At 36.0% G+C, this 72,089-nt stretch overlaps 2 pseudogenes; both read right to left on the reverse strand.

Moving 5' to 3' along the window:
- Positions 1 to 30,147: 30,147 nt before the first annotated feature.
- On the reverse strand, positions 30,148 to 30,648 carry LOC149220466 (putative cullin-like protein 1 pseudogene; annotated as a pseudogene).
- Positions 30,649 to 30,690: 42 nt separating this feature from the next.
- Positions 30,691 to 32,409, reverse strand: LOC149220467 (cullin-1 pseudogene; annotated as a pseudogene).
- Positions 32,410 to 72,089: the final 39,680 nt, after the last annotated feature.

Genomic DNA, 72,089 nt, shown 5'->3' on the forward strand with positions numbered 1-72,089 from the left:
GGAGGGGGGACAGTCAGTCCGAGGGCTCAAGGTACTTGAGTGTGGTTGGAATTATCTTAAATGTGAATAGAAGAAAGTGCTTGGGGGAGGGTGTGGATGTAATTTTCAGGCTCGCGGCTAGGAGGAGAGACTTTCTAGAAAGGATTGTAGATTACATGTTTATTAATATTGAACATATAACTAACACAAAAAAATTCATTATTGGTTAATGCTGGACTGTGGAAAATTACTTGAGTGATAGAACAAACTAATGAGAGAAATTCCTTGAAAATGCATGAGAATAGAGAATAGAATTTACTAGATTCATAATAAAAATAGAAGACAATATGTTATGGCAATACATGAAAGATTGCAAGTAACACTAGTAAAGTATGGAGAAATAACTGCATATAAAAAATAAACATTCATGCGCTCGTAAAGCGGTAAGAGTCATTTTTTATAATAAGGAGTGGAAACAATCTGTATGAAATACTACAATATTACTGTAGAATTATTCTTTGTATTATGTTACAAAGTTATAGTATAAATCGTCTATGTAAAATGCTACACATTTACAACAGAAATAGTCTATGTAAAATGCTACAAAGTTACAGTAGAAATAGTCTAGGTAAAATGCTACATAGTTATAGTAGAAATAATTTTGGTAAAATGCTATAGGATTACTGTAGAGATAATCATAGTAATATGTGATAAAAACAATACAGAACTAATTTAGGTGATTCGCTGTTAAAAGAAATTCAAACGAACCATTCTGGAAATGACAAATGGACAAGTCGACACAACAAAAACCCTGAAAAAAGGACTTCCAATGTATAACTTAGCAATGAAAGATGCATAACAGGGAATTTTTTACAAAAACACGCAGTCGACAAAGTTTTGATCATTCACAACCTTGCATGTGCCTTGCACAATGTTTCACCATTCCTTTATAGAGTTAATTAATTAAAAACAAAAACTAAACAAGTCTCGGCCTAAAGCTCGGATCAGTGCTCAGTTTCTGTCGCCGAGTAGTTAATCATTTGATAGATAAATGTTCATACACTAGAGGTAAGATATTCCAACTTGGAAATAACCATGGAAGTTGTAAGCTCCTAAACCCTTAAGGGACGATGACCAAGCCTTCATTAACTAGGTAGATATTGGAAAATACCTACACACAACCGCCAACAACCATGGAGTGAGTACGAGATTAACCCTGCAAATTATGTAAGATGCATGATACAGAGGAGAGGGGTATTCCTTGTTAGAAATAATACTTAGAGCGGGGGTGAATCAGTATTATGAAATCAATATAAATTTTTCATTTCCATTCATATACGCTACTTCAGTTAAGGAAAACCGCGTGTATATGCAACTATGTGTAATGCAACAAGCGTATATCCAGTAAACTTATTATTCAGTTAGTTGATCCTTAATGAGTGTATTAGAAAATTATTAACAATATGAATAGTAAACAGGAGCAGTAAAATAGAATAGATCATCACACACAAGAAGCACACATGAACACCATGATGTAAGGTGGAAACCGAATGTGGGTGAAAACCACCTGCTGCGAGTTGTCTCAATCTTCTTTTTAATAAGAAACTTCTTTTTACAATAGTTTTGTACTGGTGCAGTCTTATACCAGTACACATGCTTCTACCTGCAGAAGGCTACAACCTTCTCTCGTTCTCCAGACACTCCTGGAAGGGAGCTACAACCCCCCTTAGCTCTTGTACTAGCCGATCCATTTACTAGTACGTAGGTGCCGGCCTACTCAAATGCTCCAACCTTTACTCGTTTTCCAGCTGCTACTGGAAGGGAGCTACCACCCCCTTGGCTCTTGTACTAGCTGATGTACTAGTACGTAGGTGCCGACCTACAGAAGGCTACAACCTTCTCTTTCTTCCTCCAGCTACCTCGTTTCATAAATTTTCAGACTGGATACTCTTGAAGCACAACACCATAATGTGAAGGCCATGTTTCATACTAGACCCATTAATATCATTGAAGCACACAATCAATCAACACTAGCATCATCAATCTCTGAATCACCCAATACTGAATCACTGAAACCCTGTCAACAAAATGCAGTCACCAGAACACAGAGCAAAACACTAAACTCTACAACAATATTGAGAACCAATAGTATCATCAAAAAATCATGCATCAGAGTGCATACGCTACTTTGAAGTGACGAACCAGCGTGTATACACAACTTCACCAAAGTGAACCAACGTATATGTCATTAATTACTTATTCATAACTTCGCTGCACTTGCTGACTTCAGACATACCTAGATCATTACATATACAAAGATAATACATATGTTAGCAAAGCGATCTAGTTCATCAGATCACATAAAGATAAGTCATTATGATCCTGATCCATTATAGATCTCATCCATCAATACTGAAGCTAAACATGATCAACCAATTTGAATATGCAGAATACTGACACAAGTAAACAGTCATCAGAACTCATCAACAACCAGAAACACCTGTAACTTCAAGCATCATAGCTCATATGGTATACGCTACTTAGATATATCTAACCTGCATATGTACGCGCTTATATCATAGTCAACCAGCGTATACATCTATAAATATTCATCCATTAGTTTCAGCTATTTCAAACATAAGTTATACCCAGATTAGAAAATTACATGCATCAGTATACAGATCTAGAATAAACATGATCAAACCATATAGAGATGATTCATTCCAAGCCATTAGATCCCGATCTATCCTTAGATATTGTTCTCCATCAACTGCTGAGATTCCTCCTTAGCTCAGATCACGCAAAGAATCATGAACCCATAACCTGCATACTAGATCTCATACTTCATCATATATTCAAGACTTTCTCAATACCTTTGCCTAAAGATCTTCTTCTCCTTTTATAGTCTTAGGCCTTACTCAATACCATGGTCCAAAACCATTGAGAACCAATACTAGGGACCCAATACCTGAGTTCAATGCTTCGAACACAATACCAAGGACCGAAACCATAGGTCTAAATACCACAGACCCAGAAATAAGCTTTCCCACATGTACACCCTTTTCTGTGCATACGCATATGCAACTTTTGATCAGCAGTCCCACGTGTATACGTGCCTTTGTATATAGTGAACCTGCATGTATAAGCTGCGTGTATACCCTACTTGGTATATAGTGAACCTGTGTATATGTCGGATTTGGTACATAGTGAACCTGCATATAACCTGCATATGTACGCGACTTGGTATATAGTGAACCTACGTATATATTCTTCTTTCTTCATTCTTTGTAGTCTGATCATCAATTCTTTGCTACTGACCTGCTGCACTATAATCTATCATCTTGCCATCAAGAACAACACTTGTATCATAATTCCAACAATCTCCCCCTTTGGACTTGATGGCAAAGCTAACTTGTCATACTGAAAACTGTCATCTGATTCCTTTGTGCTATCCCGCATCCCATGTATTCTGTCACATCTGATATCTCTTCTATAGATTCATCTAGATATATATAAGTGAGTTGTTCTTCTATGAGTGGGTTGCCATCAAGTATAATACATGCATCATAATTCCAACAATTTCCCCCTTTGGACTTGATGGCAACAACACCCAATCACTCTCCCCCTTTATCATCAAGGGCAAAGGGTGGACCAAGATATTCTCTTTCCTTGATAAACATTTTGTTGTCCATACTCCCCTTGAGTACCTGCTGAAATCTCTGAATGAGCTCCCCCTTTGTATATGCCAAGTTGTACCAATCTGACCATGCTACCTCTGAGTACATGCTGAAGTCTCTGCTCTACTGAAGTGTGCTGTTCATGCTCCCCTTGATTGTAAGCAAGGTATGCAAAAAGATGTTCTACAAGAAGAACATGACTCTATCATAAATGACCTTCCTATCATCAAAGACTCATACATACATCCATCTCCCAACCAAGTGGGGATATACCAATATTGACTCATCCACCCAACCAAGTGAGGATAAACCAGATACTAATTGTTTATACATGACTGAAATATTACATCATCTTTCCCATACATAGTGGGGGTACAAATTACATCATATGATCAAAAGGGATTCATCAAATGACTACAATAGATAGAGACAAACTATTACATCATGAGTCTTGATATGACCTTTACATGACATTTATACCAGAGACCAAACATCTAAATAAGACCATGATAGTCATCAACAACTATCATACACAATGTATGATCTGCTCCATAAGCATCTCTCAACAGCATCTAGACCAGCAACCTGTATATGTCCATTAGTGTATAAGTCATCAATAAATGTATGTCTGCATATAGATATCAACTCATCCTTTTGAAATAAATTATGCATATGACATATAGAATCATTCACATTATACCATATGTGAAAAACACCATAGCCATCTCATCAACATCAAGATCTACATGATCCAAGTATCATCACATGGGAACATTTGCATCAATCAACATATGTAAGTATCGACCTATCATCATATAGGTAAGAACTTATCATCATCATGTCTCCAACAATGCAACTTTGAGTAAACATTCATGTATCCAGCACTATGTATCTTGAGCTCAAGATCATTTGTCAAGACTTCTTGATATCATCAACAGCAACAATCCTCATCACAATGAGCACCAAGAACTACAGGAATCCTGCATCATAATTGTGTTATATGATCTTTAAGCATATGACGACAGTAGCATATGAGTGACTCATCATCAAGTGCATTCAAGCTTTGTACTTCTCCTTATCCTTATGAAGATCACCATGTAAGCACCATAATGCCAACAATGTATTATTAAAATCATATGCTCTCCCTGAACCTGTGCCATCTTGCTTACTGTCAGATCTGATCATTCATATATCAGCAAGAAGTATCATCATCCACAAGTTAAGATCAAATCATCCCTAAACATCTTACAGGTATCAAGACATTTCCACACAACATCAACAGATTGTAACCATTATGAAACAGAGCAAATAATGGACTGAACCATATGAGACCCCTTTTCCTGAGCCTATCCCACTGCTTTTCCTCAAACTAACATATACGCAACTGTGCAGTAACAAACTCACATGTATAAGTGACTTCCCTTTATGAAAGTTGCTTATGAGATTTAGGACACTGTAGTTTTGCACTTTCAGGTCCCTCTGAGTCTATTATGTCTATATATTGTGTTGTGCCACATCTTTCTGGTTGTGCTTCCTTCTTCTTCCATATCTTCAAGTGTGATGATGTTTTCTCCTTTTGGTATGGTGCCCGTACTTTGTTCCTGCATTCCTTTGTTGTATGTACAAGCTTGTTACATGCATAACATCTTACATGTTTCATATTCCTTCTATTGAAATCAACAGCTCTGTGACCAAACATATTGCGAGCAAAGCAATATCCCTTAAAGTACCTGGAACGTGATGATCTTTCTGAGTGATATTTTTGAACCATTCTTCTTCTGCATCTCGCTGCAACATGTCCAAGATTATGACATACATAACATTCAACATTATTCATTTGAGGAATTGACTGACTATTATTTCCATAGTTAGGAACAAAAGGTTTTATTTGAAGAATTCCTTTCCTTGGTTGTTGATAGGATTGACCTCTCATCTCCTTATTAAGAATTTCAGATTTTACATTAGAGTCCCTTGTCTTACTTTGTGAACTAGATTCTCCTTCAATAGATTCATGAAAACCAAGACCCGTTTTGATAGCAGGAGACCTTTGACTACTAAGAATATCATCCAAGATCTTGGTACTCTCTTGAATCGTAAGAGCTTATCCTTTTCTTCTAAGTTATCTTTAAGAATATTTACATCAACCTGATGTTGCTCCTCCTTTTCATGATACTACTTCTTCATGTTTTCTTCAGCTTTTCTTCCTTCTTCCTACTGATGTCTTAGTTCAAGAACTTCATTTTCTTGTTTTTCAAGATCTTGGAGTAGTTCTTTATTCTGCCTTTTTGATTCTTCAAGATCTTCTTTTAGCCAGAGGATCGTAGCTTCAAGACTTTCATAGTAACTGGATCTATCTCTGAGTTTCTTGATTGTTGTGCTCCTCTCATTGACTTCATTTCTTAATGATGTCACTTCATCCTTCAACTTTTGACATTGATATTCCTTGTCATTGAATAACTTCCTTACCTTATTTCCTTCCTCTAGTTGAGCTTTTAGTTTGGTAGCTTCTTCTTTTAAGGCACATTCCCTTTTGTTCAATAGATCTTGTTGATCTCTAATTTTGTCTGTAAGACTTTTAAATTTTCCCTCTATTTGATATCTTTCTTGCTCACCCATAAGAGAAAATTCAGTTGTTTCGCTATCACTTTCATCATCTTCAAATGGATGGATAAATGTATCACCAGAGTATAACAAACTCATACCTGCTAGTTCTTTTGCTTGTTCATCTTCATTCTGAAGTGATTCTGAATCTGAAGTGCTTCTTCCACATATTCCCCAATCGATTCTCCCACTGTCATAGCTCTTCTAAGACGTCTTCCTCTTCCTAGGTGCTTTCTTCTTAAGCTTCTTTCCCATTGATCTACGAATCTCCTTCAAGCGATCAAGCTTCTACCAAAGGACCTGCTCTGATACCAATTGTTGGAAATAATACTGAGAGTGGGGGGGGGGGGTGAATTAGTATTATCAAATCAAACTAACCTTTCCATTTCCATTCATATACGCTACTTCAGTTAAGGCAAACTACGTGTATATTCAACTGTGTGTAATGCAACAAGCGTATATCCAGTAAAATTATGATTCAGTTAGTTGATCCTTAATGAGTGCATCAAAACATTATTAACCATATGAATACTAAACAGGAGCAGTAAAATAGAATAGATCATCACACACAAGAAACACACATGAACACCATGATGTAAGGTGGAAACCCAATGTGGGTGAAAACCACCTACTGCAAGTCGTCTCAATCTTCTTTTTAATAAGAAACTTCTTTTTACAATAGTTTTGTATTGGTGCAATCTTATACCAGTACACATGCTTCTACCTGCAGAAGGCTACAACCTTCTCTCGTTCTCTAGACACTCCTGGAAGGTAGCTACAACCCCCTTAGCTCTTGTACTAGCCGATCAATTTACTGGTACGTAGGTGCCGGAATACGGAAATGCTACAACCTTTACTCGTTTTCTAGCTGCTACTGGAAGGGAGCTACCACCCCCTTAGCTCTTGTACTAGCTGATGTACTAGTACGTAGGTGCCGACCTACAGAAGGCTACAACCTTCTCTTTCTTCCTCCAGCTACCTCGTTTCATAAATTTTCGGACTGGATACTCTTGAAGCACAACACCATAATATGAAGGCCATGTTTCATACTAGACCCATTAATATCATTGAAGCACACAATCAATCAACACTAGCATCATCAATCTCTGAATCACCCAATACTGAATCACTGTAACCCTGTCAACAAAATGCAGTCACCACAACACAGAGCAGAACATTGAACTCTGCAACAATATTTAGAACCAACTGTATCATCAAAAAATCATACATCAGAGTGCATACGCTACTTGGAAGTGTCGAACCAGCATGTATACGCAACTTCACCAAAGTGAACTAGCGTATATGTCATTAATTACTTATTCATAACTTTGCTGCACTTCCTGACTTCAGACATACCCAAATCATTACATATACAAAGATAATACGTATGTTAGAAACCAGATCTAATTCATCAGACCACATAAAGATAAGTCATTCTGATCCTGATCCATTATAGATCTCATCCATCAATACTGAAGCTAAACATGATTAACCAATTTGAATATGCAGAATACTGACACCAGTAAATAGTCATCAGAACTCATCAACAACCATAAAAACCTATAACTTCAAGCATCATAGCTCATATGGTATACGCTACTTAGATATATCTTACCTAACTATGTACACACTTCTATCATAGTCACCCAGTGTATACATCTATAAATATTCATTCATGAGTTGTAGCTATTTCAAACTTAAGTTATACCTAGATCAGAACATTACATGCGTCAATATACAAATCTAGTATAAACATGATCAAACCATATAGAGATGATTCATTCCAAGCCATTAGATCCCGATCTATCCTTAGATCTTGTTCTCCATCAACTGCTGAGATTCCTCCTTAGCTCGGATCAAGCAAAGCATCATGAACCCATAACCTGCATACTAGATCTCATACTTCATCAGATATTGAAGACTTTCTCAATACCTTTTCCTAATGATCTTCTTCTCCTTTTATAGTCTTAGGCCTACTCAATACCATGGTCCAAAACCATTTTGAACCAATACTAGGGACCCAATATATGGGTTCAATGCTTCGAACACAATACCAAGGACCAAAACCATAGGTCTAAATACCACAGATCCAAAAATAAGCTTTTCCACATGTACGCGTTTTTCTGTGCATGAAAGTGCGTGCATACGCATACGCGACTTTTGATCAGCAGTCCTGCGTGTATACGCACCTTTGTATATAGTGAACCTGCGAGTATACGCTACTTGGTATATAGTGAACCTGCGTATATACGTGACTTGGTACATGGTGAACCTGCATATAACCTACATATGTACGCGACTTGGTATATAGTGAACCTGCGTATATACCGTTCTTTGTTCATTCTTTGTAGTCTGATCATCAATTCTTTGCTACTGATCTGCTGCACTATAATCTGTCATCTTGCCATCAAGGACAAGACTTGTATCATAATTCCAACAATCTCCCCCTTTGGACTTGATGGCAAAGCTAACTTGTCATACTGAGAACTGTCATCTAATTCCTTCGAGCTGTCCTACATCCCATGTATTTTGTCACATCTGATATCTCGTCTGTAGATTCATCTAGATATATATAAGTGAGTTGTTCTTCTACGAGTGGGTTGCCATCAAGTACAATACATGCATCATAATGCCAACATTCCTTACTTGAAACTAGAGGGTTTCCACATCGAGCAGCCTACCTGCAACACAATAAATCTCATCATTAAACAAATTCGGAAGAAAGAATCTATAAACAATTAGAAGAAAACTTTGTGGTCTATGGGCTTACCTTCTGAAAATGATTGTTAGAGAAGAGAATTTTCCACAGTAATGGCAGAACATCATGCCACCCTCGAGAGTGGAGGCAATCAATAAAACTCGACACCACGAGAGGTCCAAAGCAAAAGACAAACTCACACAATGAAAATAATCAAAATAACGTAATGTGAGTCTCTTGGGGTTACCTGCCTTCACAGGATTGACCATAGCATCCATGGAAAACCATAGAAGGATCGTGTACTAGCCTGAAACCCTCGCCAGAAAATTTTGTTGCAGAGCAACTAGATACAAAGGTTTGACGACAACAATGACTCTACCATCTACTAGGCACGAAAAATTTGTTAGGGGGTTAAATCGTAAACCCTCCCCACTATTGGATCGCTTATCAGAGATCAAGAGACATGAAATAACTATGGAATCTGTAAGCTCCTAAAACCTTAAGGGACACTGTCCAAGCCTTAATTTACTGGGCAGATATTGGAAAATACATGCACATAACCAACAACAACCATGGAGTGAGTATGAGATTAACCCAGTGAAATATGTAAGATGCATGATGTCGAGAAGAGGGGTATTCCTTACACGAAAATGGAGGGTTTCCACATTGAGTAGCCTGCGTACAACACAATAAATCTCATCATTAAAAAAATTTGGAAGAGAGAATCCATAAACAACTCGAAGAAAACTTTATAGTGTGTTAGCCTACCTTTCGAAAAGGATTGTCATAGTAGAGAATTTTCCGTAGTAACGGAAGACCATCAAGCCACCATGGAGAGTGGAGCCAATCAATCAAAATTGACACCAGGCGGAGGTCCAAAGTAGAAGATGAGCTCACACAATGAAAATAATCAAAATAATGTAATGTGAGGTTGTTGGGGTTTCCTACCTTCGTAGGATTGACCATAACGCCTATGGCAAACCATAGAAGGATCTTGTGTTGGCCTGAAACCCTCACCAAAACACTTCGTTGTAGAGCAGCAAGATACCAAGGGCCAACGACAACAATGACTCTACCATCTGCTGGGTGCGAAACATTTCTTAGTGGGTTAAACCCTAAACTCTCCCCACCATTGGATCACCTAGGAGAGATCAACAGACATGAAACAAGACAGGTGTTGCAAGGGATCATCATGAGCTCGCGAACACATAAAACAATCTTGGCTATGATCATACCACGTATTCCAGCATACAAGGGCCAATTATCGAAGGTCTCGTCATAGATGGCTACCCTGCCGGAGGCCATGTACGCATTAAATATTAACCATCATCTATAAAATGTTAACTGCGTAAAGTAATGACACAAACGAAAGATATATGACTGTTGTCCGGTGCTTACGGATTTAATTCAATTGCACATTATTAATTTTTGTAATCTTATGACATGATCCACTTCTTAATGTTGGTTATATTTATGGATTAATTTTATTTTATTTATTATGTATGTATATTCGTTAGTTTAAGGTTTTTAGTTGCTAAAAATGGCATCATAGCTCAGGTTGGTACACTGAGACTCCTTCGGAAATATATATCTATTCGAAGTGGATGTGATTTCTTTAAATTAACTAAGTAAATATATGTGTGAACACACAGGCCGCATCAATACAAAAAGGGTCAGAATGCAGAGGAGCCCACGACCACTCGACCCACCATAAACAACATTTGTGAATGATAATCCTTATATTTGGATATAGTTGGGTGAGGAGTCTCATAAAGATAATGCGGTTTCACTTGAAACTATTCAGCAGCCCCGTTTTGAGATGACAAATTTAAGAATAGACAATGAACAACTACGTCTACAACAAGAGAAAATTCTCAGAACTTTGTCCAATCAACATAACCAAGGATATCAAGACCCGAGTGCTAAAGACAGGGAGAAGAACCCCAACGGATCAACATGGAGAGGAAAATGCGTAATCAACTAACAAACATGGGGAAGACGAAGAAGGAGGCTCGGACAATTTTTCCGACCAATGAAAAACAAAAATATAGAAATCTAAATTAGAAGGAGAATTTAAAAATATTAAATTATCACTCTTTGAAGGGGAATCTAAAGAGGGAGCAGAAGCTTGGTTAGTTGATATGAGAAGATATTTTTAGATTTATGATTACACCGATAAACTGAAAGCACGATTAGCATTTGATCAGTTAAGGGGTAAGGCTACCCTTTAGTGGGAAGAAATCAAAACAGTGAGGAAAATTGACGAAGCACAGGTTACATGGAGCAAATTCCAAAAGCATTTGAAAGTTCAGTATCTAAGTGAACATTATTATGAAAAAAAAGAAAGATAATTTCATGAGTTATGATTGGGAACCTTAACCGTGGATGAATATGTGACACGATTCACCTCCTTGCTACATTATGTGCCTTATATGCAAGAGGAAAAGGCCAGAATTCAATGATACATAAGTAGGCCACCTAATTTCATGAAGGAAAAACTTGTGTTTGACTACCCCCAAAAAATTGATGATGTAGCGCGGAAAGCCCACATCTGCTACCAGCAAATCAAACAGAAAAATGAAGGAACTAATGGAGGTTCAGACAAGAGGAGAAGAATCCTGATCCCAAGGAGACACCCAAAATTTTCTAATGATAGAAATATACAATAAAAACCTCTCAGTAAATTCCGAGCAAGGAATCAAACTAATTTTAGGCTAGGTATGCAGTACAAGGGTTTGATTTGAGTTTTTGGGGGTTTTGTGTTGGAAACAAGGAAAGGCAAATTGGGCTTGGGGATGAGGCATAGTTTCTATAGATTTATGATTGGGGCAAGGAAGGCAATCATTTTGATGCTTTAAATTGAGTGGATGGATAGATCAGACCAGTGAGGGGTTAAGGAGAGAAAGAGAGTCTCAAGAATTCTCCTTAAATAGATGAAAACATGAAAATTTAAACAAATTCAAAGGCAGAGCATAGCAGTTATGGATTCTACCTTAATCACTCATTTGTTCAAATTCAGAAGAAGAAGCATGAAAATGATACACATAACACTAATGAACTTACAATTACTCAGAGAAGCACACCACCAGAACATAAAGCCACATCGACCCCAAACAATGTTGCAAAACCCTGGTCTTTCCTTTGCCAAAAATGCAGAAATGAATGTACAATAGAGTGCCAAACTTTTCCCAAGAGTCCAAACATGAAAATGACTTAAAAATTACATGATATAGACTGAATCAACCCATTCCCTTGCCTCTAGGGGTCGAGATCATCATTCTAGGAGTTGTTTCAACCAATTCTAAACAAAGCACTAAAATCTAGGCAATCAAAACAACTTGCCTCTATAAGGTGGGAAACTAATCCATTCATTAAATTTTCAATTTTTGGTGAATGGATCCTCTAGAACAAGTAAATAAGTGCAAAAATTACATCATGTTTATCCAATTACATCAAGATAGATCAAAAGTTACATCACAAAGAAAAACTAGTCAAACTGGCTGAATTTCTGAGCTGGAAGGTGAAAAATTGGGCAAAAAACCTCTGTGCACCACGCTAATTTCTATATGCATCGTGCCACTTTGATGTTGATTTTGAGGCACTTTCTGAAGTCCAAATTGAGCCCAAGTGTGCTTGTTGGAAGGCCCTGCCTGTCTACTTTCCAAACCCAAGTGGAATTTCTGAATTTGGTGCCCATTTTCCCCTCCAAAACCTCAATCTCCCAAGACTGCTTCCTGTGTGTGAAATTAGGGGCAGAGAGGTAATTTTTAGGGTGTTTTTGACCTCCTGAGGACTCAAAAATTGCCCAAACTTCTTGGCCATACACCAGCGGTCATGATTTTTCATGAAAAATACAAAAATATAAAGATTTTTGCATTTGGAGCCTCCTATCATAAGCGCATGCCACGTGGCGTGGCGCATAGGGAGAAAAACCATGTTTTTTGTACAAAAATTTGCAAAATATACCAAAAATGCCCCAAATTTATTGAAATTTGGGTTGGAGCTCCTTCATTAAGTGTTATGCTGGGCTAAAGAGGCTTCAGCCAATATTTGAAGACGATCGTGCTCCCTTTGCCTCTTTTGCTTCCTTATTGCCTTCCTCAATTTGGCCTTCAAATTCCTGATTCGGGCCTTGCACACCTTGTTTCGTGCCATGTAGTGGAAATCCATGTGTCTCAGCAATGCAGGGTCTTCGTCGGCCTTGTCCAACAACCTCTCTAAGTGCATGTTAACTCTTTCGAGATTGGCCTCCCGATCCTCATTAATCTCTTGCTCCAATGACGTGAGCTCAATTCTTCTCCTTTGTGCAGCTTGGCGATTCTCGCGGATGTTTTTTAGCTCCATGGTTTCTTGCTGATCTTCAAGCTGTTTGTTCCTCTGCTCCAAGTATTTCTTGGTCCACTTAACCCTCTCCAAGTCAAGGGATAAGGCTTCGATCTTTGTTTTATGCTCCTGGATGATCTCTCTAAGTTTAGCGCTTTGTTGACCCGTATCTGTATCATCATCATGAATGAGAATGAAGTCAGTCTCTCTCTCACTTAAAGGCCCCTCATCCTGCATTGGCCTCTTGCCTTTGTCCTGTACTTGTGATGCTGATGGAGGAAGTTGAAGACCAAATTGACTAACCCTATACCTAATGATTAAAATGACTATTATGACCTAGAAATTGAAACATGACTGCAAATGAATTTTAAGACTTGATTTTGATGAACAGACCTAAGCCAAAAGTGCAAAGAATTAGGGGGATGAATGACAAAAGCCCTTTCGACAGATTTATGGCATGCTCCTAATGGAATGAAACTGATCGAGCGAGATGGGACACCTAAAAATGAAATGCAAAAATAGGTTTGATCTCTGACGGAGGGATGACCAGACCGACTCTAACAATGTACATAAGGCAAGGATGAAAGAATTATAACATATCCAAGAAGCATCCACGGTTGGAGAAGTGGAAAGGAGCATGCCCAGAATTAATGTTGCTCTCGACGATCATCAAGCAGAATATCAGCCCATCATGATCCAATGTGAAGGTATGATTGCTAAGCAACCTATCTCTATTTTATTTGATCCTGGTGCTAGCTTAGGTTATGTTGGTCCTAAGCTGGTAGAAATGTGTCAAGTGCAGAGCAGTAATTTCCCAAAACCATGGCTAGTTCAATTATCCAACGGGACCAAAAGAAGGGTAATTGCAAAAACATAATGGTGCCCCTTAACCATTTTAGGACAAACCCTTTATGCTGACCTTAATATACTTCCTTTGGGTTCATACGATATCTTAATCGAGATGGATTGGTTGGAAAAATGTTGGTCGCTAGTTGATTACAAGAAGAATAGTGTCAGTTTTATCATTGAATCTGGTCAAAGGAAGGAACTTCAAGGAATTAAAACCAATATGAAGTTGCATCCTATCACTACTAGTTAGCTCAAAAATGTATTAGGAAGGGCTCTCAAATATATGCTACTTAGGTGGGATTTACAGACACCAAAAATAAAATGAACTCCTTGGAAAAAATTCTTGTCATTTAGGAATTTGTTGATGTATTTCCTGAATCCATTTCAGGCTTACCACCAAAGTGTGATATTGATTTCACCATCGAACTAATTCTGGGTGAAGCCCCTATATCCAGGGCCCCTTATCGCATGAATATACTTGAGTTAACAAAACTTAAAATTCAGCTTTGGGAGCTACTAGAAAAAAAGTATATTCGCCTCATTGTGCCCCTTGGGAATCCCCTATATTGTTTGTACGAAAGAAAGATGGGACCCTTAAATTATGCATCAATCATCGTAAATTAAATAAACTGACCATCAGGAATAAATATCCTTTACCATGTATCAATGATCTATTTGATCAGGTGCAAGGAGCTAAAGTATTCTCAAAAATCAACTTAACATCCAGATACCACCAAATAAAGATAACTGAGGAGGACATTTACAAGATTGAATTCCACACTCGTTATTGTCATTATGAGTTCATGGTGTTGCCATTTGGCCTCACAAATGCCCCAGCTACCTTTATGAGTTTGATGCACGGTATTTTCCATCCCTATCTTGATAAATTTGTATTGATTTTCATTGGTGACATTTTAGTATACTCTGAGAGTTAGGAGGAGCATAACGAACCTCTGAGAATAGTATTGCAAACTCTGTAGCAAAATGAGTTATATGCTAAATTTAGCAAGTGTGACATTTTCAAAGATAAGATTCAATACTTGGGTCATGTTATATCAGCAGATGGAATAGCGGTGGACCCAAAGAAGATGAAAACCATTATGGAATGGACAACTTCTAAGAATATAACTGGTATCATATCATTCCTATATTTGGTCGGGTACTACCATCGGTTCATCGAGGGAGTTTCAAGAATCTCCTTCCCAATGACCTCTTTACAAAAAAAGGGATGCACTTTCTAATGGATAGCTGAGTGTCAACAAAGCTTTGAAAGATTAAAACACTTGCTTACCCCTACACCTGTATTAAAGGTACCAAATCTAGAAAATACATTCGTGGTTTGCACATATGTGAGTAAAGAAGGTGTTGGTGCAGTGCACACACAAGAAGAAAAGGTTATTGCTTACAAATCAAAGAAATTGAAGGAGTATGAACAACGATATTCTGCTTATGAACTTGAATTAAGAGTGGTAGTGCATGCACTTAAAATTTGGTGACACTACCTGTTGGGGAAGAAATTTATGTTGTTAACGGATCATAGAAACCTTACAAATTTCTTCAACTAGTCTACCTTTAATGCTCGACATGCCAAATGGACAACATTTTTAAGCGAGTTGGATTTTGAGATGAAACATCTTAAAGGAAAGGAAAACCGAGTGGTTGACGCTTTGAGTAGGAAATTACATTGTATTTATGAGGTCCAAATCAATCATGTACACTCAAACGTCCCTGAAATCATAAATCTAGCGTCTCTCTAAGATCCCAAGTACACTTTTCTTTCGCAACGCACAAAAGAAGATCTGTTGAAAAAGGAAAAATTAGGTTTCGAAATAAATTTCGACAACCTTCTTAATTTCAAAGAGAAAATTTATGTTCATAACCAAAACTCTGTTAAGAAATTGATATTGGATGAGTTTCATAGGAAACCATGTGTTGGCCACCCAGGTTACCAAAAACTATTTTTAGCCATTAATAAAGGGTATTTTTTGCCCGGGTTAAGGAAGGATGTTACAGAGTACTTGTCAAAATGTTTGGAGTGTGAGCTGGTGAAGGAAAAACATCGGCATCGAGTGGGTTTGTTGCAACCATTTCCCATCCGGGAATGGAAATGGGAGACCGTATCCCTAGACTTCATCACCTGCTTACCTCACACGAGGAAGGGGCAAGACTCAATTATGGTGGTAGTAGACAAATTAAGCAAAACTTCTCACTTCATACCTGTGGAATCCACTTACAAAGTTGTGGAAATCACAGACATATTTATGACAGAATTTTTTCACGGAATACCGAGGGTGGTAATTTTTGACAGGGATGTAAGATTTACATCCACATTGTTGAAAACTCTCATTTCAGGATTTAGTATCGAGATCCAATTTAGTACTACCTACCATCCTCAAATAGACGAAAAACTGAATGGGTAAATCAAGTGCTAAAGGACATGCTACACATGTTTGTGATGCAACAACGCCATAAGTGGGAAGACTATCTCGACCTAGCGGAATTTGTGTATAATAATGGACATCATGAATCACTCGGCAAGAGCCCCTTTGAGGTGTTGTATGGAAGAAGGTGTAGGGTACCCATAGATTGGAATAATCTTGTTAATAAGCTAGCATTGGGTCCCGACATGCTAGAAGAAATGGAGGAGACTGTTAAGAAGGTTCGAAAAAATCTAAGGGCTACCCAAGATAGACAGAAAATGTATGAAGATGAAAAGAGGATACACGGAGAATTTTTGTGAGGAGATCACATATATTTAAGAGTAAAGCCCCAGAAAAGTTTCTTACAATGGAGGGGTTATGGTAAGTTAGCAGCCCGGTACTATGGGCATTTCCAAGTCTTGGAACGGATTGGGCCGGTAGCCTATAAGCTTGCATTACCAAGCCACATTCGGGTCCATAATGTTTTCCATGTTTCCTTGCTAAATCAGTATGTGTACAACCCTAAGCATATCATTAACTAGGAAAATATTCAGGTAATCACCTAAGTAGAATATATGAGCTTTGGATAGACTATTTTGAAGAGGTTGTGACTGTGAATGGTTTATGTGTAGGTCGAACTCGAAGGAGAGTTTCTAGCAGAACCTCTTCGTATTCTCAATGAGAGAGAAAGCACCTTGTGGAAGCTAGCGATTATTGAGGTTAAAGTGGAGTGGAAGCACTTTGGTTCGGATGAGGCCACCTTGGAAGAGGAGGAATTTATGCAGAAAGATTATCTGATGTTATTTTCTGAAAGCAGAAAGAACACCAGGGATGGTGTTCCTCATATTGTTGGGGGGGGGGGGGAGATGTAACACCCCAATATGCATAAAAAATATTGTGGTTACTAAGTTTGATATTTACCATTCATTGCTTTAATTTTCTTACCCTATGATGTTAAATAATAAATGAATGAGGTGGGAGACAAAGAAACATATATTTGGTTACCTAAATTATTAGTAATTAGGAGTTCACATACTTTAACAAAAAAGAAACATTTACAAAAGACAATTACCCATCTGCCTTGAAGGGAGATTTAGATGGGGAAAAGGAATCAAGGAGATATCCTAGAGGTGGGTGGAATAAACGAGTGGGAAAATACACAAAGACAATGTGTAAAAAGTATAGGACTTGAGGTGGGACAATGAGTCACGATCCCAAGGTACTTGGCTCTAGCTGGAATTATTTGTGGTTGGTAACTGAGAAGAAAGTGCTAGTGGGAGGGTTTGGACTTAACTTCCAGGCTCCCCAGTGGGAGGAGAGATTTTCGAGAAAGGATTGTAGATTACACTTTTGTTAATATTGAATAAATAACTAACACAAAAGAATTTCATAATTGGTTAATGCTCGACTGTGGAAAATTACTTAAGTGATAAAAGAAACTAATGAGAGAAATTCCTTGAAAATGCATCAGGATAGAGAATAGAATTTACTAGATTCATAATAAAAATAGTAGACAATATGTTATGTCAATACATGAAAGATAGCAAGTAATGCTAGTAAAGTATGGAGAAATAACTACATATAAAAGATAAACATTCATGAGCTCTTAAAGAGGTAAGAGTCATTTTTTATAATGACTGGAAACAATTTGTATGAAATACTACAAGATTACTGTAGAATTGATATGTGTATTATGTTACAAAGTTATAGTAGAAATAGTCTATGTAAAATGCTACGAAGTTACAATAGAAATAGTCTATGCAAAATGCTACAAAGTTCCACTAGAAATAGTCTAGGTAAAATGCTACAATGCTACAGTAGAAATAATCTGTGTAAAATGCTACATGATTAACTTAGAGTAATATACCATAAAATCAATACAGAACTAATCTAGGCTATTAAATGTAAAAAAATTTAAAATGAACCATTCTAGAAATGCCAAATGCACAAGTAGAATAGCTAAGATAAACTCGCTAAACTACTACTACCTTGAGCAAGGAAGCAGAGGTAATGTAGGTCCACCATTAAATCAGAGATAAAATAACTACACTTTCATTCCATTAATGAGATGAATTGAGTTTATGTGTTACAGTCATTCAACCATTATTGAAGTGTGATCTTAAATAAAATGTTCAATCACTTGGATGGTTAGCTTCTTGCAACTATAAACTATTTGTAATTGACTACATTCTCATTAGTCTCCTTTTCCATCATTCATAATTATTAGTAACTCTGCATTCAAACGTGTTGGAATTGTAGTGTTCAGGTTGATGTCAACATGATGTAATACTATCTATATTGTCATTGATGTCAACCTGATGCAAGTAGCCATCATGATTTGTGTCGATTTATCATTGGTTTGATGCCCAAATCTTGTTCTAATGTAGAGGTGTTGATCCAAGAAGAGGTTGTTGAGGTGTTTAGGTTTTTGAACATATGATTAAGGATGCGAGTGAAAGAAGAGATTCAAGTTTGAGGATTTCACAGTATGGGATGCTAATGGTAAGGGTGTGGCTATGACTATAGGACTATGTGTGCACCTCAAATGTTTTTATTAGTTTTTTTAGTGATTGAGAGAGTGTGTTTTCTACAAGAGTGAAGAGTTAGAGAGCATTTAAGAGCTTATTCTTGGAGCATATTTCAGAGGATGGTGGAGCTACAAAATATATACATGGCTAATCTATTTTTGTTGCATGTCATGTCTCCTAGTTGGTGCTAATATGGAGAGAAGAGACATCAATGTAGGAAATGTAGTTTTATATCAGAGTTTATAGTAGTGATGCACTTATGTTGCAAGGGTTTTATTTGAGAGTTCATTTTTCTAGCTTCATATTGAGTTCTCAATTGATGCTTAAGTTTTTGTATTGTAAATAGTATTTCCATTATGTGTGCTTTAGAGGTTTGATTTGGTTGAGGATATTTAGGTTTAGATTGTGTAGCACATGCATGCACATTGGTGATTGTTTGATGAGTTTGATTTAAGTGCATAGATTGTACTCAGTTGATGGGATAATGTATTGTTTGAGGTTGTGTTACATTGATTGTGTTCGAGAGCTTGCATTTAGTGTTGGACGTATGAGTAGGTGGATTGATTGTGATTCAGTGTGTTGAACGGCTTTTATATGCAAATTGTGGATGATATTGTAGGTGTTTGATTCAATTTCTGATGAGTTTAATGTATGATGGGCCATAGCGTTTGATTGTATTAGAATGTTGGGGCTTGCACATCGGGAGTGACTAGAGAATGAGATGCAGAAGAAATTTTACATAAAATAAAAGACAACCACAAACACTACAATATCTAAAGTTAAACAATTGAATGATGTATGATTTCAATAACCATTTTCATATGAAAAGAAGGAAAAACTAACATGTGTGACAATAACAACAATAAAATAGAATAGTTTGAGATTGATCACAATGAACACTATTTGTAATTGCCTAGATGATTATTATTCAGATTTGCTATCATCCATTCAAAAAATTTATTCCATCATTCAAGTTATTAAAAGCCTTGATCAAATTTAAAATTAAAAAAAATCAAATGAACCATTCTAGAAATGGCAAATGGACAAGTAGATTAGCCAAGATAAACTCGCTAAACTACTACAACCTTGAGCATGGAAGCATAGGTAATCTCGGTCCACCATTAAATCAGAGATAAAATAACAACACTTTCATTCCATTAATGAGACGAATTGAGTTTATATAAATATGTTTCACTTGAGTAATAAATTAAAGAAAAGTTCTACGTAAGAGAATAGCTTCATAGCCTGAATTTGTCGCCACAACAAAAACCCCCAAAAAAGGCCTTCGAGTGTATAACTTAGCAATAAAATATGCATAAGAGGGAATTGTTCAGGAAAATTTGCAGTCGACCAAGTTTTGATCATTCACAACCTTGCATGTGTTGTGCACGGTGTTTCACCATTCCTTTATAGGGTTAATTAATTAAAACAAAAACTAAACAAGTCTCGATGTAAAGCTTGGCTCGGTACTCAGTTTCTTTCGCCGAGTAGTAAATCATTTGATAGATAAATTTTCATACAACAGAGGTATGATGTTCCAACCTAGAAATAACCATGGAAGTTGTAAGATCCTAAACCCTTAAGGGACAATGTTGAAGCCTTAATTAACTCGGAAGATATTGGAAAATACATGCACAGAACCGCAAACAACCATGGAGTGAGTATGAGATTAACCCTGCGAAATATGTAAGATGCACGATGTCAAGAAGAGGGCTATTCTTTACTTGAAACTGGAGTGTTTCCGCATCAAGAAGCCTACCTGCAACATAATAAATCTCATTATTAAACAAATTTGGAACAAAGAGTATGTAAAGAACCAGAAGAAAACTTTGCAGTCTATGGGCTTACCTTCCAAAAATGATTGTTAGAGAAGAGAATTTTCCACAGTAATGGCAGATCATTGTGCCATCCTCGACAGTGGAGGAAATCAATCAAACTTGACACAAGGGGAGGTCCAAAGCAAAAGACAAGCTCACACAATGAAAATAATCGAAACAATGTAATGTGAGGCTCTTGGGCTTACCTTCCTTCATAGGATTGACCATAACGTCCATGGAAAACCATAGAAGGATTGTGTACCAGCCTAAAACCCTCACCACAACATTTCTTTGTAGAGCAACAAGATACGAAGGGTTGACGACAACAATGACTCTACCATCTTCCACGCACAAAAAATTGGTTAGGGGGTTAAACCGTAAACCCTCCCCACCATTGGATCTCTTATCAAAGATCAAGAGAGATGAAACAAGACAGGTGTAGCAAGGGATCTTCACGAGCTAGTAGACACATGCAACAATCCTAGTTATCAACATGTTGCATATTCCAGGATACAAGGGCCAGTTATCAATCGTCTCGTGAGGGACGGCTACCCCACCAGAGGCCATGTGCGCATTAAATATTAAGCACAATATATACATTGTTAACTACGTAAAGTAATGACACACATGAAAGATATATGAGTGTTGTCTGGTGCTTATGGACTTAATTAAATTTCGCCATAGTAACTTTTGTAATCTTACAACACGATCCACTTCTCAATGTCGGTCATAGTTATGGATTAAATTATTATTATTATTATTATTATTTATGTATATTTGGAAGTTTACGATTTTTAGTTGCTAAAAATGTTATTAGAGCTGAGGTTCGTACACTAAGACTCTTTGGGAAATATATGCATATATATATATATATATATATATATATATATATATATATATATATATATATATATATATATATATGTATGTATATGTGTATATATATATATATATGTATATATATATATATATATATATATGTGTATATATATATGTATATATATATGTACATATATATATATATATACATATATATATACATATATACATATATATATATATATATATATATATATATATATATATATATATATATATATATATATATATATATATATTCGAAATGGATGTGATTTCTTTAAATTAACCAAGTAAATATGTGTGTGAGCACAGAGACTGCATCAATACAAAAATGGTCACAATGCAGAGGAGCTGAGGACCACCCGGTCTGCTAGAAACAATGTATGTGAATGCTAATCTTGATATTTGGATATAGATGGGTGAGGAGTCTCCTCAATCTTATGCGGTTTTACTTGAAACTGTTCACTAGCTGCATGCTGAGATGACAAATTTAAGAACAGACAATGAATGAATACATCTAGAATAGGAGAAAACTCTCATAAGGTTGTCCAATCGATAGAATAAATGACATCTAGACCCTAGTGGTGAAGACACAGAGAAGGCCCCAATAGTCCAGCATGGAGAGGAAAATGCTGAGTGAGCTGAAAAACATGGGGAAGGTGAAGAAGGATTCTCACACAATGTTTCCAATCAACATAAAACAAAAAGGTAGAAATCTGAATTACAAGGAGAATTTAAGGATACCCTTTGCTCGGAAGAAATCAAAACATTGAGGGAAATTGACGAAGAAGAGGTTACATGAAATGAATTCCAAAAGCATTTCAAATATAAGTATCTAACTGAACGTTATTATGATTAAAAGGAAAAATAATTTCACGAGTTAAGATTCCGAACCTTAACCATGGATGAATATGTGACACGATTCACCTCCTTGTTGCGCTATGTGCCTTATATGCAAGAGGAAAAGGCCAAAATTCAGCGCTTCATTAGTAGCCTATCTAATTTTATGAAGGACAAACTTGAGTTTAACTACCCCAAAAAAATGGATAATGCAGTGCAGAAATCCCGCATTTTCTACCAGAAAATGGAGAAGAAAAATGTACGACCTAAAGGAGGGTTGAAGAGGAAGAGAAAAATCTTGATCCCAAGCAAAAACCCAAAATTTTCTAATGACATAAATATAGAGAAAAATCCTCTAAGCAAATTCCCAGCAAGGAATCAACCCAAAGCTGCATATTCTGAAAAAAGATACTGAGAAGGAGTTATTAAGTCTCTTAATGACGAGTAGTCAAAATTGCCACTACAATGATGGGGATGTGGAGAACCACACTATTAAAAAAATTGTCTACACAAGGCATGGACGAAACAACTAACAAATATGCAAGAAGCATCCACGGTTGGAGAAGTGGCAAGGAGCATGCCCAAAATTAATGTTGGTCTCATTGATCATCACTGAGAATATCATCTCACCATGATCGAAAGTGAAGGTATAATTGCTAAAAAAAACGTGTCTCTGTTTTATTTGATCTTGGTGCTAGTTTAAGCTATGTTGGTCCTAAGGTGGTAGAAAACTGTCAACTATAGAGAAGTGAGTTTCCAAAATCATGGCTAGTTCAATTAGCCACTGTGACCAAAAGAAGGGTAATTGCAAAAATAGAACGTTGCCCCATAACCATTTTAGGACAACCGATAGATTGGAATAATCCACTTAATAAGCTATCATTGGGTCCTCACATGCTATAAGAAATGGAGGAGACTGCAAATAAGGTTCGACAAAATCTAAGCGCTGCCCATGATAGGCAGAAAATGTATGCACATATAAAGAGGATACACAAAGAATTTCATCAAGGAGATCACATATATCTAAGAGTAAAGCCGTTGAAAAGTTCCTTACAATTTAGGGGTTGTGCTAAGTTAGCACTGTGGTACTATGGAACTTTCCAAGTCATGCAATGGATTGGGTCAGTAGCCTATAAGCTTGCATTACTAAGCCACATTCGGGTCCACAATGTTTTCCATGTGTCCTTGCTAAAAAAGCATGTGTACAATCCTCAACATATAGTTAAGTGAGTAAATATTCAGGTAATTGGTTAAGTAGAATATTGAATTGTTTATGTGTAATTTGAATGAGAAGGAGAGTTTCTTAAGTAGAATATTGAATTGTTTATGTGTAATTCGAATGAGAAGGAGAGTTTCTAGCAAAACCTCTCTTTATTCTCAATCGAAGAGAAACCACTTTGTGGAAGCGAACCATCACACAAGTTAAAGTGGAGTGGAAGCACTCTCGCCTCTATGAGGCTACCTAGGAAGAGGAGGAACTTATGCAGAAAGCTTATCCCACGTTATTTTCTGAAAGTAGAAAGAACATGAGGGATGGTGTTCCTCATATGGGAGGGGGAGATGTAACACCCAAATATGCACAAAAATTAATGTGGTTACTAAGTTTGATCTTTACCATTTATTACTTTAATTTTCTTACCCTATGATGTTAAATAATAAATGAATGATGTGGAAGACCAAGAAACGTATATTTGTTTACCTAAATTATTAGTATTTAGGAGTTCACATACTTTAACAAAAATAGAAATTGTTTGCATTAATTAAAATAAAGAGTTACAAAAGATAGTTACCCATCTGTCGTGAAGGGAGATTTAGATGGGGAAAAAGAATCAAGGAGATATCCTAGAGATGGGTCGAATAAACTAGTGGGAGAATACTCAAAGAAAATTTGTAGTGTGGCTAGAATTATCTTCCCTAGTGGGAAGAGAGACTTTCCAGAAAGGAGTGTAGATTACACTTTTGTTAATATTGAATAAAAAACTAACACAAAAAAATTTCATTATTGGTTAATGGTGGACTGTGGAAAATTACTTAAATGATAGAACAAACTAATGAGAAAAAATTCCTTGAAAATGCATCAAAATATAGAATAGAATTTACGAGATTCATAATAAAAATAGTAGAGATTATGTTATGGAAATACATGAAAGATAGCAAGTAATGTTAGTAAAGTATGGAGAAATAACTGCATATAAAAGATAAACATTCACGATCTCTTAAGGAGGTAAGAGTCATTTTTTATAATGAGTGGAAACAATCTGTATGAAATACTACAAGATTACTGTAGAATTAATATGTGTATTATGTTACAAAGTTACAATAGAAATATTCTATGTAAAATGCTACAAAGTTACACTGGTGATAGTCTAGGTAAAATGCTACAAAGCTACATTAGAAGTAATATGTGTAAAATGCTAAGATAAACTAGCTAAACTACTACTACCTTGAGCAAGGAAGCAGAGGTAATGCGAGTCCACCATTAAATCAGAGATAAAATAACTACACTTTCATTCCATTAATGAGATGAATTGAGCTTATGTGTTACTGTAATTCAATCATTATTGAACTATGATCTTAAAAAAATGTTCAATCACTTAGATGGTTAGCTTCTTGCAACTATAAACTACTTGTAATTGACTACATTCTCATTGTTCTCATTTTCCATCATTCATAATTATTAGTCACTCTGCATTCAAACCTGTTGGAATTGTAGTGTTCAGGTTGATGTCAACAGGATGTAGTACTATACATATTATCATTGATGTCAACCTGATGCAGGTAGCCATCATGATTTGTGTCTATTTATCATTGGTTTGATGCCCAAATCTTGTTCTAATGTAGAGGTGTTGATCCATGCACTGGTGTTTGGACAACTAGGCCTCCATGTCCTTGACTTGATGAAGAGGTGTTGATCCACAAAGAGGTTGTTGAGGTGTTTAGGTTTTTGAACATATGACTAAGGATGCCAGCAAAAGAAGATATTCAAGTTTGAGGATTTCACTCTATCGGATGCTAATGGTAAGGGTGTGGCTATGACTATAGGCCTATGTGTGCACCTCAAATGTTTTTATTAGTTTTTTCAGTGATTGAGAGAGTTTGTTTTCTACAAGAGTGAAGAGTTAGAGAGCATATGAGAGCTTATTCTTGGAGCATATTTCAGAGGATGGTGGAGCTACAAAATATATACATGGCTAATCATGAAACAATGAGGAAAATTGACGAAGAGGAGGTTACATGGAACGAATTCCAAAATCATTTCAAAGATAAGTATCTAACTGAATGTTATTATGATGAAAAAGAAAAATAATTTGACGAGTTAAGATTCGAAACCTTAACCATGGATGAATATGTGACATGATTCACCTCCTTGTTGCACTATGTGCCTTATATGCAAGAGGAAAAGGTCAAAATTCAGCGCTTCATTAGTAGCATATCTAATTTTATGAAGGACAAACTTGAGTTTGACTACCCCAAAAAGATGGATGATGCACTGCGGAAAACCCGCATCTTCTACCAGAAAATCGAGAAGAAAAATGTAGGAGCTAAAGGAGGGTCGAACAGGAAGAGAAAAAGCGTGATCCCAAGCAAAAACCCAAAATTTTCTAATGACATAAATATAGAGCAAAAACCTCTAAGCAAATTCCGAGCAAGGAATCAGACCAAAGCTGCATATTCTGAAAACACACAGTGAGAAGGAGTTATTAAGTCTCTTAATGATGAGTATTCAAAATTGCCGTTGTAATGATGGGGATGCGGAGAACCACACTATTACAAAAATTGTCTACACAAGGCATGGACGAAACAACTATCAAATATGCAAGAAGCATCCATGGTTGCAGAAGTGGCAAGGGGCATGCCCAAAATTAATGATGGTCTCATTGATCATCAATGAGAATATCATCTCACCATGATCAAATGTGAAGGTATAATTTCTAAAAAAACCTGTCTCTGTTTTATTTGATCCCGGTGCTAGCTTAAGCTATGCTGGTCCTAAGGTGGTAGAAAAGTGTCAACTGTAAAGAAGTGAGTTTCCAAAACCATGGCTAGTTCAATTAGCCACCATGAACAAAAGAAGGGTAATTGCAAAAATAGAACGTTTCCCCATAACCATTTTAGGACAACCCATAGATTGGAATAATCTAGTTAATAAGCTATCATTGGGTCCTCACATGCTATAAGAAATGGAGGAGACTGCAAATAAGGTGCAAATAAGGTTCGACAAAATCTAAGGGCTGCCCACGAAAGGCAGAAAAAGTATGCACATATAAAGAGGATATACAAAGAATTTCATCAATGAGATCACGTATATCTAAGAGTAAAGCCCTAGAAAAGTTTCTTACAATTTAGGGGTTGCGCTAAGTTAGCACCCCGGTACTATGGACCTTTCCAAGTATTGGAATGGATTGGGTCAATAGCCTATAAACTTGCGTTACCAAGCCACATTCAAGTCCACAATGTTTTCCATGTGTGCTTGCTAAAAAAGTATGTGTACAATCCTCAACATATAGTCTGGTAATTGGTTAAGTAGAATATTGAATTGTTTATGTGCCATTCGAATGAGAAGGAGAACGTCTAGCAAAACCTCTCTTTATTCTCAATCCAAGAGAAACCACTTTGTGGAAGTGAGCCATCACACAAGTTAAAGTGGAGTGGAAGCACTTTGGCCTCGATGAGGCTACCTAGGAAGATGATGAATTTATGAAGAAAGCTTATCTCACTTTATTTTTTGAAAGTACAAAGAACATGAGGGATGGTGTTCCTCATATGGGAGGGGGAGACGTAACACCCAAAGATGCACAAAAATTACTGTGGTTACTAAGTTTGATCTTTACCATTTATTAATTTAATTTTCTTACCTATGATGTTAAATAATAAATGAATGATGTGGAAGACCAAGAAACATATATTTGTTTACCTAAATTATTAGTAATTAGGAGTTCACATACTTTAACAAAAATAGAAATTGTTTGCATTAATTAAAATAAAGAGTTACAAAAGACAGTTACCCATCTGTCATGAAGGGAGATTTAGATGGGGAAAAGAATCAAGGAGACATCCTAGAGATGGGTGGAATAAACCATTGGGAGAATACTCAAAGACAATCTGTAGTGTGGCTGGAATTATCTTAAGGAGTGGTAGGAGAGACTTTCGAGAAAGGATTGTAGATTATACTTTTTTTAATATTGAATAAATAACTAACACAAAAAGCTTTCATTATTGGTTAATGTTGGACTGTGGAAAATTACTTAAGTGATAGAACAAACTAATGAGAGAAATTCCTTGAAAATGGATCAAAATAGAGAATAGAATTTACCAGATTCATAATAAAAATAGTAGACAGCATATTATGGCAATACATGAAAGATAGCAATTAATATTAGTAAAGTATGGAGAAATAGCTACATATAAAAGATAAACATTCACGAGCTCTTAAAGAGGTAAGGGTCATTTTTTATAATGAGTGGAAACAATCTGTATGAAATACTACAAGATTACTGTAGAATTAATATGTGTATTATGTTACAAAGTTACAGTAGAAATATTCTATGTAAAATGCTACAAAGGTACACTAGAAATAGTCTAGGTAAAATGCTACAAAGCTACACTATAAATAATATGTATAAAATGCTAAGATAAACTAGCTAAACTACTACTACCTTGAGCAATGAAGAAGAGGTAATGTAGGTCCACCATTAAATCATAGATAAAATAACTACACTTTCATTCCATTAATGAGATGAATTGAGTTTAGTAATTCAATCATTATTGAACTATGATCTTAAATAAAGTGTTCAATCACTTAGATGGTTAGCTTCTTTTAACAATAAACTACTTGTAATTGACTATCATATGACTAAGGATGCTAGCAAAAGAAGAGATTCAAGTTTGAGGATTTCACTCTGTATGCTAATGGTAAGGGTGTGGCTATGACTATAGGACCAGTGTGCACCTCAAATGTTTTTATTATTTTTTTCAGTGATTGAGAGAGTGTGCTTTCTACAAGAGTGAAGAGATAGAGAGCATTTAAGAGCTTATTATTGGAGCATATTTCAGAGGATGGTGGAGCTACAAAATATATACATGGCTAATATATTTTTGTTGCATATCATGTCTCCTAGTTGGCGCTAATATGGAGAGAAGAGACATCAATGTAGGAATTGCAGTTTTATATCAGAGTTTATAGTAATGATGCACTTATGTTGCAAGGGTTTTATTGGAGAGTTCATTTTTCTAGCTTCAGTATATTGAGTTCTCAATTTCTGCTTAAGTTTTTGTATGGTAAATAGTATTTCCATTATGTGTGGTTTACAGGTTTGATTTGGTTGAGGATATTTAGGTTGAGATTGTGTAGCACATGCATGCACATTGGTGATTGTTTGATGAGTTTGATTCAAGTGTGTAGATTGTACTTAGTTGATGGGATAATGTATTGTTTGAGGTTGTGTTATAGAGATTGTGTTGGAGAGCTTGCATTTAGTGTTGGACGTATGAGTAGGTGGATTGGTTGTGATTCAGTGTGTTGAAGGGCTTTTATATGCAAATTGTGGATGATATTGTAGCTGTTTGATTCAATTTCTGATGAGTTTAATGTATGATGGGCCATAGTGTTTGATTGTATTACAATGTTGGGGCTTGCACTGACTAGAGAATGAGATGTAGAAGAAATTTTACATAAAATAAAAGACAACCACAAACACTACAATAGCTGAAGTTAAACAATTGAATGATGTATGATTTCAATAACAATTTTCATATGAAAAGAAGGAAAAACTAACATATGTGACAATAACAACAATAAAATAGAATAGTTTGAGATTGATCACAATGAACACTATTTGTAATTGCCTAGATGATTATTATTCAGATTTGCTATCATCCATTCAAAAAATTTATTTCTTCATTCAAGTTATTAAAAGCCTTGATCAAATTTAAAATTAAAATGACCATTATCCATCTTTAACATATTTAAAATGATCAAAATAATTACATATTCAACAAATTTTGTATGAGTGCAGGCAATTGGAACCAGTCTAGATCCATCTTAACTATGGATCTATCAAGCATGTATTATAACAGGAATTATGAAATGTGACAATGTCTCTACTTCTAATGCTAGGATATCCTACTACAATATAATTGGGAGATAAACAAATAGGATTCCACAAGAGTTCCCCATGATATTTTGAATCACAAATTAAAATCAAGCCTTGATTTTAAAATTCCATGACCACATTTTCTCTTATGATACTAACAATATATAATCATGGGAACTAGGAAACTGGATAGGAGAAATTATTTACACATAAAATATGAGGAAATAAAATAAAACAAAACTAAACAAAATAATAAACCTTTGTTGCAGAAAAATCATCCAATAATATTATAACCTCATAATCCAATACAATTACTATATGGAATCACAGTTACTCCATATAGCATTCTCATAAACATTAATAATATACCTACATAAAACTGTTTAGAAACCTTGAAAGAACACTAAATGATAGAAAAAAGAAACTATATCCAACCTTTTCCCTTCTACTTGCATAGGCTTCATGGTACATATATCAGCAAATCTACCTCTTCTTCATCTCGTTCCAAGAACTCCCTCCCAATCAAATCTTCAATCCGCGTTTCAAATTCCGTGAAATCTAACTTGAATAGCCCTTCAAGTTCCTGAGCACATTCACTCACAAGTCTTTGGTATTGTAAAACCTTTTTTGCCTTCATAATCCGTACTATGGATGCATCAATAAGAAAACGTCTGTCTTGTTGAATATCCTGGGATGATTTTTTCTTCTGTGGCATTGGCAGTTTTATCTTCCCTGTTCTATCTGTAAAATTAAAATTGATTTTAAAATTATCTGATGTAGTTAAGGTGGTTGCATCTGGAATCTTCTGAAGAATTTTGTACTTGTCACAGGCTAGTGAATATAGAAGTCCATCAATTTCTTCCTCCTCCAAATTCAACTTCCTTTTGATGTCAAAATAACTCAACCTTTCAGATGCATTGAACAACAATAATATGGCTGTTTGGCAAGTTGTTGCTATCATTTTTATTGATCTTCTCTGAAACTTACCAATTATATTACAGGATCACAAGGAATATATCCATTTAAGTTTCCGCTGTTGGGCTTCTATAGAATAGTACTCTTTAAATACTTCAACACATTTAACCATCTCCGGAGGTAAATTAATCTGGGGACACTTGTATGTTGGCCAAAATCTTGGTGTCAACACTGTAACAGTAAACTCTATTCCAAGATGGAGATTTCTATTCTTGTCTAGATAGTTTTCGAAATTACTCTGTCTCTCTTGGGATCTTGTCGAATCCGTAAGCATGCCAGCAACCTTTGACATTAATTGATGGCCATATTTCTGTTTTAGCTTTGACAATATGCTCTGCTCATGACCAACATTTACACTTTTGCGGAACAAAATTCTACGAGTTAGTTTTCCCTGGTAGAATTCAGCAAACAGAGTTTTATCCCAAATATACTCCAGAAATTCCACCACATTTTCAATTATATCATCCCCGCTCAACTTTTCGTGACTGCTATCCTCTTCAAGTACAGTATCACATAGTGTAGCCAGCCATTCTGCACTAGTACTTCCTCCAAATTCCTTATTACAGAACACCCCAAATACTTGTTTCAAAACCCCAGAAAAAATAGTGTCCTCGACAACAGATTTAGTATACTGGTCACGTAGTTCTATAACCTTCCTCACAAATGCAGCCACTTCCTGCAACAATAAACGTTTATCCTTTTTCCCTGCCGTCTGCTTTACAATATCTTCAGCCTGTTGAACCGGTGGTGTTACTTCACTAAAAAGATGTTGTCTAAAAATATTTGCAATTGAGTCCCAACCATTAGGTACACTATCAAATAGCCTCCCCATCATCAAAATATCTGTATATCTATGTTCCCTGAGCAACGCAAGGCATCCTGAATTTTCATCCTCAAGAAAATGTGTCATGTAATGGGAAAACAGTACATGTTTTACTTTGTCTAATACCTTTTGCTCGCTGCTCCTATGCAAATATCTGGCAACTATTTCCTTCTCGCGTATGAGAGATTCATTCACCCTTGACATATAGTCGGTATAGGAATTTTCTAAAATCCATGAAGCAGCCTTCTGAGAATAGAAAGCTCCAGTTTGTTCCAACATAGCCACTTCAAAATCATTTGTATACAAATCCATTTCAATTTCAAGGTCAAGAAAAATGGCCACAACATCCTTCAAAAGAGTATCATTTCTTGGCTCTCCTTCACGCTCTTCGTCAATGAGAACAATCACCGCATTCTTCACATTCATTCGCATTTCCAGAAAAACCAGGTCTCGGAAGTACATGATTCCAACTTTTCTGACTGAAATAACGGAGGGATACCTTTGGGTGAACACGCGATCCAAATATTCGAAGAAAATGTCCATCCAATGTAGCATCGCCTTGTAAATTTTCCAGCGTTTCACAACTTCTCTCAACAACAACTCCTCATCATCATTCTGTTCCCTCAAAGCCGGTGAAACCATTGAGGTGATGTACTCTTTCATGGAATCCCCGTATCTATCATAGAGTTGTTCTTTGTCAAGGCGAGTTTTGCACAGATTGTAGACGATACTGTAAATAACCGCTCTCTCTTCCGCTGTCACATTAAAGTTGAGATCTCCCTCCAACCGGGTTCTTAGCTGTAGGATAGCTTTATAAATAAAAGCCCAACCTTCTTCCAGATCAACCCTATTGTCTTTCACGGCCCTTTTGGCAATAGCGCATCCTTCCTCCACGTTCAAGATACTTCCACTGCTCCTCGTCATTTTGAAACCAAAGCCGCCAACTGTTTACTTAGTGATCTGAAGGTTTCACAACACTGCGCGCTGAACCCCAAACAGGCTGATATGATACGATATAAAAGGCTGATCCCAACCTTCTTGTATTTATATTGTGTAAGGCTAGGGCTGATACGATATAAAAGGCTGATCCCAACCTTCTTGTATTTATATTGTGTAAGGCTAGGTTCTGGGGCCGCGCATATGAATGAAGTGTTCGTTAATTGATATGAGGCTCATGAGCATCGTTGAGCCCGAGGAGTCCCTCGGTGACCATTTTTGGGAGTTGTCCTGCCACTAAAGTTCATTTATTTAATCTCACATTAACGTAATGAAAAAGTAACGGAGCCGGAGTGTGGTGGGCATGGTTCGCTATGAGAACTTTAGGGAGCTTTCGGATTTCATTATAATTTTTTAATTCCTTGGATTCCCCCGATGGGTTATTTTTGTAAATTTCAATTAAAAATCATAAATCATAATTTTTATAACAATATCATATTAACGTAAACAGAAATTTTGGGGTTCACATTTTACAAACATCGTTTTACAGAATTTTTTAATCTAATAAAACGGGTTTAATTTTATTATTAATGTGGTTATATTTCAACTATTTGTTTGAAAATTTTCATAATATCTACCTAAAAAAATTAATTTAATAAAATGGATTGACTTTTTTTTATTATTGTTGTTATATTTCAACCCTTTGTTTGAAAATTTCCATATTATTTTAAGAATGAAGGTTATGTAAGGTAATGCCTTATGTAATGGTGAGTGTCATAATGTAAATAAAAATTGATACTTATCTAATATAATATTATGTTGATTTGGTCAAATAAAAATAAAAATAAAAACCTAATATTATGTTGATTTGGTCAAATAAAAATTACTAGGGCTTGGTAATGTAAATAAAAATTGTTCTTTACCTAATGTAATATTATGTTGATTTGGTCAAATAAAAATATAAATTACTAGAGCCCAATATTAATTGTTTCCTTTTTTAATGTAATATAATATTATGTTGATTTGGTCAAATAAAACTAAAAATTACTATTTTAATTTGCTAATTATGATATTATTCATAGATTATATTGTATTCATGTTTGTTTGTTTGGTAAGATAGAATATAAATAGAATTCCAATAATTCAAATTTCACTCTAAAAAAATATTAAAGTCAAACATTTTTAATAAACAGTTTGCCTAATAAAATTCGTGGGAAGACTTTTCTCTCCCATCACATTGGTGTGGACCCAGTTTCAACATGAGCATCTCTCCCACCACATTTTATCAAAATTATTGATTTTTTATGATAACAATTTACATTTAAATTCTCTTTTGACTTAGTTACTCGAGAATCCACAATAAAAACCATTTTCTGTCAACGTTTCAAATCCCAACCACGATCCATCATCACGACTTCTTGAATGCTTGATAGTAGAAGAGCTTAATTGAGAGAATTAAATTTTCATTTTCTACTCAAAATTTGAATAATTCAAATTTTAGATTTGAAAGAAAAATACCAAAATGAAACATGTGTAATAATAAATTTAGCTAATAAAATGAGCACTAACCAAACTAAGATGGTGATTGAAGTTTTAATTAAAAAACACTAAAACTAAACATTTGTAATAATAAATTTGGCTCATTTGCACGAGTTTGGTAATGCATTATATAATGTTGAGTGTAGTAATGTAATTATTGAATTTGTATGACTTTCGTGCAATGTTTTAGATGCTAATACAATTTACATTTAAAATTTCATTGATTATTGTGACCTAGAATATGAATAATATTAAAATAAAACATTTTTAATCATAAATTTGGCCAATAAAATGGGTGGTAATTTTCTTTTAATCCCCCTAAAGTAATTATTGGAGTAATGATAATGGTGTTGGCCTAGTTTAAAAATGAGCATCCTTGACACAAGTTCTTGTTAAAATTATTGAATTTGTATGGCTTTGTTATGGTAGTTTAGATGGGAAAATAATTTATATTGAAAATTTCATTAATTATTATTAGATAGAATTTAAATAATTGAAATTTTAATTAAAAACTATTAAAATGAAATATTTGTAATAATAAATTTGGCTAATAAAAGGTGTGGTAAGTATTTTTTACTTTTTCCTCACATTACAAAGGTAGCAATTTTTTTTATTAATATTATCTAATTTGTATGGCTTTGGCCCAATGCTAGAAAGTTACAGTAGAAATAATTTGTGTAAAATGCTACAGGATAACTGTAGATATAATCAGAGTAATATGTCATAAAATCAATACAGAAGTAATCTAGGCGGTTCACTGTAAAACAACTTTAAAAACAACCTTTCTGAAATCCCAAACACACAAGTAGAAGGGCTAAGATAAAATTGCTAAAATATTACTACCTTGAGCAAGGAAGCAGAGGTAATCTTGGTCCACCATTAAAACACAGATAAAATAACTACACTTTAATTAAGTTTATATAAATATATTTCACTCGAGTAATAACTTAAAGGAAAGTGCTACATAATAGAACGGCTCAAGAGCAATTTGTCGACATGACAAAAATCCCCAAAAAAGGCCTTCGAGTGTATAACTTAGCTATAAAACATGCATAACAAAGAATTGTTCACGAAAACTTGCACTCGACCAAATGTTGATCTTTCACAGCCTTGCATGTGTGGTGCATAGGGATTGACCATTCCTTTACACAGTTAATTAATTAAAAACAAAAAATAAACAAGTCTTGGCGTAAAGATCCGCTTGGTACTTAGTTATTGTCGCCGAGTAGTTAATCATTTGATAGCTAAATGTTCATACACCAAAGGTATGATAATCCAACCTCGAAAGAACCATGGAAGCCGTAAGCTCATAAACCCTTAAGGTACAATGTCCAAGCCTTAATTAACTCAGCAAGTATTGGAAAATACCTGCACACAACCACCAACAACCATGGAGTGAGTATGAGATTAACACTCGAAAATATGTAAGATCCATGATGCCGAGAAGAGGAGTGTTCCTCACGTGAAACTCTAGGGTTTCCACATCGAGGAGCCTACGTGCAACACAATAAATCTCATCATTAAATAAATTTGAAACAGCGAATCTATAAACAACGAGAAGAAAACTTTGTGGTCTATGGGCTTACCTTCCGAAAAGGATTGTCTGAGCAGAGCATTTTCCGCAGTAACGGCAGACCATCGAGCCACCCTCGACAGTGGAGGCAATCAATCAAACTTGACACGAGGGGAGGTCCAAAGCGAAATACAAACTCACACAATGAGAATAATCGAAATAATGTAATGTGTGGTAGTTGGGGTTATGTGGCTTCGCAAGATTGACCATAACATCCATGGAAAACCACAAAAGGATCGTGTGCCCACCTGAAACCCTCACCAAAAGGTTTTGTTGTAGAGCAACAAGATACGAAGGGTCAACGACAACCATGACTCTACCATCTACCACACACGAAAAATTGGTTAGGGGGTTAAACCCTAAACCCTCCCCACCATTGGATCGCTTAGGAGAGATCAAAAGGTATGAAACAAGAGAGGCATTGGAAGGGATCTTCACGAGCTAGCAAACACATGCAACAATCTTGGCTATCAGCATGCCACGTGTTCTAGCATACAAGGGAAAATTATCAATGGTCTAGTCAGGGGCAGCTACCCCACCGGAGGCTATGTGCGCATTAAATATTAACCACCATATATACATTGCTAACTACGTAAAGGAATGACACACATGAAAAATATGACTGTTGTCCCGTACTTACGGACTTAATTCAATTTCACATAAATAATTTTTGTAATCTTACGACAAGATCCAATTCTAAATGCCGGTTATAGTTGTGGATTAAATTTTTATTATTATTATTATTTATGAATATTTGATAGTTTAAGATTTTTAGTTGCTACAAATGGTATGAGCGTTGAGGTTCATACACTGAGACTCTTTAGGAAATATATATATATATATATATATATATATATATATATATATATATATATATATATATATATATATATATATATATATATATATATATATATATATGTATATATATATATATATGTATATATATATATATATATATATATATATATATATATATGTATATATATATATATATATATATATGTATATATATATATATATATATATATGTATATATATATATACATATATACATATATGTATATATGTACATATATATATATATATATATATATATATATATACATATATATATCTATATATATATACATATATATATATATACATATATATATACATATATATATGTATGTATATATATATTTCCTAAAGAGTCTCAGTGTATGAACCTCAACGCTCATACCATTTGTAGCAACTAAAAATCTTTGAAATGGATGTGATTTCTTTAAATTAACTAAGCATATCTATGTGTGAACACATAGACCACATCAACACAAAAAGGGTCACAATACAGGGGAGCCCAGGACCACCCGATCCACCAGAAACAACGTATGTGAATGCTAATCCTGATATTTGGATACAGCTAAGCAAGGTGTCTCATCAATCTAATGCGGTTTTACTTAAAACTGATCAACAGTTGTGTGTTGAGATGACAAATTTAAGAATAGATAATGAACGACTATGTCTAGAACAGGAGAAAATTTTCATAATTCCGTCCAATCGATAGAACCATCGACATCCACACATGAGTGGTGAAGACAGGGAGAAGACCCCAAAAGCTTAGCATGGAGAGGAAAATGTTGAGTCAACTGAAAAAGAATGGGGAAGGTGAATAAGGATTCCCAACAATGTTTCCAACCAACGTAAAACAAAAAGACAAAAATTTGAATTACAAGGAGAATTTAAAAATATTAAACCGTCACTCTTTGAAGGGGAATTTGAGGAGGGAGTGGAAGATTGGCTAGATGATATGAGAAAATATTTTCAGATTTATTATTACACAGATAAAATGAAAGCACGATTAGGAGTTGATCAATTAAGGGGTAAGGTTACCCTTTGGTGGGAAGAAATCAAAGCAATGAGGAAAATTGACGAAGAGGAGGTTACATGGAATGAATTCGAAAAGCATTTCAAAGATAAGTATCTAAATAAACATTATTATCATGAAAAAGAGAAATAATTTCACGAGTTAAGATTGTGAACCTTAAAAATAATTTCACAAGTTAAGATTGTGAACCTTAACCATGGATGAATGTGTGATGCAATTCACCTCCTTGCTTCGCTATGTGCCTTATATGAAAGAGGAAAAGGCCAAAATTCAACGCTTCATCAGTAGCATATCTAATTTTATGAAGGAGAAACTTGAGTTTGACTACCCTAAAACAATGGATAATACAGTGCGGAAATCCCGCATCTTCTACCAAAAAATCAAGCAGAAAAATGTAGGACCTAAAGTAGGGTCAAACAGGAAGAGCAGAAGCCTCATCCCAAGCAGAAACCCAAAATTTTCTAATGACAGAAATATACAGCAAAAACCTCTCAGCAAATTCCGAGCAAGGAATCAACCCAAAGCTGCATATTCTGAAAACAGTCAGTGAGGAGTTATTAAATTTGTTAATGACGAGCAGTCAAAACCGTTGCTGCAATGATGGGGATGTGGAGGACCCCACTATTACAAAAAATGTATGCATAAGACAAGGACGAAACAACTATCAAATATGCAGGAAACATCCACGATTGGAGAAACGGCAAGGACCATGCCCAAAATTAATGCTGCTCTCAATGATCACCAAGCAGAATACCATCTCACCATGATCGAATGTGAAGGTATAATTGCTAAGAAACCTGTGTCTATTTTATTTGATCCTAGTGCTAGCTTAAGCTATGTTGGTCCAAAGGTGGTAGAAAGGTGTTTACTGCAGAGAAGTAAGTTTCCAAAACCATTGCTAGTTCAATTAGCCACCGGGACCAAAAGAAGGGTAATTGCAAAAATAGAACATTGGGCCATAACCATTTCAAGACAACCCATCAATTAGAATAATCCAGTTAAGGGATCTTCACGAGCTAGCAAACACATGCAACAATCTTGGCTATGAGCATGCCACATATTCCAGCATACAAGGGCAAATTATCAATGGCCTAGTCAGGGGCAGCTACCCCACCGGAGGCTATGTGCGCATTAAATATTAACCACCATATATACATTGCTAACTACGTAAAGGAATGACACACATGAAAAATATGACTGTTGTCCGGTACTTACGGACTTAACTCAATTTCACATAAATAATTTTTGTAATCTTACGACAGGATCCAATTCTAAATTCCGGTTATAATTATGGATTAAATTTTTATTATTATTATTATTTATGAATATTTGATAGTTTAAGATTTTTAGTTGCTACAAATGGTATGAGCGTTGAGGTTCATACACTGAGACTCTTTAGGAAATATATATATATATATATATATATATATATATATATATATATATATATATATATATATATATATATATATATACATATACATATACATATACATATACATATACATATACATATATACATATACATATATACATATATATATATATATATATATATATATATATATATATATATATATATATATTCGAAATGGATGTGATTTCTTTAAATTAACCAGAAAAAACGTATGTGAATTCTAATCCTGATATTTGGATACAGCTAAGCAAGGAGTCTCATCAATCTAATGTGGTTTTACTTAAAACTATTCAACAGTTGCGTGCTGAGATGACAAATTTAAGAATAGATAATGAACGACTATGTCTAGAACATGAGAAAATTTTCATAATTATGTCCAATCGATAGAACCAGCGACATCCACACATGAGTGGTAAAGACAGGGAGAAGACCCCAACGGCTTAGCATGGAGAGGAAAATGTTGAGTCAACTGAAAAAGAATGGGGAAGGTGAATAAGGATTCCCAACAATGTTTCCAACCAACTTAAAACAAAAAGACAAAAATTTGAATTACAAGGAGAATTTAAAAATATTAAATTGTCACTCTTTGAAGGGGAATTTGAGGAGGGAGTGGAAGCTTGGTTAGATGATATGAGAAAATATTTTCAGATTTATTATTACACAGATAAACTGAAAGCACGATTAGGAGTTGATCAATTAAGGGGTAAGGCTACCCTTTGGTGGGAAGAAATCAAAGCAGTGAGGAAAATTGACGAAGAGGAGGTTACATGGAATGAATTCCAAAAGAATTTCAAAGATAAGTATCTAAATAAACATTATTATCATGAAAAAGAGAAATAATTTCACGAGTTAAGATTGTGAACCTTAAAAATAATTTCACGAGTTAAGATTGTCAACCTTAACCATGGAAGAATGTGTGACGCAATTCACCTCCTTGCTTCGCTATGTGCCTTATATGAAAGAGGAAAAGGCCAAAATTCAACACTTCATCAGTAGCATATCTAATTTTATGAAGGAGAAACTTGAGTTTGACTACCCTAAAACAATGGATAATACAGTGCGGAAATCCCGCATCTTCTACCAAAAAATCAAGCAGATAAATGTAGGACCTAAAGTAGGGTCAAACAGGAAGAGCAGAAGCCTCATCCCAAGCAGAAACCGAAAATTTTCTAATGACAGAAATATACAGCAAAAAGCTCTCAGCAAATTCCAAGCAAGGAATCAGCCCAAAGCTGCATATTCTGAAAACAGTCAGTGAGGAGTTATTAAATTTGTTAATGATGAGCAGTCAAAACCGTTGCTGCAATGATGGGGATGTGGAGGACCCCACTATTACAAAAAATGTATGCATAAGACAAGGACGAAACAACTATCAAATATGCAGGAAACATCCACGGTTGGAGAAATGGCAAGGACCATGCCCAAAATTAATGCTGCTCTCAATGATCACCAAGCAGAATACCATCTCACCATGATCGAATGTGAAGGTATAATTGCTAAGAAACCTGTGTCTGTTTTATTTGATCCTAGTGCTAGCTTAAGCTATGTTGGTCCAAAGGTGGTAGAAAAGTGTCTACTGCAGAGAAGTAAGTTTCCAAAACCATGGCTAGTTCAATTAGCCACCGGGACCAAAAGAAGGGTAATTGCAAAAATAGAACGTTGCCCCATAACCATTTCAAGACAACCCATAAATTGTAATAATCCAGTTAATAAGCTATCATTGGGTCATGACATCCTAGAAGAAATGGAGGAGACAGTTAAGAAGGTTCGACAAAATCTAAGGGATGCCCAAGATAGGAAAAAATGTATGCAGATTGAAAGAGAATATATAGAGAATTTCATCTAGGAGATCACGTATATCGTAAAGCCCCAGAAAAATTACTTACAGTTTAGGGTATGTGCTAATTTATCACCCTGGTACTATGGACCTTTACAAGTCTTGGAATGGATTGGGTCAGTAGCCTATAAGCTTGCATTACCAAGACACATTTGGGTCCACAATGGTTTCCATGTGTCCTTGCTAAAAAGGTATGTGTACAATCCTAAGCATATTCTTAAATGGGTAAATATTCAGGTAATCGCTTAAGTAGAATATATGACTTTTAGATAGACTGTTTTGAAGAGGTTAAGCTATGAATTGTTTATATGCAGGTCGAACCAGAAGGATAGTTACCCATCTGCCCTGAAGGGAGATTTAGCTGGTGAAAAATAGTCGAGGAGATATCCTAGAGGTGGGTGGAATAAACCAGTGGGAGAATACTCAAAGATACTTGATTGTGGCTGGAACTATCTTAACTGTGAAGAGAATAAAGTGCTCGTGGGAGGGTGTGGACGTAATTTCCAGGCTCGCAGGAGAGACTTTCGAGAAATGATTGTAGATTGCATGTTTGTTAATATTAAATAGATAATTAACACACAAAAACAATCATTTTTGGTTAATGCTGGACTCTGGAAAATTACTAAAGTGATAGAACAAACTAATGAGAGAAATTCCTTGAAAATGCATCAGAATAAAGAATATAATTTACTAGACTCATAATAAAAATAGTAGACAGTATGTTATGGCAATACATGAAAGATAGCAAGTAATGCTAGTAAAGTATGGAGAAATAACTTCATATAACATATAAACATTCATGCACTCGTAAAGCAGTAAGAGTCATTTTTTATAATAAGCAATGGAAACAATTTGCATGAAATACTACAATATCATTGTAGAATTAATCTATGTATTATGTTACAAAGGTACACTAGAAATCGTCTATGTAAAATGCTACAAACTTATAGTAGAAATAGTCAAGGTAAAATGTTAAAAAGTTATAGTAGAAATAATCTGTGTAAAATTCTATAGGATTGTTGTAGAGATAATCAGAGTAATATGTGATAAAATCAATACAGAACTAATCTAGGTGATTAACTGTAAAAAAAATAAACATAAACCGTTGCCAAATGAACAAGTAGAATAGCTAAGATAAACTCGCTAAACTACTACTACCTTGAGCAAGGAAGCAGAGGTAATCTCGGTCCACCATTAAAACATAGATAAAATAACTACACTTTCATTCCATTAATGAGATGAATTGATTTGAGGTAAATATATTTCACTCAAGTAATAACTTAAATAAAACTGCTACATAACAGAATGGCTCAACAACCTGAAGTTGTCGACATGAGAAAGAACCCCAAAAAAGACCTTCTAGTGTATAACTTAGCTACAATATAGGAGTAATAGAGAAATGCTCAGGAAAACTTGTAGTTGACCAAGTGTTGACCGTTCATAACCTTTCATGTGTCGTGCACAGTGTTTTACCATTCCTTCACACGGTTAATTAATTAATAACAAAAACTAAACAAGTCTTGATGTAAAGATTGGCTTGGTATTGAGTTCTTGTCACTGAGTAGTTAATCATCAAATAGCTAAATGTTCATACACCAAAGGTAAGATGTTCCAACCTTGAAATAACCATGGAATCTGTAACCTCCTAAACCCTTAAGGGACGTTGTCCAAGCCTTAATTAACTCGGTAGATATTGGAAAATACCTGCACATAACTGACAACAACCATGGAGTTAGTATGAGATTAACCCAACGAAATATGTAAGATGCACGACGCCGAGAAGAAGGTTATTCCTTACGTGAAAATGGAGGGTTTCAGCATTGAGAATCCTACCTATAACACAATAAATATCATCATTAAACAAATTTGGAATAGAGAATCTATAAACAACTCGAAGAAAACTTTGTAGTATGTTGTCTTACCTTTCAAGAAGGATTGTCACAACAAAGAATTTTCCAAAGTAATGGAAGACCATCAAGCCACCATGGATAGTGGAGCCAATCAATCAAACTCGACACCAGGCAGAGGTCCAAAGCGGAAGATGAGCTCACATAATGAACATAATCGAAATAATGTAATTTGAGGTTGTCGGGGTTTCCTACCTTCGCAGGATTGACAATAACGCCTATGGAAAACCATAGAAGGATCTTGTGCTGGCCTGAAACCCTCACCAGAACACTTCGTTGCAGAGTAGAAAGATACCAAGGGCTGACAAAAACAATGACTCTACCATATTTCAGGTGCGAAAAATTGGTTAGTGGGTTAAACCCTAAACCCTCCCCACCGTTCTATCACCTAGGAGAGATCAACAGACATGAAACAAGACAGGTCTTGCAAGGGATCGTCACGAGCTCACGGAAACATGCAGCAATCTCGGCTATCAGCATGCCGCGTATTCCAGCGTACAAGGGCCAATTATCAAAGGTCTCGTCATGGACGACTACCCCGCCAGAGTCCATGTGCACATTAAATATTAACCACCCTATATAAAATGTTAACTGTGTAAAGTAATGACACACACGAAAGATATATGAGTGTTGACCAGTGCTTACGAACTTAATTCAATTGCACATTATTAATTTATGTAATCTTATGACATGATCCACTTCTCAATGTTGGTTATAGTTATGGATTAGTTTTTTTATTTATTATTTATGTATATTCGGTAGTTTAAGGTTTTTATTTGCAACAAATGGTATCAGAGCTCAGGTTCGTACACTGAGACTCTTTTGGAAATATATATCTATTCTCAATCGATATGATTTCTTCAAATTAACTAACTAAATATATGTTTGAACACAGAGGCCGCATCAATACAAAAAAGGTCTGAATGCAGAGGATCCCAAGACCATCCGGCCCATGAGAAACAACATTTGTGAATGATAATCTTGATATTTGGATATAGTTGGGTGAGGAGTCTTCTCAAGATAATGTGGTTTCACTTGAAACTGTTCAGCAGCCGCCTGTTGAGATGACAAATTTAAGAACAGAAAATGAACAGCTACGTCTAGAACAAGAGAAAATTATCAGAACTCTGTCCAATCAACAGAACCAACGACATCTAGACCCGAGTGCTAAAGACATGGAGAAGACCCCAACGGCTCAACATGGAGAGGAAAATCTCTAATCAGCTGAAAAACACAGGGAAGACGAAGAAGGACACTCGTACAATGTTTCCGACCAAACCAAAACAAAAAGATAGAAATCTGAGTTACAAGGAGAATTTAAAAATATTAAACTATCACTCTTTAAAGGGGAATTTGAAGAGGGAGCAGAAGCTTGGTTAGTTGATATGAGCAAATATTTTTAGATTTATGATTACACCGATAAACTGAAAGCACGATTAACAGTTTATCAGTTAAGGGGTAAGGCTACCCTTTGGTGGGAAGAAATCGAAACAGTGAGGAAAATGGACGAAGAGCAGGTTACATGGAACGGATTCCTAAAGCATTTCAAAGATAAGTATCTAACTGAACGTTATTGTGACAATAAAGAAAAATAATTTCATGAGTTAAGATTGGGAACCTTAACTATGGATGAATATGTGACATTATCCACCTCCTTCATATGTTTTGTGCCTTACATGCAAGAGGAAAAGGCCATAATTCAACATTTCATCAGTAGGCTACCTAATTTTATGAAGGAAAAACTTGAGTTTGACTACCCCCAAAAAATGGATGATGCAGTGCGGAAAGCCCACATTTGCTACTAGCAAGTCAAACAGAAAAATGAAGGAACTAAAGGAGGGTCGAACAAGAAGAGCAAAAGCCTAATCCCAAGCAGACACCCAAACTTTTCTAACGATATAAATATATAGCAAAAACCTCTCAACAAATTCTGAGCAAGGAATCAGCCTAAAGTTGCATATTCCGAAAACAGATAGTGAGAAGGAGTTAATAAATCTGTTAATGACCAGTAGTAAAAGGCATCGTTGCAATGTTGTGGATGCAGATAACCCCACTATTACAAAAATTGTGTGCATAAGGAAAGGACGAAACAACTATCAAATATGCAGGAAGCATCCACAGTTGGAGAAGTGGCAAGGAGAATGCCCAGAATTAATGCTGCACTCAACAATCACCAAGCAAAATATCAGCCTATCATGATCGAATTTGAAGGTATGATTGCTAAGAAACCTGTCTCTGTTTTGTTTGATCCCAGTGCTAGCTTAAGCTATGTTGGTCCTAAGGTGGTAGAAAAGTGTCAAGTGTAGAGCAGTAAGTTTCCAAAACCATAGCATGTTCAATTATCCAACATGACCAAAAGGAGGGTAATTGCAAAAACATAATGTTGCCCCTTAACCATTTTAGGACAAACCATTTACGTTGACCTTAATATACTTCCTATATGTTCATGCGATATCTTAATTGAGATGGATTGGTTGGAAAAATGTTGGTCCCTAGTTGATTGCAAGTAGATAAGTGTCAGTTTTATTTTTGAATTAGGTCAAAGGAAGGAACTTCATGGAATTAAAACCAATATGAAGTTGTGTCCTATCACTACTATTTAGCTCGAAAATGTATTAGGAAGGGTTTTCAAATATATGCTATTCAAATGGGATTTACAAACACCAAAAATTAATTGAACTTCTTGGAAAACATTCTTGTCATTCAGGAATTTGTTGATGTATTTCCTGAATCCATTCCATGCTTACCACCAAAGCGTGATATTGATTTCACCATGGAACTAATTCTAGGTGAAGCCCCTATATGTAGGGCCCCTTATCACATGAGTATACCTGAGTTAACAGAACTCAAAATGCAGCTTTAGGAGCTGCTAGACAAAAAGTATATTCGCCCTAGTGTGTCCCCTTGGGGATCCCACGTACTATTTGTAGGAAAGAAAGATTGGACCCTTAAATTATGCATCAATTATCGTCAATTAAATAAATTAACCATCAAGAATAAATATCCTTTACCATGTATCAATGATCTATTTGATCAAGTGCAAGGAGCTAAAGTAATCTCAAAAATCCACTTAATATCTGGATGTCACCAAATAAAGATAAAGGAGGAGGACATTTACAAGACTAGATTCCACACTCGTTATGGTCATTATGAGTTCGTGGTGTTGCCATTTGACCTCACAAATTCCCCAACTACCTTTATGATTTTGATGCACGGTATTTTCCAGCCCTATCTTGATAAATTTGTACTAATTCTCATTGGTGACATTTAAATATACTCTAATAATCAAGAGGAGCATAAAGAACCTCTGAGAATAGTATTGCAAATTCTGCAGGAAAATGAGTTATATTCTAAATTTAGCAAGTGTGACATTTTCAGAGATCATATTCAATACTTCGGTCACGTTATATCAGTAGGTGGAATAGTGGTGGACCCGGAGAAGATGAAATCCATTATGGAATGGAAAACTTCTAAGAATCTCACTGATATCATATCATTCCTGTGTTTGGCCAGGTACTACCTATGGTTCATCGAGGGATTTTCAAAAATTGCCTTCCCAATGACCTCTTTACAGAAAAAGGGACACACTTTCCAATGGACAGCTGAGTGTCAACAAAGCGTTGAAAGACTAAAACACTTGCTTACCACTACACCCGTGTTAATGGTAGTAGATCCAGAAAATACTTTCGTGGTTTGCACAAATCCGAGTAAATAAGGTGTTGGTGGACTACTAACACAAGAAGGAAATATTATTGCTTACAAATGAAAGAAATTGAAGGAGTATGAACAACGATATTATGCTTATGACCTTGAATTAATAGGGATAGTGCATGCACTTAAAATGTGGCGACACTACCTATTAGGGAAGAAATTTATGTTGTTAACGGATCATAGCCGCCTTACAAATTTCTTCAACCAGTCTACCTTAAATGCTCGACATGCCAAATGGACAACATTTTTAAGCGAGTTCGATTTTCAAATGAAACATCTTAAAGGGAAGGAAAATCAAGTGGTTGACACTTTGAGCAGGAAAGTACATTGTATTTATGAGGTCCAAATCATCCAAGTATGCTCAAACATCCCTAAAATCATAAATGAAGCGTCTCTTTAAGATCCCAAGTACACTTTTCATTGGCAACACACAAAAGAAGATTTTTTGAAAAAGGAAAAATTAGATTTCGAAATATATTTCGATAATTTCCTTACCTTCAAAGACAAAATTTATTTTCATAACCAAAAGTCTGTTAAGCAATTGGTATTGGATGAGTTTCACAGGAAACCATGTGTTGGCCACCTAGGTTATTAGAAGCTATTTTTAGCATTTAATAAAGGGTATTTTTGGCCCAGGTTAAGGAAGGATGTTACAAAATACTTGTCGAAATGTTTGGAGTGTTAGCTGGTGAAGGCAAAACATTAGCATCTAGTCGGTTTGTTGCAACCATTGCCCATCTAGGAATGGAAATGGCAGGCCATCTCCCTAGAATTCATCATTGGCTTACCTCGCATCAGGAAGGGGCATGACTCAATTATGGTGGTAGTAGACAAATTAAGGAAAGCATCTCACTTCATACCTGTGAAATCCACTTACAAAACTATGGAAATCATAGACATATTTATGAAGGAAAATTTTCATCCGCACAGAATACCCAGGGTGGTAATTTCTGACAGAGATGTAAAATTTACATCCACATTCTTGAAAACTCTCTTTTAAGGATTTGATATCTATATCCAATTTAGTACTACCTACCATCCTCAAACTGATGAAAACCCGAACGGTTAAATCAAGTTTTGGAGGACATGCCACACATGTTTGTGATGCAACAACGCCATAAGTGGCAATTCTATCTCCTCCTAGTGGAATTTGTGTATAATAATGGACATCATGAATCACTCGGCATGAGCCCCTTTGAGGTGTTGTATGGAAGAAGGTGTAGGGTACCCATAGATTGGAGTAATCTTGTTAATAAGCTAGCATTGGGTCCCGACATGCTAGAAGAAATGGAGAAGAATGTTAATAAGGTTGGACAAAATCTAAGGGCTGCCCAAGATAGACAAAAAATGTATGCAGATGAAAAGAGGATATGCATAGAATTTCAACAAGGAGATCACATATATCTAAGAGTAAAGCCCCAGAAAAGTTCCTTACAATGGAGGGGTTATGGTAAGTTAGCACCTCGATACTATGGACCTTTCCAAGTCTTGGAATGGATTGGACCGATAGCCTATAAGCTTGCGTTACCAAACCACATTCAGGTCCACAATGTTTTCCATGTGTCATTGCTAAAACAATGTGTATAATCCTCAGCATATCATTAACTGGGAAAGTTTTCAGGTAATCGGTTAAGTAGAATATATGAGTTTTGGATAGACTATTTTAAAGAGGTTGTGAATGTGAATTGTTTATGTGCATGTTGAACCAGAAGGAGAGTTTCTGGAAGAACCTCTTCGTATTCTCGATTGGAGAGAAACAACCTTGTGGAAGCGAGCCATCACTAAGGTTAAAGTAGAGTGGAAGCACTTTGGTCCAGATGAGGCCACCTTAGAAAAGGAGGAATTTATGCAGACAACTTACCGATGTTATTTTCTAAAAGTAGAAAGAACACCACGGACAATTTTCCTTGTATGGGGGGGAGATGTAACACCCCAAGATGCATAAAAATTACTATGGTTACTAAGTTTGATCTTTACAATTGTTTACTTTAATTTTCTTACCCTATGATGTTAAATAATAAATGAGTGAGGCTAGAAGGCCAAGAAACAGATATTTGGTTACCTAAATTATTGATAATTAGGAGTTCATATACTTTAACAAAAATAAAAATTGTTTGCATTAATTAAAAGAGACAGTTACAAAAGACAATTACCTGTATGCCCTGAATGGTGATTTAGATGGGGAAAAAGAATCTAGGAGATATCCTAGAGCTGGGTGAAATAAACTAGTGGGAGAATACTCAAAGACAGTCGGTAAAAAGTATAGGACTTAAGGGGGGACACTCAGTCCGGGGGCCCAAGGTACTTGAGTGTGGCTGGAATTATCTTAAATGTGAATAGAATAAAGTGCTTGGGGGAGGGTGTGGATGTAATTGTCAGGCTCGCGGCTAGGAGGAGAGACTTTCTAGAAAGGATTGTAGATTACACGTTTGATAATATTGAACAAATAACTAACACAAAAAAAATTCATTATTGGTTAACGCTGGACTGTGGAAAATTACTTGAGTGATAGAACAAACTAATGAGAGAAATTCCTTGAAAATGCATGAGAATAGAGAATAGAATTTACTAGATTCATAATAAAAATAGGAGACAATATGTTATGGCAATACATGAAAGATTGCAAGTAATACTAGTAAAGTATGGAGAAATAACTGCATATAACAAATAAACATTCATGCGCTCGTAAAGCGGTAAGAGTCATTTTTTATAATAAGGAGTGGAAACAATCTGTATGAAATACTACAATATTACTGTAGAATTATTCTTTGTATTATGTTACAAAGTTATAGCATAAATCGTCTATGTAAAATGCTACAAATTTACAGTAGAAATAGTCTATGTAAAATGCTACAAAGTTACAGTAGAAATAGTCTAGGTAAAATGCTACAAAGTTATAGTAGAAATAAATTTGGTAAAATGCTATAGGATTAATGTAGAGATAATCGTAGTAATATGTGATAAAACCAATACAGAACTAATCTAGGTGATTCGCTGTTAAAATAAATTCAAACGAACCATTCTGGAAATGACAAATGGACAAGTCGACACAACAAAAACCCCGAAAAAAGGAATTCCAATGTATAACTTAGCAATAAAAGATGCATAACAGGGAATTGCTCAGGAAAACACGCAGTCGACAAAGTTTTTATCATTCACAACCTTGCATGTGCCTTGCACAATGTTTCACCATTCCTTTATAGAGTTAATTAATTAAAAACAAAAACTAAACAAGTCTCGGCCTAAAGCTCGGATTAGTGCTCAGTTTCTGTCGCCGAGTAGTTAATCATTTGATAGATAAATGTTCATACACTAGAGGTAAGATGTTCCAACTTGGAAATAACCATGGAAGTTGTAAGCTCCTAAACCCTTAAGGGACGATGACCAAGCCTTCATTAACTGGGTAGATATTGGAAAATACCTACACACAACTGCGAACAACCATGGAGTGAGTACGAGTAACCCTGCGAATTATGTAAGATGCATGATACAGAGGAGAGGGGTATTCCTTGTTAGAAATAATAATAAGAGGGGGGGTGAATCAATATTATGAAATCAATATAAATTTTTCATTTCCATTGATATACGCTACTTCAGTTAAGGCAAACCGCGTGTATATGCAACTATGTGTAATGCAGCAAGCGTATATCCAGTAAACTTATGATTCAGTTAGTTGATCCTTAATGAGTGCATTAGAACATTATTAACAATATGAATTGTAAACAGGAGCAGTAAAATAGAACAGATCATCACACACAAGAAGCACACATGAACACCATGAGGTAAGGTGGAAACCGAATGTGGGTGAAAACCACCTGCTGCAAGTTGTTTCAATCTTCTTTTTAATAAGAAACTTCTTTTTACAATAGTTCTGTACTGGTGCAGTCTTATACCAATACACATGCTTCTACCTGCAGAAGGCTACAACCTTCTCTCGTTCTCCAGACACTCCTAGGAGGGAGATATAACCCCCTTAGCTCTTGTACTAGCCGATCCATTTACTAGTATGTAGGTGCCGGCCTACTGAAATGCTCCAACCTTTACTCGTTTTCCAGCTGCTACTGGAAGGGAGCTACCACCCCCTTAGCTCTTGTACTAGCTGATGTACTAGTACGTAGGTGCCGACCTACAGAAGGCTACAACCTTCTCTTTCTTCCTCCAGGTACCTCGTTTCATAAATTTTTAGAGTGGATACTCTTGAAGCACAACACAATAATATGAAGGCCATGTTTCATACTAGACCCATTAATATCATTGAAGCACACAATCAATCAACACTAGCATCATCAATCTCTGAATCACCCAATACTGAATCACAGAAACCCTGTCAACAAAAGGCAGTCACCAGAACACAGAGCAAAACACTGAACTCTACAAAAATATTGAGAACCAATTGTATCATCAAAAAATCATGCATCAGAGTGCATACGCTACTTTGAAGTGCCGAACCAGCGTGTATACACAACTCCACCAAAGTGAACCAGCATATATGTCATTAATTACTTATTCATAACTTCGCTGCACTTCCTGACTTCAGACATACCCAGATCATTACATATACAAAGATAATACATATGTTAGCTACGAGATCTAGTTCATCAGATCCATAAAGATAAGTCATTCTGATCCTGATCCATTATAGATCTCATCCATCAATACTGAAGCTAAACATGATCAACTAATTTGAATATGTAGAATATTGACACCAGTAAACAGTCATCAGAACTCATCAACAACCAAAAACACCTGTAACTTCAAGCACCATAGCTCATATGGTATACGCTACTTAGATATATCTAACCTGCATATGTACGCGCTTATATCATAGTCAACCAGCGTATACATCTATAAATATTCATTCATTAGTTGCAGCTATTTCAAACATAAGTTATACCCAGATTAGAACATTACATGCATCAGTATACAGATCTAGAATAAACATGATCAAACCATATAGAGATGATTCATTCCAAGCCATTAGATCCCGATCTATCCTTAGATCTTGTTCTCCATCAACCGCTGAGATTCCTCCTTAGCTCAGATCAAGCAAAGCATCATGAACCCATAACCTGCATACTAGATCTCATACTTCATCATATATTCAAGACTTTCTCAATACCTTTGCCTAAATATCTTCTTCTCCTTTTATAGTCTTAGGCCTTACTCAATACCATGGTCCAAAACCATTGAGAACCAATACTAGGGACCCAATACCTAGGTTCAATGCTTCGAACACAATACCAAGGACCAAAACCATAGGTCTAAATACCACAGACCCAAAAATAAGCTTTCCCACATGTACACGCTTTTCTGTGCATACGCATCTGCAGTTTTTGATCAGCAGTCCCACGTGTATACGCGCCTTTGTATATAGTGAACCTGCATGTATAACATGCGTGTATACCCTACTTGGTATATAGTGAACCTGTGTATATGTCGGACTTGGTACATAGTGAACCTGTGTATAACCTGCATATGTACGCGACTTGGTATATAGTGAACCTGCGTATATACTCTTCTTTCTTCATTCTTTGTAGTCTGATCATCAATTCTTTGCTACTGACCCGTTGCACTATAATCTGTCATCTTGCCATCAAGAACAACACTTGTATCATAATGCTGACAATCTCCCCCTTTGGACTTGATGGCAAAGCTAGCTTGTCATACTGAGAACTGTCATCTGATTCCTTTGAGCTATCTTGCATCCCATGTATTCTGTCACATCTGATATCTCTTCTATAGATTCATCTAGATATATATAAGTGAGTTGTTCTTCTACGAGTGGGTTGCCATCAAGTATACTAGATGCATCATAATGCCAACAATTTCCCCCTTTGGACTTGATGGCAACAACACCCAATCACTCTCCCCCTTTATCATCAAGGGCAAAGGGTGGACCAAGATATTCTCTTTCCTTGATAAACATTTTGTTGTCCATACTCCCCCTGAGTACCTGCTGAAATCTCCGAATGAGCTCCCCCTTTGTATATGCCAAGTTGTACCAATCTGACCATGCTCCCTCTGAGTACATGTTGAAGTCTCTGCTCTGCTGAAGTGTGATGTTCATGCTCTCCCTGACTGTAAGCAACGTATGCAAAAAGATGTTCTACAAGAAGAACATGACTCTATCATAAATGACCTTCCTATCATCAAAGACTCATACATACATCCATCTCCCAACCAAGTGGGGATATACCAATATTGACTCATCCACCCAACCAAGTGTGGATAAACCAGATACTAATTGTTTATACATGACTGAAATATTACATCATCTTTCCCATGCATAGTGGGGGTACAAATTACATCATATGATCAAAAGGGATTCATCAAATGACTACAATAGATAGAGACAAACTATTACATCATGAGTCTTGATATGACCTTTACATGACATTTATACCAGAGACCAAACATCTAAATAAGACCATGATAGTCATCAACAACTATCATACACAATGTATGATCTGCTCCATAAGCATCTCTCAACAGCATCTAGACCAGCAACCTGTATATGTCCATTAGTGTATAAGTCATCAATAAATGTATGTCTGCATATAGATATCAACTCATCCTTTTGAAATAAATTATGCATATGACATATAGAATCATTCACATTATACCATATGTGAAAAACACCATAGCCATCTCATCAACATCAAGATCTACATGATCCAAGTATCATCACATGGGAACATTTGCATCAATCAACATATGTAAGTATCGACCTATCATCATATAGGTAAGAACTTATCATCATCATGTCTCCAACAATGCAACTTTGAGTAAACATTCATGTATCCAGCACTATGTATCTTGAGCTCAAGATCATTTGTCAAGACTTCTTGATATCATCAACAACAACAATCCTCATTCACATGAGCACCAAGAACTACAGGAATCCTGCATCATAATTGTATTATATGATCTTTAATCATATCACGACAGTAGCATATGAGTGACTCATCATCAAGTGCATTCAAGCTTTGTACTTCTCCTTATCCTTATGAAGATCACCATGTAAGCACCATAATGCCAACAATGTATTATTAAAAGCATATGCTCTCCCTGAACCTGTGCCATCTTGCTTACTGTCAGATCTGATCATGCATATATCAGCAAGAAGTATCATCATCCACAAGTTAAGATCAAATCATCGCTAAACATCTTACAGGTATCAAGACATTTCCACACAACATCAAAAGATTGTAACCATTATGAAACAGAGCAAATAATGGACTGAATCATATGAGACCCCTTTTCCTGAGCCTGTCCCACTGCTTTTCCTCAAACTAACATATACGCAACTGTGCAGTAACAAACTCACATGTATAAGCGACTTCCTTTTATGAAACTTGCTTATGAGATTTAGGACACTGAAGTTTTGCACTTTCAGGTCCCTCTGAGTCTGTTATGTCTATATATTGTGTTGTGCCACATCTTTCTGGTTGTGCTTCCTTCTTCTTCCATATCTTCAAGTGTGATGATGTTTTCTCCATATCTTCAAGTGTGATAAGTCATTCTGATCCTGATCCATTATAGATCTCATCCATCAATACTGAAGCTAAACATGATTAACCAATTTGAATATGCAGAATACTGACACCAGTAAATAGTCATCAGAACTCATCAACAACCAGAAAAACCTATAACTTCAAGCATCATATCTCATATGGTATACGCTACTTAGATATATCTTACCTAACTATGTACACGCTTCTATCATAGTCACCCAGTGTAAACATCTATAAATATTCATTCATGAGTTGTAGCTATTTCAAACTTAAGTTATACCTAGATCGGAACATTACATGCGTCAATATAAAAATCTAGAATAAACATGATCAAACCATATAGAGATGATTCATTCCAAGCCATTAGATCCTGATCTATCCTTAGATCTTGTTCTTCATCAACCGCTGAGATTCCTCCTTAGCTCAGATCAAGCAAAGCATCATGAACCCATAACCTGCATACTAGATCTCATACTTCATCATATATTGAAGACTTTCTCAATACCTTTTCATAATGATCTTCTTCTCCTTTTATTGTCTTAGGCCTACTCAATACCATGGTCCAAAACCATTGAGAACCAATACTAGGGACCCAATACATGGGTTCAATGCTTCAGACACAATATCGAGGACCAAAACCATAGGTCTAAATACCACGGACCCAAAAATAAGCTTTTCCACATGTACGCGCTTTTCTGTGCATGAAAGTGCGTGCATACGCATACGCGACTTTTGATCAGCAGTCCTGTGTGTATACGCACCTTTGTATATAGTGAACCTGCGAGTATACCCTACTTGGTATATAGTGAACCTGCATATATACGTGACTTGGTACATAGTGAACCTGCATATAACCTGCATATGTACGCGACTTGGTATATAGTGAACCTATGTATATACCGTTCTTTGTTCATTCTTTGTAGTATGATCATCAATTCTTTCCTACTGACCTGCTGCACTATAATCTGTCATCTTGCCATCAAGGACAACACTTGTATCATAATTCCAACAATCTCCCCCTTTGGACTTGATGGCAAAGCTAACTTGTCATACTGAGAACTGTCATCTGATTCCTTTGAGTTGTCCTACATCCCATGTATTCTGTCACATCTGATATCTCGTCTGTAGATTCATCTAGATATATATAAGTGAGTTGTTCTTCTATGAGTGGGTTGCCATCAAGTACAATACATGCATCATAATGCCAACATTCCTTACCTGAAACTAGAGGGTTTCCACATCGAGCAGCCTACCTGCAACACAATAAATCTCATCATTAAACAAATTTGGAAGAAAGAATCTATAAACAATTAGAAGAAAACTTTGTGGTCTATGGGCTTACCTTCCGAAAATGATTGTTAGAGAACAGAATTTTCCACAGTAATGGCAGAACATCATGCCACCCTCGAGAGTGGAGGCAATCAATAAAACTCGACACCACGAGAGGTCCAAAGCAAAAGACAAACTCACACAATGAAAATAATCAAAATAACGTAATGTGAGGCTCTTGGGATTACCTGCCTTCACAGGATTGACCATAGCGTCCATGGAAAACCATAGAAGGATCGTGTACTGGCCTGAAACCCTCGCCAAAAAATTTCGTTGCAGAGCAACTAGATACAAAGGTTTGACGACAACAATGACTCTACCATCTACTAGGCACGGAAAATTTGTTAGGGGGTTAAATCGTAAACCCTCCCCACCATTGGATCGCTTATCAGAGATCAAGAGACATGAAATAACTATGGAATCTGTAAGCTCCAAAAACCTTAAGGGACACTGTCCAAGCCTTAATTAACTGGGCAGATATTGGAAAATACCTGCACATAACCAACAACATCCATGGAGTGAGTATGAGATTAACCCAGTGAAATATGTAAGATGCATGATGCCGAGAAGAGGGGTATTCCTTACACGAAAATGGAGGGTTTCCACATCGAGTAGCCTACGTACAACACAATAAATCTCATCATTAAAAAAATTTGGAAGAGAGAATCGATAAACAACTCGAAGAAAACTTTACAGTGTGTTAGCCTACCTTTCGAAAAGGATTGTCATAGTAGAGAATTTTCCGTAGTAACGGAAGACCATCAAGCCACCATGGAGTGTGGAGCCAATCAATCAAAATCGACACCAAGCGGAGGTCCAAAGCAGAAGATGAGCTCACACAATGAAAATAATCAAAATAATGTAATGTGAGGTTGTTGGGGTTTCCTACCTTCGCAGGATTCACTCTTTGAAGGGGAATCTAAAGAGGGAGCAGAAGCTTGGTTAGTTGATATGAGAAGATATTTTTAGATTTATGATTACACCGATAAAATGAAAGCACGATTAGCATTTGATCAGTTAAGGGGTAAGGCTACCCTTTGGTGGGAAGAAATCAAAACAGTGAGGAAAATTGACGAAGCACAGGTTACATGGAGCAAATTCGAAAATAATTTCAAAGTTCAGTATCTAAGTGAACGTTATTATGACAAAAAAGAAAGATAATTTCATGAGTTAAGATTGGGAACCTTAACCATGGATGAATATGTGACACGATTCACCTCCTTGCTACATTATGTGCCTTATATGCAAGAGGAAAAGGCCAGAATTCAATGCTTCATAAGTAGGCCACCTAATTTCATGAAGGAAAAACTTGTGTTTGACTACCCCCAAAAAATTGATGATGCAGCGCGGAAAGCCCACATCAAGTCAAACAGAAAAATGAAGGAACTAAAGGAGGATCAAACGAGAGGAGAAGAATCCTGATCCCAAGGAGACACCCAAACTTTTCTAATGATAGAAATATACAAGAAAAACCTCTCAGCAAATTCCGAGCAAGGAATCAACCCAAAGCTACATATTCCGAAAATAGACAATGAGAAGGAGTTATTAAATCTGTTAATGACCAGTAGTAAAAGCCGTTACTGTAAGGTTGGGGATGCAGAGAACCCAACTATAACAAAAATTGTGTGTGTTAGAGCCTAGATTTTCCATAGGCTATAAAGACAAAGTTCTAGGTCCACATAAAACCATGATCAACCTCGTAGCTAGCACTACGAGGACAGGAGAGGGTTCTCTCTGGGTCAATCTCGGAAAAAGACAAGTGATAGGGCTCAAGATGACCGAAAATCAAACTAATTTTAGGGTAGGTATGAAGTACAAGGGTTTGATTTGAGTTTTTGGGGGTTTTGTGTTGGAAACAAGGAAAGGCAAATTGGGCTTGGGGATGAGGCATAGTTTCTACAGAGTTCTGATTGGGGCAAGGAAGGCAATCATTTTGATGCTTTAAATTGAGTGGATTGATAGATCAGACCAGTGAGGGGTTAAGGGTAGAAAGAGAGTCTCAAGAATTCTCCTTAAATAGATGAAAACATGAAAATTTAAACAAATTCAAAGGCAGAGCATAGCAGTTATGGATTCTACCTTAATCACTCATTTGTTCAAATTCAGAAGAAGAAGCATGAAAATGATACACATAACACTAATGAACTTACAATTACTCAGAGAAGCACACCATCAAAACATAAAGCCACATGGATCCCAAACAGTGTTGCAAAACCCTGGTCTTTCCTTTGCCAAAAATGCAGAAATGAATGTACAATAGAGTGCCAAACTTTTCCCAAGAGTCCAACCATGAAAATGACTTACAAATTACATGATATAGACTAAATCAACCCATTCCCTTGCCTCTAGGGGTCGAGCTCATCATTCTAGGAGTTGTTTCAACCAATTCTAAACAAAGCACTAAAATCTAGGCAATCAAAACAACTTGCCTCTATAAGGCGGGAAACTGATCCATTCATTAAATTTTCACTTTTTGGTGAAGGAATCCTCTAGAACAAGTAAATAAGTGCAAAAATTACATCATGTTTATCCAATTACATCAAGATAGCTCAAAAGTTACATCACAAAGCAAAACTAGTCAAACTGGCTGAATTTCTGAGCTAGAAGGTGAAAAATTGGGCAAAAAACCTCTGTGCACCATGCTAATTTCTGTATTCATCATGCCACTATGATGTTAATTTTGAGGCACTTTCTGAAGTCCAAATTGAGCCCAAGTGTGCTTGTTGGAAAGCCCTGCATGTCTACTTTCCACACCCAAGTCGAATTTCTGAATTTGGTGCCCATTTGCCCCTCCAAAACCTCAATCTCCCAAGACTGCTTCCTGTGTGTGAAATTAGGGGCAGAGAGGTCATTTTTAGGGTGTTTTTGACCTCCTGAGGACTCAAAAATTGCCCAAACTTCTTGGCCATACACCAGCGGTCATGATTTTTCATGAAAAATCCAAAAATATAAAGTTTTTTGCATTTGGAGCCTCCTATCATAAGCGCACACCACATGGCGTGGTGCATAGGGAGAAAAACCATTTTTTTTGTACAAAAATTTGCAAAATATACCAAAAATGCCCCAAATTTATTGAAATTTGGGCTGGATCTCCTTCATTAAGTGTTATGCTGGGCTAAAGAGACCTCAGCCAATATCTGAAGACGATCGAGCTCCCTTTGCCTCTTTTGCTTCCTTATTGCCTTCCTCAATTTGGCCTTCAAATTCCTGATTCAGGCCTTGCACACCTTGTTTCGTGCCATGTAGTGGAAAGCCATGTGTCTCAGCAATGCAGGGTCTTCGTCGGCCTTGTCCGACAGCCTCTCTAAGTGCATGTTAACTCTTTCGAGATTGGCCTCCCGATCCTCATTAATCTCTTGCTCCAATGACGTGAGCTCAATTCTTCTCCTTTGTGCAGCTTGGAGATTCTCGCGGATGTTTTTTAGCTCCATGGTTTCTTGTTGATCTTCATGTTGTTTTTTCCTCTGCTCCAAGTATTTCATGGTCCACTTAGCCCTCTCCAAGTCAAGGGATAAGGCTTCGATCTCTGTTTGTTGCTCGTGGATGATCTCTCTAAGTTTGGCGCTTTGTGGACCCGTATCTGTATCATCATCATGAATGAGAATGAAGTCAGTCTCTCTCTCACCTAAAGGCCTCTCATCCTACATTGGCCTCTTGCCTTTGTCTTGTACCTGTGATGCTGATGGAGGAAGTTGAAGACCAAATTGACTAACCCTAGACCTAATGATTAAAATGGCTGTTATGACCTACAAACTGAAACATGACTGCAAATGAATTTTAAGACTTGATTTTGATGAACAGACCTAAGCCATAAGTGAAAAGCATTAGGGGGATGAATGACAAAATCCCTTCCGACAGATTTATGGCATGCCCCTAACGGAATGCAACTGATCGAGCAAGATGGGACAACTAAAAATGAAATGCAAAAAGAGGTTTGATCTCTGAAAGAGGGATGACCAGACCGACTCTAACAATGTGCATAAGGCAAGGATGAAAGAATTATAACATATCCAAGAAGAATCCACGGTTGGAGAAATGGAAAGGAGCATGCCCAGAATTAATGCTGCTCTCGACGATCATCAAGCAGAATATCAGCCCATCTTGATCCAATGTGAAGGTATGATTGCTAAGCAACCTATCTCTATTTTATTTGATTCTGGTGCTAGCTTAAGTTATGTTGGTCCTAAGCTGGTAGAAATGTGTCAAGTGCAGAGCAGTAAGTTTCCAAAACCATGGCTAGTTCAATTATCCAACGGGACAAAAAGAAGGGTAACTACAAAAACATAATGTTGTCCCTTAACCATTTTAGGACAAACTGTTTATGCTGACCTTAATATACTTCCTTTGGGTTCATACGATATCTTAATCGAGATGGATTGGTTGGAAAAATGTTGGTCCCTAGTTGATTACAAGAAGAATAGTGTCAGTTTTATCATTGAATCTGGTCAAAGGAAGGAACTTCAAGGAAATAAAACCAATATGAAGTTGCATCCTATCACTACTAGTTAGCTCAAAAATGTATTAGGAAGGGCTCTCAAATATATGCTACTTAGGTGGGATTTACAGACACCAAAAATAAAATGAACTCCTTGGAAAAAATTCTTGTCATTTAGGAATTTGTTGATGTATTTCCTGAATCCATTTCAGGCTTACCACCAAAGTGTGATATTGATTTCACCATCGAACTAATTCTGGGTGAAGCCCCTATATCCAGGGCCCCTTATCACATGAGTATACTTGAGTTAACAAAACTTAAAATGCAGCTTTGGGAGCTACTAGACAAAAAGTATATCCGCCTCATTGTGCCCCTTGGGAATCCCCTATACTGTTTGTACAAAAGAAAGATGGGACCCTTAAATTATGCATCAATTATCGTAAATTAAATAAACTGACCATCAGGAATAAATATCCTTTACCATGTATCAATGATCTATTTGATCAGGTGCAAGGAGCTAAAGTATTCTCAAAAATCAACTTAACATCCAGATACCACCAAATAAAGATAAATGAGGAGGACATTTACAAGATTGAATTCCACACTTGTTATTGTCATTATGAGTTCATGGTGTTGCCATTTGTCCTCACAAATGCCCCAGCTACCTTTATGAGTTTGATGCACGGTATTTTCCATCCCTATCTTGATAAATTTGTATTGATTTTCATTGGTGACATTTAGTATACTCTAAGAATTAGGAGGAGCATAACGAACCTCTGAGAATAGTATTGCAAACTCTGTAGCAAAATGAGTTATATGCTAAATTTAGCAAGTGTGACATTTTCAAAGATAAGATTCAATACTTGGGTCATGTTATATTAGCAGATGGAATAGCGGTGGACCCAAAGAAGATGAAAACCATTATGGAATGGACAACTTCTAAGAATATAACTGGTATCATATCATTCCTATATTTGGTCGGGTACTACCATCGGTTCATCGAGGGATTTTCAAAAATCTCCTTCCCAATGACCTCTTTACAAAAAAAGAGACGCACTTTCTAATGGATAGCTGAGTGTCAGCAAAGCTTTGAAAGATTAAAGCACTTGCTTACCCCTACACCTGTATTAAAGGTACCAAATCTAGAAAATACATTCGTGGTTTGCACATATGTGAGTAAAGAAGGTGTTGGTGCAGTGCTCACACAAGAAGAAATGGTTATTGTGTACAAATCAAAGAAATTGAAGGAGTATGAACAACGATATTCTGCTTATGAACTTGAATTAATAGTGGTAGTGCATGCACTTAAAATTTGATGACACTACCTGTTGGGGAAGAAATTTATGCTGTTAACGGATCATAGCAACCTTACAAATTTCTTCAACTAGTCTACCTTAAATGCTCGACATGCCAAATGGACAACATTTTTAAGCGAGTTGGATTTTGAGATGAAACATCTTAAAGGGAAGGAAAACCGAGTGGTTGACGCTTTGAGTAGGAAATTACATTGTATTTATGAGGTCCAAATCAATCAAGTACACTCAAACATCCCTGAAATCATAAATCTAGCGTCTCTCTAAGATCCCAAGTACACTTTTCTTTCGCAACGCACAAAAGAAGATCTATTGAAAAAGGAAAAATTAGGTTTCGAAATAAATTTCGACAACCTTCTTACCTTCAAAGACAGAATTTATGTTCATAACCAAAACTCTGTTAAGCAATTGAAATTGGATGAGTTTCACAGGAAACCATGTGTTGGCCACCCAGGTTACCAAAAACTATTTTTAGCCATTAATAAAGGGTATTTTTGGCCCGGGTTAAGGAAGGATGTTACAGAGTACCTGTCAAAATGTTTGGAGTGTGAGCTGGTGAAGGAAAAACATCAGCATCCAGTGGGTTTGTTGCAACCATTTCCCATCCAGGAATGGAAATGGGAGACCGTATCCCTAGACTTCATCACCTGCTTACCTCGCATGAGGAAGGGGCAAGACTCAATTATGGTGGTAGTAGACAAATTAAGAAAAACTTCTCACTTCATACCTGTGAAATCCACTTACAAAGCTGTGGAAATCACAGACATATTTATGACAGACGTTTTTCAGGGAATACCGAGGGTGGTAATTTTTTACAGGGATGTAAGATTTACATCCACATTGTTGAAAACTCTCATTTTAGGATTTAGTATCGAGATCCAATTTAGTACTACCTACCATCCTCAAATAGACGAAAAACTGAATGGGTAAATCAAGTGCTAAAGGACATGCTACACATGTTTGTGATGCAACAACGCCATAAGTGGGAAGATTATCTCCACCTAGCGGAATTTGTGTATAATAATGGACATCATGAATCACTCGGCAAGAGCCCCTTTGAGTTGTTGTATGGAAGAAGGTGTAGGGTACCCATAGATTGGAATAATCTTGTTAATAAGCTAGCATTGGGTCCCGACATGCTAGAAGAAATGGAGGAGACTGTTAAGAAGGTTCGAAAAAATCTAAGGGCTACCCAGGATAGACAAAAAATGTATGAAGATGAAAAGAGGATACACGGAGAATTTTTGTGAGGAGATCACATATATTTAAGAGTAAAGCCCCAGAAAAGTTCCTTACAATGGAGGGGTTATGGTAAGTTAGCGGCCCGATATTATGGACCTTTCCATGTCTTAGGACGGATTGGGTCGATAGCCTATAAGCTTGCATTACGAAGCCACAGTAGGTTCCATAATGTTTTCCATGTTTCCTTGCTAACTGAGTATGTGTACAACCCTAAGCATATCATTAACTAGGAAAGTATTCAGGTAATCAGCTAAGTAGAATATATGAGTTTTGGATAGAATATTTTGAAGAGGTTGTGACTGTGAATGGTTTATGGAACTCGAAGGAGAGTTTCTAGCAGAACCTCTTCGTATTCTCAATGAGAGAGAAAGCACCTTGTGGAAGCGAGCCATCATTGAGGTTAAAGTGGAGTGGAAGCACTTTGGTTCGGATGAGGCCACCTCGGAAGAGGAGGAATTTATGAAGAAAGATTATCTGATGTTATTTTCTGAAAGCAGAAAGAACATCAGGGATGGTGTTCCTCATATTGTCGGGGGGGGGGGGGAGATGTAACACCCAAATATGCATAAAAATTATTGTGGTTACTAAGTTTGATATTTACCATTTATTGCTTTAATTTTCTTACCCTATGATGTCAAATAATAAATGAATGAGGTGGGAGACAAAGAAACACATATTTGGTTACCTAAATTATTAGTAATTAGGAGTTCACATACTTTAACAAAAAAGAAACATTTACAAAAGACAATTACCCATCTGCCTTGAAGGGAGATTTAGATGGGGAAAAGGAATCAAGGAGATATCCTAGAGGTGGGTGGAATAAACGAGTGGGACAATACTCAAAGACAATGTGTAAAAAGTATAGGACTTGAGGTGGGACAATGAGTCACGAGCCCAAGGTAGTTGGCTCTAGCTAGAATTATTTGTCGTTGGTAACTTAGAAGAAAGTGCTAGTGGGAGGGTTTGGACTTAACTTCCAGGCTCCCCGCTGGGAGGAGAGATTTTCGAGAAAGGATTGTAGATTACACTTTTGTTAATATTGAATAAATAAATAACACAAAAAATTTCATAATTAGTTAATGCTCGACTGTGGAAAATTACTTAAGTGATAAAAGAAACTAATGAGAGAAATTCCTTGAAAATGCATCAGGATAGAGAATAGAATTTACTAGATTCATAATAAAAATAGTAGACAATATGTTATGGAAATACATGAAAGATAGCAAGTAATGCTAGTAAAGTATGGAGAAATAACTACATATAAAAGATAAACATTCATGAGCTCTTAAAGAGGTAAGAGTCATTTTTTATAATGACTAGAAACAATTTGTATGAAATACTACAAGATTACTGTAGAATTGATATGTGTATTATGTTACAAAGTTACAGTAGAAATAGTCTATGTAAAATGCTACAAAGTTACAATAGAAATAGTCTATGTAAAATGCTACAAAGTTCCACTAGAAATAGTCTAGGTAAAATGCTACAAAGATACAGTAGAAATAATCTGTGTAAAATGCTACATGATTAACTTAGAGTAATATACCATAAAATCAATACAGAACTAATCTAGGCTATTAAATGTAAAAAAATTTAAAATGAACCATTCTAGAAATGCCAAATGCACAAGTAGAATAGCTAAGATAAACTCGCTAAACTAATACTACCTTGAGCAAGGAAGGAGAGGTAATGTAGGTCCACCATTAAATCAGAGATAAAATAACTACACTTTCATTCCATTAATGAGATGAATTGAGTTTATGTGTTACAATCATTCAACCATTATTGAAGTGTGATCTTAAATAAAATGTTCAATCACTTGGATGGTTATCTTCTTGCAACTATAAACTATTTGTAATTGACTACATTCTCGTTATTCTCCTTTTCCATCATTCATAATTATTAGTAACTCTGCATTCAAACGTGTTGGAATTGTAGTGTTCAGGTTGATGTCAACACGACGTAGTACTATCTATATTGTCATTGATGTCAACCTGATGCAAGTAGCCATCATGATTTGTGTCGATTTATCATTGGTTTGATTCCCAAATCTTGTTCTAATGTAGAGGTGTTGATCCAAGAAGAGGTCGTTGAGGTGTTTAGGTTTTTGAACATATGATTAAGGATGCCAGCGAAAGAATAGATTCAAGTTTGAGGATTTCACTCTATGGGATGCTAATGGTAAGGGTGTGGCTATGACTATAGGACTATGTGTGCACCTCAAATGTTTTTATTAGTTTTTTTAGTGATTGAGAGAGTGTGTTTTCTACAAGAGTGAAGAGTTAGAGAGCATTTAAGAGCTTATTCTTGGAGCATATTTCAGAGGATGGTGGAGCTACAAAATATATGCATGGCTAATCTATTTTTGTTGCATATCATGTCTCCTAGTTGGTGCTAATATGGAGAGAAGAGACATCAATGTAGGAATTGTAGTTTTATATCAGAGTTTATAGTAGTGATGCACTTATGTTGCAAGGGTTTTATTTGACAGTTCATTTTTCTAGCTTCATATTGAGTTCTCAATTGATGCTTAAGTTTTTGTATTGTAAATAGTATTTCCATTATGTATGGTTTAGAGGTTTGATTTGGTTGAGGATATTTAGGTTTAGATTGTGTAGCACATGCATGCACATTGGTGATTGTTTGATGAGTTTGATTTAAGTGCATAGATTGTACTCAGTTGATGGGATAATGTATTGTTTGAGGTTGTGTTACATTGATTGTGTTGGAGAGCTTGCATTTAGTGTTGGACGTATGAGTAGGTGGATTGATTGTGATTCAGTGTGTTGAACGGCTTTTATATGAAAATTGTGGATGATATTGTAGGTGTTTGATTCAATTTCTGATGAGTTTAATGTATGATGGGCCATAGTGTTTGATTGTATTAGAATGTTGGGGCTTGCACATCGGCAGTGACTAGAGAATGAGATGCAGAAGAAATTTTACATAAAATAAAAGACAACCACAAACACTACAATATCTAAAGTTAAACAATTGAATGATGTATGATTTCAATAACCATTTTCATATGAAAAGAAGGAAAAACTAACATGTGTGACAATAACAACAATAAAATAGAATAGTTTGAGATTGATCACAATGAACACTATTTGTAATTGCCTAGATGATTATTATTCAGATTTGCTATCATCCATTCAAAAAATTTATTCCATCATTCAAGTTATTAAAAGCCTTGATCAAAGTTAAAATTAAAAAAAAATCAAATGAACCATTCTAGAAATGGCAAATGGACAAGTAGATTAGCCAAGATAAACTCGCTAAACTACTACAACCTTGAGCATGGAAGCATAGGTAATCTCGGTCAACCATTAAGTCAGAGATAAAATAACAACACTTTCATTCCATTAATGAGACGAATTGAGTTTATATAAATATGTTTCACTTGAGTAATAAATTAAAGAAAAGTGCTACATAACAGAATAGCTTCATAGCCTGAATTTGTCGCCACATCAAAAACCCCCAAAAAAGGCCTTCGAGTGTATAACTTAGCAATAAAATATGCATAAGAGGGAATTGTTCAGGAAAATTTGCAGTTGACCAAGTTTTGATCATTCACAACCTTGCATGTGTTGTGCACGGTGTTTCACCATCCCTTTATAGGGCTAATTAATTAAAAACAAAAACTAAACAAGTCTCGATGTAAAGCTTGGCTCGGTACTCAGTTTCTTTCGCCGAGTAGTAAATCATTTGATAACTAAATTTTCATACACGAGAGGTATGATGTTCCAACCTAGAAATAACCATGGAAGTTGTAAGATCCTAAACCCTTAAGGGACAATGTCGAAGCCTTAACTAACTCGGAAGATATTGGAAAATACATGCACAGAACCGCAAACAACCATGGAGTGAGTATGAGATTAACCCTGCGAAATATGTAAGATGCACGATGTCAAGAAGAGGGCTATTCTTTACTTGAAATTGGAGTGTTTTCGCATCAAGAAGCCTACCTGCAACATAATAAATCTCATTATTAAACAAATTTGGAACAAAGAGTATGTAAACAACCAGAAGAAAACTTTGCAGTCTATGGGCTTACCTTCCAAAAATGATTGTTAGAGAAGATAATTTTCCACAGTAATGGCAGATCATCGTGCCACCCTCGACAGTGGAGGCAATCAATCAAACTTGACACCAGGGGAGGTCCAAAGCAAAAGACAAGCTCACACAATGAAAATAATCGAAATAACGTAATGTGAGGCTCTTGGGCTTACCTTCCTTCATAGGATTGACCATAACGTCCATGGAAAACCATAGAAGGATCGTGTACCAGCCTAAAACCCTCACCACAACATTTCTTTGTAGAGCAACAAGATACGAAGGGTTGACGACAACAATGACTCTACCATCTTCCACGCACAAAAAATTGGTTAGGGGGTTAAACCGTAAACCCTCCCCACCATTGGATCTCTTAGCAAAGATCAAGAGAGATGAAACAAGACAGGTGTAGCAAGGGATCTTCATGAGCTAGCGGACACATGCAACAATCTCAGTTATCAACATGTTGCATATTCCAGGATACAAGGGCCAGTTATCAATGGTCTCGTGAGGGACGACTACCCCACCAGAGGCCATGTGCACATTAAATATTAAGCACAATATATACATTGTTAACTACGTAAGGTAATGACACACATGAAAAATATATGAGTGTTGTCTGGTGCTTATGGACTTAATTAAATTTCGCCTTAGTAACTTTTGTAATCTTACGACACGATCCACTTCTCAATGCCGGTCAAATTTATGGATTAAATTATTATTATTATTATTTATGTATATTTGGAAGTTTACGATTTTTAGTTGCTAAAAATGGTATTAGAGCCGAGGTTCGTACACTAAGACTCTTTGGGACATATATATATATATATATATATATATATATATATATATATATATATATATATATATATATATATATATATATATATATATATATATGTATATACATATATATATATACACACACACACACACACACATATATATATATATATATATATATATATATTCGAAATGGATATGATTTCTTTAAATTCATCAAGTAAATATATGTGTGAGCACAGAGAATGCATCAATACAAAAATGGTCACAATGCAGAGGAGCTGAGGACCACCCGATCTGCTAGAAACAATGTATGTGAATGCTAATCTTGATATTTGGATATAGATGGGTGAGGAGTCTCATCAATCTTATGCGGTTTTACTTGAAACTGTTCACTCGCTGCATGCTGAGATGACAAATTTAAGAACAGACAATGAATGACTACATCTAGAATAGGATAAAACTCTCATAAGGTTGTCCAATCGATAGAACCAATGACATCTAGACCCTAGTGGTGAAGACACAGAGAAGACACCAATAGCCCAGCATGGAGAGGAAAATGTTGAGTGAGCTGAAAAACATGGGGAAGGTGAAGAAGGATGCTCACACAATGTTTCCAATCAACATAAAACAAAAAGGTAGAAATCTGAATTACAAGGAGAATTTAAGGATACCCTTTGCTGGGAAGAAATCAAAACAGTGAGGAAAATTGACGAAGAAGAGGTTACATGAAATGAATTCCAAAAGCATTTCAAAGATATGTATCTAACTGAACATTATTATGATGAAAAGGAAAAATAATTTCACGAGTTAAGATTCCGAACCTTAACCATGGATGAATATGTGACATGATTCACCTCCTTGTTGTGCTTTGTGCCTTATATGCAAGAGGAAAAGGCCAAAATTCAACGCTTCATTAGTAGCCTATCTAATTTTATGAAGGACAAACTTGAGTTTAACTACCCCAAAAAAATGGATAATGCAGTGCGGAAATCCCGCATCTTCTACCAGAAAATCGAGAAGAAAAATGTACGACCTAAAGGAAGGTTGAAGAGGAAGAGAAAAAGCTTTATCCCAAGCAAAAACCCAAAATTTTCTTATGACATAAATATAGAGAAAAATCCTCTAAGCAAATTCCCAGCAAGGAATCAACCCAAAGCTCCATATTCTGAAAAAAGATACTGAGAAGGAGTTATTAAGTCTCTTAACGACGATTAGTCAAAATTGCCGCTACAATGATGGGGATGCGGAGAACCGCACTATTAAAAAAATTGTCTACACAAGGCATGGACGAAACAACTATCAAATATGCAAGAGGCATCCACGGTTGGAGAAGTGGCAAGGAGCATGCCCAAAATTAATGCTTGTCCCATTGATCATCAATGAGAATATCATCTCACCATGATCGAATGTGAAGGTATAATTGCTAAAAAAAAACCTGTCTTTGTTTTATTTGATCTTGGTGCTAGTTTAAGCTATGTTGGTCCTAAGGTGGTAGAAAAGTGTCAACTGTAGAGAAGTGAGTTTCCAAAATCATGGCCAGTTCAATTAGCCACTGTGACCAAAAGAAGGGTAATTGCAAAAATAGAACGTTGCCCCATAACCATTTTAGGACAACCGATAGATTGGAATAATCCACTTAATAAGCTATCATTGGGTCCTCACATGCTATAGGAAATGGAGGAGACTGGAAATAAGGTTCGACAAAATCTAAGCGCTTCCCATGATAGGCAGAAAATGTATGCACATATAAAGAGGATACACAAAGAATTTCATCAAGGAGATCACGTATATCTAAGAGTAAAGCCGCGGAAAAGTTCCTTACAATTTAGGGGTTGTGCTAAGTTAGCACTGTGGTACTATGGAACTTTCCAAGTCATGGAATGGATTGGGTCAGTAGCCTATAAGCTTGCATTACTAAGCTACATTCGGGTCCACAATGTTTTCCATGTGTCCTTGCTAAAAAAGTATGTGTACAATCCTCAACATATAGTTAAGTGAGTAAATATTCAGGTAATTGGTTAAGTAGAATATTGAATTGTTTATGTGTAATTCGAATGAGAAGGAGAGTTTCTAGCGAAACCTCTCTTTATTCTCAATCGAAGAGAAACCACTTTGTGGAAGCGAACCATCACACAAGTTAAAGTGGAGTGGAAGCACTCTCGCCTCTATGAGGCTACCTAGGAAGAGGAGGAACTTATGCAGAAAGCTTATCCCACATTATTTTCTGAAAGTAGAAAGAACATGAGGGATGGTGTTCCTCATATGGGAGGGGGAGATGTAACACCCAAATATGCACAAAAATTAATGTGGTTACTAAGTTTGATCTTTACCATTTATTACTTTAATTTTCTTACCCTATGATGTTAAATAATAAATGAATGATGTGGAAGACCAAGAAACGTATATTTGTTTACCTAAATTATTAGTATTTAGGAGTTCACATACTTTAACAAAAATAGAAATTGTTTGCATTAATTAAAATAAAGAGTTACAAAAGATAGTTACCCATCTGCCGTGAAGGGAGATTTAGACGGGGAAAAAGAATCAAGGAGATATCCTAGAGATGGGTGGAATAAACTAGTGGGAGAATACTCAAAGAAAATCTGTAGTGTGGCTGGAATTATCTTCCCTAGTGGGAGGAGAGACTTTCGAGAAAGGATTGTAGATTACACTTTTGTTAATAATGAATAAAAAACTAACACAAAAACTTTCATTATTGGTTAATGGTAGACTGTGGAAAATTACTTAAATGATAGAACAAACTAATGAGAAAAATTCCTTGAAAATGCATCAAAATATAGAATAGAATTTACGAGATTCATAATAAAAATAGTAGAGAGTATGTTATGGCAATACATGAAAGATAGCAAGTAATGTTAGTAAAGTATGGAGAAATAACTGCATATAAAAGATAAACATTCATGAGCTCTTAAAGAGGTAAGAGTCATTTTTTATAATGAGTGGAAACAATCTGTATGAAATACTACAAGATTACTCTAGAATTAATATGTGTATTATGTTACAAAGTTACAGTAGAATTATTCTATGTAAAATGCTACAAAGTTAGAGTAGAAATAGTCTATCTAAAATGCTACAAAGTTACACTAGAGATAGTCTAGGTAAAATGCTACAAAGCTACATTAGAAGTAATATGTGTAAAATGCTAAGATAAACTAGCTAAACTACTACTACCTTGAGGAAGGAAGCAGAGGTAATGTCGGTCCACCATTAAATCATAGATAAAATAACTACACTTTCATTCCATTAATGAGATGAATTGAGCTTATGTGTTACAGTAATTCAATCATTATTGAACTATGATCTTAAATAAAATGTTCAATCAGTTAGATGGTTAGCTTCTTGCAACTATAAACTACTTGTAATTGACTACATTCTCATTGTTCTCATTTCCCATCATTCATAATTATTAGTCACTCTGCATTCAAACCTGTTGGAATTGTAGTGTTCAGGTTGATGTCAACAGGATGTAGTACTATCTATATTATCATTGATGTCAACCTGATGCAGGGAGCCATCATGATTTGTGTCTATTTATCATTGGTTTGATGCCCAAATCTTGTTCTAATGTAGAGGTGTTGATCCATGCAGTGGTGTTTGGACAACTAGGCCTCCATGTCCTTGACTTGATGAAGAGGTGTTGATCCACGGAGAGGTTGTTGAGGTGTTTAGGTTTTTGAACATATGACTAAGGATGCCAGCAAAAGAAGATATTCAAGTTTGAGGATTTCACTCTATCGGATGCTAATGGTAAGGGTGTGGCTATGACTATAGGCCTATGTGTGCACCTCAAATGTTTTTATTAGTTTTTTCACTGATTGAGAGAGTTTGTTTTCTACAAGAGTGAAGAGTTAGAGAGCATATGAGAGCTTATTCTTGGAGCATATTTCAGAGGATGGTGGAGCTACAAAATATATACATGGCTAATCATGAAACAATGAGGAAAATTGACGAAGAGGAGGTTACATGGAACGAATTCCAAAATCATTTCAAAGATAAGTATCTAACTGAATGTTATTATGATGAAAAAGAAAAATAATTTGACGAGTTAAGATTCGAAACCTTAACCATGGATGAATATGTGACATGATTCACCTCCTTGTTGCACTATGTGCCTTATATGCAAGAGGAAAAGGTCAAAATTCAGTGCTTCATTAGTAGCATATCTAATTTTATGAAGGACAAACTTGAGTTTGACTACCCCAAAAAGATGGATGATGCACTGCGGAAAACCCGCATCTTCTACCAGAAAATCGAGAAGAAAAATGTAGGAGCTAAAGGAGGGTCGAACAGGAAGAGAAAAAGCGTGATCCCAAGCAAAAACCCAAAATTTTCTAATAACATAAATATAGAGCAAAAACCTCTAAGCAAATTCCGAGCAAGGAATCAGCCCAAAGCTGCATATTCTGAAAACACACAGTGAGAAGGAGTTATTAAGTCTCTTAATGATGAGTATTCAAAATTGCCGTTGTAATGATGGGGATGCGGAGAACCACACTATTACAAAAATTGTCTACACAAGGCATGGACAAAACAACTATCAACTATGCAAGAAGCATCCATGGTTGCAGAAGTGGCAAGGGGCATGCCCAAAATTAATGATGGTCTCATTGATCATGAATGAGAATATCATCTCACCATGATCAAATGTGAAGGTATAATTTCTAAAAAAACCTGTCTCTGTTTTATTTGATCCCGGTGCTAGCTTAAGCTATGTTGGTCCTAAGGTGGTAGAAAAGTGTCAACTGTAAAGAAGTGAGTTTCCAAAACCATGGCTAGTTCAATTAGCCACCATGAACAAAAGAAGGGTAATTGCAAAAATAGAATGTTTCCCCATAACCATTTTAGGACAACCCATAGATTGGAATAATCTAGTTAATAAGCTATCATTGGGTCCTCACATGCTATAAGAAATGGAGGAGACTGCAAATAAGGTGCAAATAAGGTTCGACAAAATCTAAGGGCTGCCCACCAAAGGCAGAAAAAGTATGCACATATAAAGAGGATATACAAAGAATTTCATCAATGAGATCACGTATATCTAAGAGTAAAGCCCTAGAAAAGTTTCTTACAATTTAGGGGTTGCGCTAAGTTAGCACCCCGGTACTATGGACCTTTCCA

This window comes from Pinus tabuliformis, chromosome Q, assembly GCF_031772625.1.
Source record: "Pinus tabuliformis cultivar Carrire ecotype Pingquan chromosome Q, CPIR1, whole genome shotgun sequence".
Lineage (NCBI taxonomy): Eukaryota > Viridiplantae > Streptophyta > Pinopsida > Pinales > Pinaceae > Pinus > Pinus tabuliformis.